We start from the raw sequence: 70255 nt of genomic DNA, 5'->3' as shown, positions 1-70255 counted from the left end.
GTTGTGGTTATGTGTGTGGTTGTGTGTGTGTGTGGTTGTGTGTGTGGTTGTGTGTGTGGTTGTGTGTGTGTGGTTGTGTATGTGTGGTTGTGTGTGGTTGTGTGTGTGTGTGTGTGGTTGTGGTTGTGTGTGGTTGTGTGGGTGTGGTTGTGGGTGTGGTTGTGGGTGTGTGGGTGTGGTTGGTTCTGGTTGTGTGGGTGTGGTTGTTTGTGTGTGTGGTTGTGTGGTTGTGGTTGTGTGTGTGGTTGTGTGGGTGTGGTTGTGGGTGGGTGGGTGTTTGTGTGGTTGTGTGTGCGTGGTTGTGTGTGGTTGTGTGTGTGGTTGTGTGTGTGTGGTTGTGTGTGTTTGTGTGTGGTTGGATGTGGTTGTGCATGTGGTTGTGTGTATGGTTGTGTGTGTGGTTGTGTGTGGTTGTGGTTGTGTGTGTGGTTGTGTGTGAGGTTGTGTGTGAGGTTGTGTGTGTGATTGTGTGTGTGTGTGTGTGGTTGTGTGTGTATGGTTGTGTGTGTGCATGGTTGTGTGTGTGTCTGGATGTGTGGTTGGGTGTGGTTGTGTGTGTGTGGTTGTGTGTGATTGTGGTTGTGTAGGGTGTGTGCAGTTGGGTGTGGTTGAGTGTGGATTAAGGAAAGGAGGGAACATTTTTAGTCAGTTGGGGCGACGCAGACCTGGGGGAACCTACGCAGGAGTTTTAGGCGGTAAGGCCTAGTCAGGGACCTATGCCACTGAAAGTGACAGGGCTTAGGTGCTGCCTTTTAAGTTGAGTGAGGGATCCTGAACTAGCCCACTGATCTGGCCCAGCGGGAGGGGAAACCAGAGACAACCTACCAAGCCTGACTAAGGACTCTTGTCAAGCACCAACTCAAAACTACCCCCCCCCCTCAAGAAACTCACCACCAAGGGCACAGGAACCAACAAGCGCCGAAGAAGATCTTTTAAATCCGCCACAGAACGGCTGGGGGATCAGCCAGGTAACCGTGCTGTGACACCCCCGCGCTGCCTGGCCCCACCTGGGATCCCCCACCCTTTACCCAAGCATCACCGTCGTGGGGCCTGCCCTTCTGAACTCCCCTGTCCGTGGCTGGCCCGCTGGCCCCCGCTGGGCGCCCACCCGACACCCCCAAGAACTAAGCCTGGGCCCCACGAAGCTCACCTCCTGGGGCCTGCTGCAAGTTACGGGGCCCCGCCGACGCCTGCGCGTACAGGGCACGATTCCCTGGTGGGGATCCGACGTTCGTGCCTCCCGTGGCAGCCCTCAACAAGGAGAGTCCAGCGTAGGCCTCGTTAGGCCTGAAGACACCCCGTGAAGGCCTCGTTAGGCCTGAGCCATCCAGCGGAGGTCGCGCTGGGCCCTGAAGCCGAGGCCTGTGTCACCTGACGGGGGCGGACTCCTCAACTCCGCCCCCGCCGCTTCGTGATAAGCCGTCCAGGCCGCGCCCCCGCAGGCCGCTCTGTCATTGGCGACTGCGGGCGCACCTTTCCCGGAACATGGAGGAATTCCCGGGCCCCGCGAAGTCCTCATCGGCCCAGGCACCGCCGGAGAGCCAGCATCCATAGCGGGAGGGGCTCCTGGAGCAGTGAGCCCTCCCGCCCGAAAGCGACCGACTGCCAGCGCCAGGAGGAGACCCGACAACAAGGTAGCCCTCTGGGAGGAGGGCGGAAGGCCTGAGATAGGCCCCGAGTTCGCCCCTCCCCTGGGGGAAGCTACCGTTGGGACCCGGAGGCTCTTGCGCAGCCCAGAACCCTTGCCATCGCCCCCTCTTGCCCTCTGAGGGGCGTAGTGACTGCGCCCCGCACCAAGTACTTTGGGGGGCATAGAGACAGTGCCCCACACTGCTTCGGTGGGAGAAGTTGTTCACCCCTGACTGTTAGCAGGCCCTCATTAGGCCTAAGGGTGGAGCGACCGCCTGGGGGGCCTAGGGTATGCCCTAGGTGAATACCAAGTTTAATACCCTGAGGAGTGGAGAGGGCTGGTTAATGGCTATGCGGAGCGCTCTTGAATAATTCAATGGTTAGCGCTTGGATTTCCTGCTGTGTGCAGTGCTCTGATTGAATGCTCTGCTGTAATGCCCCACGGGAATACTCTGATCAAATGTTATGGTTAGAGCTGTGCTTCAATGCCCAGTTTAGCGCTGTAATGAACTGCAATGTCTAACGCTCGAAGGAATTGCCCAGTTTAGCGCTAATGAATTGCTATGTGCAGCGCTATGCTTAGATGCCATGTTTGAAGCGCTAATGAAGTGCTATGTGCAGCGCTATGCTTAAAAGCCATGTTTGAAGCGCTAATGAATTGCTATGTGCATCGCTATGCTTAAATGCCATGTTTTGAAGCGCTATTGAATTGCTATGTGCAGCGCTATGCTTAAATGCCATGTTTTGAAGCGCTATTGAATTGCTATGTGCAGCGCTATGCTTAAATGCCATGTTTTGAAGCGCTATTGAATTGCTATGTGCAGCGCTCTGCGTAAATGCTGGGTTTGACGCTCCCCAGGATCGCCAGGTGCCGCGCTTTGATTCAATGCCAGGTTTTGATGCTTTAATGAACTGTCAATCTATTCCTAATGAAATGCTTTTGATCCTAATGTTGATCTAGATAAAACTGATTGCTTTTATTCAACCTACTTGTTTTGGTGTCAATTATTGCGTGCGTTTCCTGTCTCAGTGGATGTGTGTGCTGTATGGTCACTTTATACGTAAGCCTTTGGATGCCTACCTGCTCGCGCCACGCTACCCCCATAGGGCCTGGTGACCCCTGGTCTTACAGTTGTGTTGTGTGTGGTTGTATGTGTGTGTGTAAGTGTGTGTGTGGTTGTGGTTGTGTATGGTTGTGGTTGTGTGTGTAGTTGTGTGTGTGTGGTTGTTTGTGAGGTTGTGTGTGTGTGGTTGTGTGTGTGGTTATGTGTGTGTGGTTGTGTGTGTGTGGTTGTGTGTGTGTGGTTGTGTATGTGTGGTTGTGTGTGGTTGTGTGTGTGTGTGTGGTTGTGTGTGGTTGTGTGGGTGTGGTTGTGGGTGTGGTTGTGGGTGTGTGGGTGTGGTTGGTTCTGGTTGTGTGGGTGTGGTTGCTTGTGTGTGTGGTTGTGTGTGTGGTTGTGGTTATGTGTGTGGTTGTGTGGTTGTGGTTGTGTGGGTGTGGTTGTGGGTGTGGTTGTGGGTGGGTGGGTGTTTGTGTGGTTGTGTGTGCGTGGTTGTGTGTGTGGTTGTGTGTGTGTGGTTGTGTGTGTTTGGGTGTGGTTGGGTGTGGTTGTGCATGTGGTTGTGTGTATGGTTGTGTGTGTGGTTGTGTGTGTGTGGTTGTGGTTGTGTGTGAGGTTGTGTGTGTGATTGTGTGTGTGTGTGTGTGTGGTTGTGTGTGTATGGTTGTGTGTGTGCATGGTTGTGTGTGTCTGGATGTGTGGTTGGGTGTGGTTGTGTGTGGTTGTGTGTGTGTGGTTGTGTTGGATTGTGGTTGTGTAGGGTGTGTGCAGTTGGGTGTGGTTGTGTGTGGATTAAGGAAAGGAGGGAACATTTTTAGTCAGTTGGGGCGACGCAGACCTGGGGGAATCTACGCAGGAGTTTTAGGCGATAGGGCCTAGTCAGGGACCTATGCCACTGAAAGTGACAGGGCTTAGGTGCTGCCTTTTAAGTTGAGTGAGGGATCCTGAACTAGCCCACTGATCTGGCCCAGCGGGAGGGGAACCCAGGGACAACCTACCAAGCCTGACTAAGGACTCTTGTCAAGCACCAACTCAAAACTACCCCCCCCCCTCAAGAAACTCACCACCAAGGGCGCAGGAACCAACAAGCGCCGAAGAAGATCTTTTAAATCCGCCACAGAACTGCTGGGGAATCAGCCAGGTAACCGTGCTGTGACACGCCCACGCTTCCTGGCCCCACCTGGGATCCCCCCACCCTTTACCCAAGCATCACTGTCGTGGGGCCTGCCCCTCTGAACTCCCCTGTCCGTGGCTGGCCCGCTGGCCCCAGCTGGGCGCCCACCCGACACCCCCAAGAACTAAGCCTGGGCCCCACGAAGCTCACCTCCTGGGGCCCGCTGCAAGTTACGGGGCCCCGCTGACGCCAGCGCGTACAGGGCACGATTCCCTGGTGAGGATCCGACGTTCGTGCCTCCCGTGGCAGCCCTCAACAAGGAGAGGGCCGCCGGAGTCCAGCGTAGGCCTCGTTAGGCCTGAAGACACCCTGTGAAGGACTCGTTAGGCCTGAACCATCCAGCGGAGGTCGCGCTGGGCCCTGAAGCCGAGGCCTGTGTCACCTGACGGGGGCGGACTCCTCAACGCCGCCGCCGCCGCTTCGTGATACGCCATCCAGGCCGCGCCCCCGCCTCGTCATTGGCGACTGCGGGCGCGCCTTTCCCGGAACAAGGAGGAATTCCCGGGCCCCGCGAAGTCCTCATCGGCCCGGGCACCGCCGGAGAGTCAGCATCCATAGCGGGAGGGGCTCCCGGAGCAGTGAGCCCTCCCACCCGAAAGCGACCGACTGCCAGCGCCAGGAGGAGACCCGACAACAAGGTAACCCCCGGGGAGGAGGGCGGAAGGCCGAGTACACCCCTCCCCTGGGGGAAGCTACCGTTGGGACCCGGAGGCTCTTGCGCAGCCCAGAACCCTTGCCATCGCCCCCTCTCGCCCTCTGAGGGGCATAGTGACTGCGCCCCGCACCAAGTACTTTGGGGGGCATAGAGACAGCGCCCCACACTGCTTCGGTGGGAGAAGTTGTTCACCCCTGACTGTTAGCAGGCCCTCATTAGGCCTAAGGGAGGAGCGACCGCCTGGGGGGCCTAGGGTATGCCCTAGGTGAATACCAAGTTTAATACCCTGAGGAGTGGAGAGGGCTGGTTAATGGCTATGCGGAGCGCTCTTGATTAATTCAATGGTTAGCGCTTGGATTTCCTGCTGTGTGCAGTGCTCTGATTGAATGCTCTGCTGTAAAGCCCCACAGGAATGCTCTGATCAAATGTTATGGTTAGCGCTGTGCTTCAATGCCCAGTTTAGCGCTGTAATGAACTGCAATGTCTAACGCTCGAAGGAATTGCCCAGTTTAGCGCTAATGAATTGCTATGTGCAGAGCTATGCTTAGATGCCATGTTTGAGGCGCTAATGAAGTGCTATGTGCAGCGCTATGCTTAAAAGCCATGTTTGAAGCGCTAATGAATTGCTATGTGCAGCGCTATGCTTAAATGCCATGTTTTGAAGCGCTATTGAATTGCTATGTGCAGCGCTATGCTTAAATGCCATGTTTTGAAGCGCTATTGAATTGCTATGTGCAGCACTCTGCGTAAATGCTGAGTTTGACGCTCCCCAGGATCGCCAGGTGCCGCGCTTTGATTCAATGCCAGGTTTTGATGCTTTAATAAACTGTCAATCTATTCCTAATGAAATGCTTTTGATCCTAATGTTGATCTAGATAAAACTGATTGCTTTTATTCAACCTACTGTTGTGGTGTCAATTATTGCGTGCATTTCCTGTCTCAGTGGATGTGTGTGCTGTATGGTCACTTTACACGTAAGCCTTTGGATGCCTACCTGCTGTGCAACGCTACCCCCATAGGGCCTGGTGACCCCCGGTCCTACAGTAGTGTTGTGTGTGGTTGTGTGTGTGTGTAAGTATGTGTGTGGTTGTGGTTGTGTATGGTTGTGGTTGTGTGTGTGGTTGTGTGCGTGTGGTTGTTTGTGAGGTTGTGTGTGTGGTTGTGTGTGTGGTTGTGTGTGTGTGGTTGTGTGTGGTTGTGTATGTGTGGTTGTGTGTGGTTGTGTGTGTGTGGTTGTGGTTGGGTGTGGTTGTATGGGTGTGGTTGTGGGTATGGTTGTGGGTGTGTGGGAGTGGTTGTGGGTGTGGTTGGTTCTGGTTGTGTGGGTGTGGTTGTTTGTGTGGTTGTGTGTGTGGTTGTGTGTGTGGTTGTGTGGTTGTGGTTGTGTGTGTGGTTGTGGTTGTGGTTTTGTGGGTGTGGTTGTGGGTGTGGTTGTGGGTGGGTGGGTGTTTGTGTGGTTGTGTGTGTGTGTGGTTGTGTGTGTGGTTGTGTGTGTGTGGTTGTGTGTGTTTGTGTGTGGTTGTGTGTGTGGTTGTGTGTGTGGTTGTGTGTGAGGTTGTGTGTGTGAGGTTGTGTGTGTGTGGTTGTGTGTGTACGGTTGTGTGTGTGCATGGTTGTGTGTGTGTATGTGGTTGCATGTGGTTGGTTGTGTGTGTGTGTGTGTGTGTGTGGTTGTGGGTGCAGGTGTGTGTGTGGATGTGTGGTTGTGTGTGGTTGTGTGTGCTTGTGTGTGTGGTTGTGTGTGGTTGTGTGGTGTGTGTGCAGTTGTGTGTGGTTGTGTGTGGGTGTGTGTATTGTTGTGGTTGTGTGTGTGTGTGGTTGTGTGTGGTTGTGGGTGCAGTTATGGGTGCGGGTGTGGTTGTGGATGTGTGGTTGGGTGGGGTTGTGTGTGTGGTTTGTGTATGTGTGGTTGTGTGCATGTGGTTGTGTGTGTGTGTGTGTGGTTATGTGTGTGTGGTTATGTGTGTGTGTGTGGTTGTGAGTGTGATTGTGTGTGGTTGTGTGTGTGGTTGTGTGCTGTGGTTGTGTATGTGTGTGGTTGTGTGTGTGTGGTTATGTGTGTGTGGTTGTGTGTGTGTGGTTGTGTGGTTGGGTGTAGTTGGGTATGGTTGTGTGTGTGGTTGTGTGTATGGTTGTGTGTGGTTGTGTGTGTGTGGTTGTGTGTGTGGTTGTGTACGTGGTTGTGTGTGTGTGGTTGTGTGTGTGGTTTTGTGTGTTGTGTGTGTGGTTGTGTGTGTTGTGTGTGTGGCTGTGGTTGTGTGTGGTTGTGTGTGTGTGGTTGTATGTGTGTGTGTGTGGTTGTGGGTGTAGTTGGGGTTGTGTGTGTGGTTGTGTGTGTGGTTATGTGTGTGTGGTTGTTTGAGGTTGTGTGTGTGTGCATGGCTGTGTGTGTGTGGTTGTATGTATGTGTGGTTGTGTGTGTGTGTGGTTGTGTGTGTGTGGTTTGTATGTGTGTGTATGGTTGTGTGTGTGGTTGTTTGTGAGGTTGTGTGTGCGTGGTTATGTGTGTGGTTGTGTGTGTGGTTGTGTGTGTGTGGTTGTGTGTGTGTATGGTTGTGTGTGTGTAGTTGTGTGTGTGTGGTTGTGTGTGGTTGTGTGTGTGGTTATGTGTTTGGTTCTGTGGGTGTGGTTGGGTGTGGTTATGTGGGTGGGTGTGGTTGTGTGGGTGTGGTTGTGGGTGTGTGGTTGAGGGTATGGTTGTGGTTGTGGTTGTGTGTCTGTGGTTGTGTTTGTGGTTGTGTGTGTGGTTGTGTGTGTGGTTGTGTGTGTAGATGTGTGTGTGTGTGGTTGTGGTTGTGTGTGTGTGTGTGTGTGGTTGTGTGTGTGTGTGGTTGTGTGTGTGGTTTTGTGTGTTGTGTGTGTGGTTGTGTGTGTTGTGTGTGTGGCTGTGGTTGTGTGTGTGGTTGTGTGTGTGTGTGTGGTTGTGGTTGTGTGTGTGTGTAGGTGTGTGTGTGGTTGTGGTTGTGCATGGTTGTGGTTGTGTGTGTGGATGTGTGTGTGGTTGTTTGTGAGGATGTGTGTGTGTGGCTGTGTGTGTGGTTGTGTGTGTGGTTGTGTGTGTGGTTATGTGTGTGTGGTTGTGTGTGTAGTTTTGTATGTGTGGTTGTGTGTGGCTGTGTGTGTGGTTGTGGTTGTGTGTGGTTGTGTGGGTGTGGTTGTGGGTGTGTTTGTGGGTGTGTGTGGGTGGTTGTGGGTGTGGTTGGTTCTGGTTGTGTGGGTGTGGTTGATTGTGTGGTTGTGTGTGTGGTTGTGTGTGTGGTTGTGTGGTTGTGGTTGTGTTGTGGTTGTGTGGTTGTGGTTGTGTGGGTGTGGTTGTGGGTGTGTGGGTGTTTGTGTGGTTGTGTGTGCATGGTTGTGTGTGTGGTTGTGTATGTGTGTGGTTGTGTGTGTTTGTGTGTGGTTGGGTGTGGTTCTGCATGTGGTTGTGTGTATGGTTGTGTGTGTAGTTGTGTGTGTGTGGTTGTGTTTGTGGTTGTGTGTGAGGTTGTGTGTGAGGTTGTGTGTGTGATTGTGTGGTTGTTTGTGTGTATGTGGTTGTGTGGGTGTGGTTGTGGGTATGGTTGTGGGTATAGTTTTTGGTGTGTGGTTGTTTGTGTGGTTGTGTGTGGTTGTGTGTGTGGTTGTGTGTGTGGTTGTGTGTGTGTGTGTGTGGTTGTGTGTGTATAGTTGTGTGTGTGGGTGTGTGTGTGGGTAGGTGTGGTTGTGTGTGTGGGTGTGGTTGTGTGTGTGGTTGTGGTTATGTGTGTGGTTGTGTGTGTGTGTGGTTGTGTGTGTGGTTGTGTGTGTGTGTGGTTGTGTGTGTGGTTGTGGGTGTGGTTGGTTGTGGTTGTGTGGGTGTGGTTGTGTGTGTGGTCATGTGTGTGGTTGTGTGTATGGTTGTGTGTGTGTGGTTGTGTGTGTGTAGTTCTGTGTGTGTGTGTGGTTGTGTGTGTGGTTGTGTGTGTGTGTGGTTGTGTATGTGTGGTTGTGTGTGCGGTTGTGTGTGGTTATGGGGGTGGTTGGGTGTGGTTATGTGGGTGTGGTTGTGGTTGTGTGTGGGTGGGTGTTTGTGTGGTTGTGTGTGCTTGGTTGTGTGTGTGGTTGTGTGTGTGTGTGGCTGTGTGTGTTTGTGTGTGGTTGGATGTGTTTGTGTGTGGTTGTGTGTGTGTCGTTGAGTGTGGTTGGGTGTGTGTGGTTGTGTGGTTGTGTGTGGTTGGGTGTGGTTGTGCATGTGGTTGTGGTTGTGTGTGTGGTTGTGTGTGTGCTTGTGTGTGGTTGTGTGTGTGGTTGTGGTTGTGTGTGTGTGGTTGTGTGTGTGTGTGTGGTTGTGTATTTTTGTGTTTGGTTGGGTGTGGGTGTGGTTGTGTGTGGTTGTGTGGTAGGTGTGGGTGTGGTTGTGTGTGTGGTTGTGTGTGTGGTTGTGTGTGTGGTTGCATGTGTGGTTGTGTGTGGGGTTGTGTGTGTGGTTGTGTGTGTGGTTGTGTGTGTGTGTGTGTGTGGTTGTGGGTGTGATTGTGTGTGTGTGTGTGTGGTTGTGTGTATGTATGTGGTTGTATGTGTGTGGTTGTATGTGCGGTTGTTTGTGGGTGTGGTTGTGCATGTGGTTGTGTGTGTGTGTGTGATTGTGTGGTTGTGGTTGTGTGTGTGGTTGTGATTGTGTGTGTGGTTGTGTGTGTGGTTATGGGTGCGGTTGTGGGTGCAGTTGTGGGTGTGGGTGTGGGTGTGGATGTGTGGTTGGATGTGGTTGGGGTGGTTGTGTGTGTAGTTGTGTATGTGTGGTTGTGTGTGTGGTTCTGTGTGTGTGGTTGTGTGTGTGGTTGTGTGTGTGTGGTTGTGTGTGTGGTTGTGTGTGGTTATGTGGTTGTGTGTGTGGTTGTGTGTGTGTGGTTGTGGGTATGGTTGTGTGTGGATGTGTGGATGTGGTTGTGTGTGTGGTTGTGTGGGTGTAGTTGTGTATGTGGTTATGTTTGGTTGTGTGTGGTTGTGTGTGGTTGTGTGGTGTTATGTATGGTTGTGTGTGGTTGTGTGTGTGGTTGTGTGTGTTTGGTTGTGGTTGTGTGTGTGGTTGTGTGTGTGGTTGGGTGTGTGTGGTTGTATGTGTGTGTGGTTGTGTGTGTGGTTGTGTGTGTTGTGTGTGTGGTTGTGTGTGTTGTGTGTGTGGTTGTGTGGTTGTGTGTGGTTGTGTGTGCGGTTGTGTGTGTGTGTGTGGTTGTGTGTATGGTTGTGGGTGTGTTTGTGGGTGTGGTTGGGTGTAGTTGTGGTTGGGTGTGGTTGTGTGGGTGTGGTTGTGGGTGTCTGTGTGGTTGTGGTTGTGTGTGTGTGTGTGTGGGGGTGTGGTTGTGTGTGTGGTTGTGGGTGTGGTTGGATGTGGTTGTGGGGATGTGGTTGTGTGTGTATGGTTGTTTGTGTGGTTGTGTGTGGTTGTGTGTGTGGTTGTGTGTGTTGTTGTGTGTGTGTGGTTGTGTGTGGTTGTGTGTGTGGTTGTGGTGGAAGGGCGATCCCAGGGGGGTTACAGAACACGTTCCTGACCACCCCGTGACCCACCTCTCCCAGAACAAGGCCGAGCACTGGCGGGGAGGCCCTTTCAGGGAAGGGTCTCGTACTTCAGGATCGCACGCGCTGAGCTTGCACTACTTGACAAAGGGACACCACACAGTAGGTTTCAGTAGACGGAGATCTTTATCTAAGATTCTTTGGATCTTTATGATCCGCAAGGTAGTCTTTGGTCGATACAACAAGCTTGGTAATTCCTTCACAGGGGGGTTGGGATAGCGGGACAGTTCTAGGTTCAGAGTCAATGCTGAGTATCCTTTGCACAGCTCTCAATCCTCGAGCCGGGGGACACGGTACAGTCTCGGGTCCAGCCGGACCAGTGTATTCTCGAGCCGCGACTACGTCCGCAGGGCTCCGGCGGGAAGGAACTGTTGAGCAGGTAATCTTCAGGGAGCCGCGATTCACTCGGCAGGCTCAGCCGGTCCTAAAGTTGGTGGGAGCCGCGAGTCTCTCAGCAGGGCTCCGATGGTCTTAGGGTCTGGGGGAGCCGCGAGTCTCTCAGCAGGGCTCCGGTGTTCTTAGTGTTCTCGGGAGCCGCGACGACATCAGCAGGGCTCAGATGGTTTCCAAGGATCAGGTAGAGTCCTTCTTTCCCGTTTCGTTGAGCCGCGACCATGTCCGCAGGGCTCTCATAGTTCCAGGTCTTCTCCACCCCAGTCCCCTCAGCACCCCCTGTTATACGCCTTCTTCTCTTTGAAGTCCGGCGTCCTCACAGAGAGGGGTCTTGGCGTCTGGGGGTGGTGTGTTGTGATTTCCTGCCGCTCGGCTCTTTGATCCTTTCAAGTTGGGCTGGGAGGGACTCCAGACACCCAGCATGGGGAGCCAGCTCCCTGGTGGCCCGGAGGGCGATCGAAACCCTCTATTGAGAGAAGGCCAGAGGTGTGACAGAGACTACTCCTCCCTGTCTTGCTTGGGGGGTTCCCTTTCCCTCGGCCGGGCATGGCGCGTTTAGGGTCTAGGTTTCGCTGGGGCCCCGGGCCGGCCATCGGAACATCGGGACATGGTGGCCGGGGGTCTTCGGTGGCTATGGGGTGGGGAGGCCGGGCGGCTATAACCAGGGATCAGGGGTGGTGCATGAGTTGGGTTGGGGAGCTAATGGTCATGGAGGCCCACGCCACGAGGCCGGGCCCCACATGTGTCCTCCCCAGCTAAAAGTCGGGGAGAACTACCCATCCTCTTGGGGGTTCTCCTCGCTGAGGCGGAAGAATCAGGATAGGCCGTCAGCGTTGGCGTGGTCAGTACCTGGGCAATGCTCTACGGTGAAGTCCATCCCCTGGAGGGAGATCGAACATCGCAGCAGTTTGGGGTTCTCTCCTCCCATTTGCATCAGCCACCGTAAGGGTCGATGATCTGTTTGGACTCGGAAGTGGGTTCCGAACAAGTAAGGGCGTAGTTTCTTTAGTGCCCAGACTACTGCGAAGGCCTCTCTTTCAATGGTGCTCAACCATCGTTCCCGGGGTAGTAGCCTCCGGCTAATGAAGGCTACGGGCTGGTCTAGGCCCTTCTCGTTGAATTGTGAGAGGACGGCCCCAATGCCGTGCTCCGAAGCGTCCGTCTGGACTACAAATTCCTTGGAGTAATCGGGAGCTTGGAGCACGGGGCAATACACATGGCGGTTTTTAGGGCGTCGAACGCCTCCTGGCAGGGGGGGTCCATTGTACTCTCTTCGGCTGTTTCTTGGAGGTTAGCTCTGTGAGGGGGCCTACTATGCTGCCATAGTTTTTAATGAATCTTCGGTAGTAGCCTGTGAGGCCTAAGAAGGCCCGAACTTCTGTCTGGGTCGCAGGGGGTTCCCAGGCCAAGATGGCGTCGATCTTGGGCTGAAGGGGGGCGAACTGCCCGCTCCCGACCTGGTGTCCCAGGTAAACCACTGAACCTTGTCCAATTTGACATTTGCTGGCTTTGACGGTTAGGCCCGCTTGGCGCAGGGCCATCAGCACCTGTCGGAGGTGCTGGAGGTGTTCGGTCCATTGGGAGCTGAACACCGCAATGTCGTCTAGGTACGCGGCGCTGAACCCTTCCAGCCCGGCCAGGACCCTGTTGACCAGCCACTGGAAGGTGGCCGGGGCATTTTTCATTCCAAAGGGCATGACTCGGAAGCGATAGTGCACATCTGGGGTGAAGAAAGCGGACCGCTCCTTGGCTCCCTCGGTGAGCGCAATTTGCCAGTACCCACAGGTCAAGTCGAAGGTGCTGAGGTAGTGAGCAGCCCCAAGGCGGTCAATGAGCTCGTCGGCGCGGGGAGTAGGGTGAGCGTCGTCTCGGGTGACAGCGTTGAGCCCCCGGTAGTCCACACAGAACCTTAGTTCGGGGGCGACCCCAGGGGCCGCTGCTTTCGGAACCAGTACCACGGGGCTGGCCCATGGACTGTCGGAGGGTTCGACCACCCCTAGGGCTAGCATCTTGGCCACCTCGGCCTGGATGCAGGTCTGGACCCTGTCAGGGACGCGGTAGGCTCTGTGCCGTACTGGCGGGCTGTCTCCGGTATCCACGTCGTGGACACACCAGCCGGTGACCCTGGGGGTGAGGGAGAAGAGGTCTGCAAATTGCCCCAATAGCTGGCGGCAATCGTCGTATTGTTGGGGGGTGAGGGAGGAGGAAAGTCTCATTCCTTATATAGAGCCATCTTTTACTTAGCGCACAGGAGGTCCGGGAGGGGCTTGGTGTCCTCCTCGGCCCCATCGTCGGTGGCCAGGAGCAAACTCAACTCCGTCCTTACGAAGTGAGGTTTGAGGCGGTTCACGTGGAGGACCCGGAGGGGGTTCCGAGGGGACTGGACGTCAACTAAATAAGTGACTTGACTCTTCCGCTCTATGACCTTGAAGGGTCCAGTCCATTTGTCTTGGAGAGCGCAGGGTTTCACCGGGGCCATCACCCAGACCTGTTGGCCCGGCTGGAACTCGACCAGAATGGCATTCTGGTCATACCAGCGCTTCACCTCCTCCTGGCTAGTCTCGAGATTTGCTTCGGCGAGCTCTCGGAATTTCCGAGTCTGGTTGCGGAGCGCCAGGATGATTCGGAATACATCTTGGGGGGGCCCTCGGGGGGCGGTCTCCCAGCCCTCCTTGACCAGGCTCAGGGGTCCCCGGACGGGGTGCCCGTAGAGCAATTCGAATGGGCTGAACCCCAGGGATTTTTGGGGGACTTCCCGGTAGGCGAACAGGAGGCAGGGGAGGAGGACGTCCCACCTGCGCCGGAGGGGCTCCCCGAGGCCCATGATCATCCCCTTCAGGGTCCGGTTAAACCGTTCTACTAGACCGTTGCCTTGGGGATGGTACGGGGTGGTGAATTTGTACGATACCCCACATTGCTGCCATAAGGACTTCATGTACTTCGAGATAAAGTTAGTGCCGCGATCACTCACGACCTCGCGAGGGAACCCCATGCGGGAGAATATCCCAATCAAGGCTCGTCCCACCACGGGGGCCGTCACGGTTCGGAGGGGGATGGCCTCGGGGTAGCGGGTGGCATGGTCCACCAGTACGAGGATGAACCGGTGGCCCTAGGCGGTCCTTGGATCTAGAGGTCCCACGATGTCTATCCCCACCCGCTCGAAGGGGGTACTAACGACGGGGAAGGGTTGTAGTGGCGCCTTGCGCTTTCCGCCACTTTTTCCGCTGTTCTGGCACGTGGGACATGACTTACAGTGGGCCTCGACATTAGCTTGCATCTTGGGCCAATAGAAGTGGGTGACTAAGCGATGATAGATTTTGTCTTGGCCCAAGTGTCCCGCCAGGGGCACATCGTGGGCTAGGCCCAGGAGGAAGTCTCGGAAGCGCAGGGGTACCACCAGTACCCAGGCCGATCCTAGCTCGGCAGACTTCTGCTCACTGTACAGGAGGTCGTTTTCCCAATACACCCAATGGGTTCCGGGCCTGTCGCCCGCCGCCTGGGCTTCGGCCTGCTGCCGGAGTCCGATGAGGGAAGGGCAAGCGGCTTGTTCTCTGCAGAACTCCTCCCTGGAGGGGCCCCCCTCGAAGCGCCATTGCGCCAACTCGGGCAGGTCACCTAGCGCCGTCATTTGCTCAGGGTTCCTATATAATGGTCCGTTGTCGGGGACGGGTTCCCCTTCTGGGGGGAGGTCACCGGGCTCGGGTAGCCCGTCCCTTCCCTCGGGGATGGCGACTGGGTTCAGGGTTGGGGCCTCACCTCCCTCAAGTGGAGGCGATCGGGCTGACATGGAGCGCGTGGTGGCGCACACCCATTCGGATAGGCCCATCATTCCTAGGTGGGCCCTTCGTTCCACCTGTCCCCACAGGGAGCTCTCGAGATCGTTGCCCAGGAGGCAGTCCACTGGCTGGGAGGTTCGGACGGCCACTCTCAATTTACCGGTTACCCCCCCCCATTCGAAGGGTACCAGGGCCATCCTGCAGAGGCTCTCGGAATTGTCCGAGGATATAACCGGACAGACGACGTCGAGTAGTATCTGGTCTTCGGCGACCAGGTGGCAGTGGACCGCTGTGACACTCGCCCCGGTGTCGCGGAGGGCCTCGACTCGGTGACCGTTGACTGTCACCTGCTGTTGGTATTTCTGGTGTTGGCGGGTAAGGGAGTTCCGGGAACCATTTCTCGGTCTCCTAGGGAGACCAGGGCCATGGCTGCAGGCTCCCACTCCTCGGTGTCCTCCACATCCTCCCCTAGGGCCACGGTGGCCATCTGTCGGGCTGGGGGAGCGGTCGCTGCGACCCGTTGGTACATGGCACATTGGGGGTCACTGGCGTATTGACCAGTCTGTTGGCATCGGTAACAGGTGATCTTGACTCGGGGTCCCTGTCTCCCCGGGGGACCCGTGCTGGCTGGAGGTGGTGCTGGGAAGTGCGGGGGTTGGTTTCTGGGGAGACTATGCTGGGGGCCTGCCTGGAATTCCCTCTGTCTTCCCTGGTTCCCCCCACCCCTCTGGCGGGGAGGTCCCTGACTGTGGCGGCCGTAGTCTCCCACGGGGCCCCCGGGTGTTCACCCAGCGGTCAGCTTCAACAGCCAGTTTCCGAGGATCCGTGAGCTTGCTGTCGAGGAGGTGCTGGCGTAACTCTACAAAGCAATTGGCGGACAAATGTTCCCAAGCGATTAGGTCGAACAGCTCCTCAAAGGTGGAGACCTTGCTGCCCTTGATCCACCCGTCCAAGGCTCTGCTGTAAAAGTTTACGTACTCCACCCACGTAGTACCGGGTATCTTTTTGCAGTCTCGGAACCGTTGCAGGTACATCTCGGGGGTGAGTCCATATCTCGCTAATAAGGCCTCTTTCATGTGGCTGTAGGAATTTAGCACGGTGGAAGGCAGGTCCAGCAGGGTGTCTCTCCCCTCACTCAGGAACCGGCCCCACAAGCCAGCCCCCCAATCCTTCTGTGGAACTCGGTGGGAGGTCATGGCGACCTCGTAGGCCTTGAACCATTGCTGGGTGTTGTCGTTTTTGTAATATTCTTTCACCACCTTTGGTTCCATTGGGGGAGAGGTCTCTTGATTCCCCGAGGGGCTGGATTCCTTATTCTTGGCTTTGAGTTCGAGCTCTTTTAGGCTGCGCTCGTGTTCCAGTTGAAGTTTTCTTTCTTCGTGTTCTCGCTGGCATTTCTTTTCCTCTAGTTCCCCTTGTAGGCGTAACTGTTCCACAGCTAACTTTTTTTCGGCCAATTTTAGCTCTCCCTCTATCTTCAGCTTGGCCAGTTCTAGTTCGTGGCTGCGGCCCCTTTCCCGGTCCGCTAGTTCCTCCGGCAATATGCCCCCCTCTGGGGCGTTGCTCCTCACCGGGGTGCTTCGGAGTTCGTTCGGCAGTTCCCCCTCTCGAGCGTCTCCTTCGGTTTGGGAAGGGGAAGCTCCGGACTCTATCCAGGCTTTCAATGCTTTCTGGAAATCTTCTTTTGTGCTTAATCCGGTGGTAGCGATTCTAAGGTCTTTGCAAAACTGTTTTAATTCTCGGTGCGTATACTCTTCCAACCGGTCCTCTCGGAACATAGGGCTCGCGTTGGTTCCTGTGGTACTCATGGCGGTTCCTTCTTCCATCTTTGTTCGGTAGTGCGTCAGCCGTTTACTGTACGATCTCTAGGTGTTGGCTCGGATCCCACCGCTGCCACCAAGTGTTGGAAGGGCGATCCCAGGGGGGTTACAGAACACGTTCCTGATCACCCCGTGACCCACCTCTCCCAGAACAAGGCCGAGCACTGGCGGGGAGGCCCTTTCAGGGAAGGGTCTCGTACTTCAGGATCGCACGCGCTGATCTTGCACTACTTGACAAAGGGACACCACACAGTAGGTTTCAGTAGACGGAGATCTTTATCTAAGATTCTTTGGATCTTTATGATCCGCAAGGTAGTCTTTGGTCGATACAACAAGCTTGGTAATTCCTTCACAGGGGGGTTGGGGTAGCGGGACAGTTCTAGGTTCAGAGTCAATGCCGAGTATCCTTTGCACAGCTCTCAATCCTCGAGCCGGGGGACACGGTACAGTCTCGGGTCCAGCCGGACCAGTGTATTCTCGAGCCACGACCACGTCCGCAGGGCTCCGGCGGGAAGGAACTGTCGATCGGGTGATCTTCGGGGAGCCGCGATTCACTCGGCAGGCTCAGCCGGTCCTAGAGTTGGTGGGGGCCGCGAGTCTCTCAGCAGGGCTCCGATGGTCTTAGGGTCTGGGGGAGCCGCGAGTCTCTCAGCAGGGCTCCGGTGTTCTTAGTGTTCTCAGGAGCCGCGACGATGTCAGCAGGGCTCAGATGGTTTCCAAGGATCAGGTAGCGTCCTTCTTTCCCGTTTCGTCGAGCCGCGACCAGGTCCGCAGGGCTCTCGTAGTTCCAGGTCTTCTCCACCCCAGTCCCCTCTGCACCCCCTGTTATACGCCTTCTTCTCTTTGAAGTCCAGCGTCCTCACAGAGAGGGGTCTTGGCGTCTGGGGGCGTTGTGTTGTGATTTCCTGCCGCTCGGCTCTTTGATCCTTTCAAGTTGGGCCGGGAGGGACTCCAGACACCCAGCATGCGGGGAGCCAGCTCCCTGGGGGCCTGGAGGGCGATCGAAACCCTCTATTAAGAGAAGGCCAGAGGTGTGACAGAGACTACTCCTCCCTGTCTTGCTTGGGGGGTTCCCTCTCCCTCGGCCGGGCATGGCGCGTTTAGGGTCTAGGTTTCGCTGGGGCCCCGGGCCGGCCATCGGAACATCGAGACATGGTGGCCGGGGGTCTTCGGTGGCTACGGGGTGGGGAGGCCGGGCGGCTATAACCAGGGATCGGGGTGGTGCATGAGTTGGGTTGGGGTGCTAATGGTCATGGAGGCCCATGCCACGAGGCCGGGCCCCACAGGTTGTATGTGTGGTTGGGTGTGGTTGTGGTTGTGTGTTGTTGTGGTTGTGTGGGTGTGGTTGTGGGTGTGGTTGTGTGGGTGTGGTTGTTTGTGTGGTTGTGTGTGTGTGGTTGTGTGTGTGGTTGTGTGTGTGTGTGGTTGTGTGTGTTAGGGTGTGTTTGGGTGTGGTTGGGTGTGGTTGGGTGTGTGGTTGTGTGTGTGTGTGGTTGTGTGTGGTTGTGTGTGGTTGTGTGTGTGGTTGTGTGTGGGGTTGTGTGTGGGGTTGTGTGTGGTTGTGTGTGTGGTTGTGTGTGCGTGGTTGTGGGTGTGATTGTGTGTGGGTGTGGTTGTGTGTATGTGTGTATTGGTAATTCCTTCACAGGGGGGTTGGGGTAGCGGGACAGTTCTAGGTTCAGAGTCAATGCCGAGTATCCTTTGCACAGCTCTCAATCCTCGAGCCGGGGGACACGGTACAGTCTCGGGTCCAGCCAGACCAGTGTATTCTCGAGCCACGACCACGTCCGCAGGGCTCCGGCGGGAAGGAACTGTCGATCGGGTGATCTTCTGGGAGCCGCGATTCACTCGGCAGGCTCAGCCGGTCCTAGAGTTGGTGGGGGCCGCGAGTCTCTCAGCAGGGCTCCGATGGTCTTAGGGTCTGGGGGAGCCGCGAGTCTCTCAGCAGGGCTCCGGTGTTCTTAGTGTGATTGTGTGTGGGTGTGGTTGTGTGTATGTGTGTGGTTGTGTGTGTGTGGTTGTGTGTGTGTGGTTGTGTGTGGGTGTGGGTGTGGTTGTGTGTGTGTGGTTGTGTGTGTGGTTGTGTGTGTGTGTGGTTGTGTGTGTGGTTGTGTGTGGTTATGGGGTTGTGTGTGTTGTTGTGGTTGTGTGGGTGTGGTTGTGGGTGTGGTTGTGTGGGTGTGGTTGTTTGTGTGGTTGTGTGTGTGTGGTTGTGTGTGTGGTTGTGTGTGTGTGTGGTTGTGTGTTAGGGTGTGTTTGGGTGTGGTTGGGTGTGGTTGGGTGTGTGGTTGTGTGTGTGTGTGGTTGTGTGGTTGTGTGTGGTTGTGTGTGGTTGTGTGTGTGGTTGTGTGTGGGGTTGTGTGTGGGGTTGTGTGTGGTTGTGTGTGTGGTTGTGTGTGCGTGGTTGTGGGTGTGATTGTGTGTGGGTGTGGTTGTGTGTATGTGTGTGGTTGTGTGTGTGTGGTTGTGTGTGTGTGGTTGTGTGTGGGTGTGGGTGTGGTTGTGTGTGTGTGGTTGTGTGTGTGGTTGTGTGTGTGTGTGGTTGTGTGTGTGGTTGTGTGTGGTTATGTGGTTGTGTGTGTGGTTGAGTGTGTGGGTGTGTGTGGTTGGGTGTGGTTGTGTGTATGTGGTTGTGTGTGTGGTTGTGTGGGTGGAGTTGTGTGTGTTGTTGTGTGTGGTTGTGTGTGGTTTTGTGTGGTTGTGTGGTGTTATGTATGGTTATGTGTGTGGTTGTGTGTGTGGTTGTGTGTGTGTGGTTGTGATTGTGTGTGTGGTTGTGTGTGTTGTGTGTGTGTTGTGTGTGTGTGTTGTGTGTGTGGTTGTGTGTGTGGTTGTGGCTGTGTGGTTGTGTGTGTGGGTGTGTATGTGGGTATTGTTGTGAGTGTGGTTGAGGTTGTGTGGGTGTGGTTGTGGGTGTGGTTGTGTGTGTGTGGTTGGTTGTGTGGTTCTGTGTGTGGTTGTGGTTGTTTGTGTGGTTGTGTGTGTGGTTGTGGGTGCGGTTGTGGGTGTAGTTGTGGGTGCGGGTGTGGTTGTGTGTGTGGGTGTGGTTGGGTGTGGTTGTGTGTGTGGTTTTGTGTGGTTGTGTGGTTGTGTGTGTGGTTGTGTGTGTGCAGTTGTTGGTGTGTGGTTGTGTGTGGTTGTGTGGGTATAGTTGTGTGTGTGGGGGGTTCTGGTTGTGTGTGTGTGGTTGTGTGTGTGTGGTTGTGTGTGGTTGTGTGGTTGTGTGTGTGGTTGTGTGTGTGCGGTTGTTGGTGTGTGGTTGTGTGTGTGTGGTTGTGTGGTTGTGTGTGTGTGGTTGTGTGTGTGTGGTTGTGTGTGGTTGTGTGGTTGTGTGTGTGGTTGTGTGTGTGCGGTTGTTGGTGTGTGGTTGTGTGTGTGTGGTTGTGTGGGTATAGTTGTGTGTGTGGTTGTGTGTGGTTGTGTGTGTGTGGTTGTGTGTGCGGTTGTGTGTGTGTGTGTGGTTGTGTGTATGGTTGTGGGTGTGTTTGTGGGTGTGGTTGTGTGGGTGTGGTTGTGGGTGTGTATGTGTGGTTGTGGTTGTGTGGGTGTGGTTGTGTGTGGGTGTGGTTGTGTGTGTGGTTGTGGGTGTGTGTGTGGTTGTGGGTGTGGTTGGATGTGGTTGTGGGGGTGTGCTTGTGTGTGTATGGTTGTTTGTGTGGTTGTGTGTGGTTGTGCGTGTGGTTGTGTGTGTGGTTGTGTGTGTGTGGTTGTGTGTGTGTGGTTGTGTGTGTGGTTGTGGTTGTATGTGTGGTTGGGTGTGGTTGTGGTTGGGTTTTGTTGTGGTTGTGTGGGTCTGGTTGTGGGTGTGGTTGTGTGGTTGTGTGTGTGTGTGGTTGTGTGTGTGGTTGTGTGTGTGTGTGTGTGTGTGGTTGTGTGTGTTTGGGTGTGTTTGGGTGTGGTTGTGTGTGGTTGTGTGTGTGGTTGTGTGTGTGGTTGTGTGTGTGTGGTTGTGTGGTTGTGTGTGGTTGTGTGTGGTTGTGCATGTGGTTGTGTGTGGGGTTGTGTGTGGTTGTGTGTGTGGTTGTGTGTGTGTGGTTGTGTGTGTGGTTGTAGGTGTGGTTGTGTGTGTGTGTGGTTGTGTGTATGTGTGTGGTTGTGTGTGTGTGGTTGTGTGTGTGTGGTTGTGTGTGTGTGTGGTTGTGCATGTGGTTGTGTGTGTGTGTGTGGTTGTGCATGTGGTTATGTGTGTGGTTGTGTGAGTGGTTGTGGTTGTGTGGACAGTAATACTAAAAGCATCTCAAAATAAAGGAACACAAACATTGAGTTTGTGGAAAGAGAAATCACGTTGTAAGTCAAACGGGCGCAGCAAAGCATTAACACAACAACAAAACAAACAAGATCACTTAGCGAAGACTGAGCGCTGATAATAAATACACACAGCCCATCATCTTAAGAGTCTGATTGCAGCCAATGTGCACTCAAACCTGCCCCCTCCTTGTGAGTTGCACCCCATATTTCATGAGTTGTAACTGCTGCACCCACCATAGCGCTTTGAGATCTAAAGCGCTGCATAGGTCTAATCGATTAACCAGTCGCCAACATGCTGTGCTTTTAAAGAGAATGTGCCAAAAGTTTCCAGCTTCCTCATCATGTCCTCATGAAAGCGCCAACGAAAGGACTCCCTGAATGGTGCAACGGACATGAAGCAGCAGCTGCGATCAGAAATAAACACTATGAACGTTGTCCAGTTTCACAGTAACATTTCCTTAATGTTCTTTAAGTCACAAAACAGTAATACTGAAAGCATCTCAAAATAAAGAAACACAAACATCGAGTTTGTGGAAAGAGAAAGCACATTGAAAGTCAAACGGGTGCAGCAAAGCATTAACACAACAACATGTTCTTTGATGTTTGATGTTCTTTGAACGAGAACAACAAAGGGGCGCCGCGAAAGTGAAAGTGATCGCGGGCGCTTAATGAGCATGACGAGCTTTGCCAGCCTTTGCTCCTAAGCGCGCGCCCGCGCACATGCACTGTAGCTCTAGTCTGGCCATGGTAGCATTTTTTGAGCCCTCACAAAAAGTCCCGCCAGACCAGCGCATGCACTGGGTCAGGCGAGACCTAAAAACCTTGTGAATAAGTTGACCTTAGCATTATAAATACATACAGTTGAAATAAACAAAGGTAATGAAAATCAAGCAGCAGTGGAAATTAAACAGAATGAGAAAGAAGTTGTGACATCAACCTGAAGGCAGTAAAAAGGAACAAGCCTTAAAAAGAAGTCACAAGAGTCGGTCTGTCTCAACGTTCAAATTACAGAAGGACACTACTTCTTTACAGATGGACAGACAAGTAGTATAGGGTCAAATAGAGTGAGGAACTAATTTATAAAGGGAAAGGAGGATATCCGGACACCAAATCCATCGAGTTGGAGCACAAAGAGCTGTGGACTGTGGTGGAAGGGTAACGCAGGAATCATGAGGTTAATGAGTTAGATGTAGGTGTTTCTCAAGGAGCAGTTTTTTTTCATAGTGATTTTAACATTTGAAAGAAAGTGCATTCTTGAAGGGGGAGCATTGACGAAGAAGGATCTGTGAAGAGTGGTCTTCTTGGGAAAGGGATCGGAGATAAACTTCCGCCTTTCCAATATGAAGTACAAAGGCATCTAGGAACTTGTACATTTGAAGTTTACATCTCCCAGTATGCTCTGGTAGATCCTGTGTAGTCCAACAGATCCTAGGTACACTACACGTGGCACTCCCCAAAGATCCCTCTCTGTGGAGCAGTAGGCATAGGGACTGGACCACAGTTCCCAAAGCGCTAACACGGCAGCACCAGGGCCTAAAAGCTCTTTCGATGTGAAGGAGGGGTATACTCTGGTCCCAGCCCTTAATGTGGGCTCCAATTCAACCTAAAGCCAATGAATAACTGTGAAACATGCTTCAGGGATACTTTTATTTATTTATTTTTATTTATTTAGTGCATTTTTATAAAGCGCGGACATTACCCAAAGGTGTCAGAGCGCTGTACAATAGAGCTAGTTACGTTACAAGAGAAAAGTGGTACAGAATATAACATTACACAGACTAAAAATGAAGGGTACACAAACACAAAATTCAACACAGCACACAGGGGTGGGGAATGTACAGGAAAAAATACAAATTTACAACGAAGAGCGAACTTCCAAGAGGGGCCTGAGAATAAAGGGTACACAAACACAAAATCCAACACAGCACGCAGGGGTGAGGGATGCACAGGAAAAAATACAAATTTACAATGAAGAGCGAATTTCCAAGAGGAGCCGGAATATGAAAGTATTCGTTCTGAAAGTGTCTTTGGAAGAGAAGAGTTTTGAGTTCAGCTTTGAAGATCCGGGTAGAGGAGGTGGCACGGAGCAATGGGGGAAGTGAGTTCCTTATTCTCACTGCATTGCCTGAGAAGGATTGCGCCATCGTTCTTTCCCTTTTGAAGACGGGGGGCTCAAGCAGAAGCTTTTCCACATTACGAGAGGGTCGAGAGCCTCCGGACAATTTCAATTTATTTGGCAGGTAACGAGGGGAAGACATGTGCAAGGCTTTGTGTGTGATGCAGGCAGTTTTGTAAATAGATCTTGCCTCAATCGGAAGCCATCGAAGAGAGGACAGGATAGGAGTGATGTGGTCGCTTCGTTTAGACCCTGAAATGAAGCGAGCTGCTGAATGGAGGATGGATTTGTGAGGGGAGAGGTGGGATTTGGGTAGGCCCGTCAGAAGAGAATTTGGAATAATCCAGTCTTGAGAGAACCAGCGATTGTACCAAGGTTTTTAAGTCATTCTCCGGGAAGAACCGACGGATCCCCCATAGAAGGCGCAACTGGTACCGTGCGTTCTTGGCAATAGAGTTGATGTGGGAGATTAAGTTGAGTCTTTTGTCAAGAATGACACCTAGAGATTTAGCGCTGTCGACAATGATGGGTTTGTTGTTGAGCAGGTTCAGCTGATCCATCCACGATTGAACAGGAGGAGGTGAGAGAGAGGTCGAAAGGAGGAGGAATTCAGTTTTGGCGGGATTTAGAATGAGTTGGTGAGCTAACATCCAGTTGTGGATGGAGTTGATAGTAAAGTTGAGTAAAGAGAGATCGTGTGCGGAAGACACCTTGAGGTAGATTTGAGTGTCATCCGCATAAAGATAGTAATGGATCCCAGATTTGCTTAGGAGGTTCCCTAATGGTTCCAGGTAGAGATTAAACAGAGTGAGTGCCAGGATAGAGCCTTGAGGGACACCTTGACCTACAGCCAATGGAGATGAAAGACTGTTCGCTATCTTAATCATTTGGGATCTGTCTGAGAGGAAAGAGGCAAACCATTTAAGCACTGTGCCATACAATCCCATTCTCTGTTGTAGAGTGTTGAGGAGGGTGCTGTGATTAACAGTGTCAAAGGCTGCAGAGAGGTCAAGAAGAATCAGAAGACAGGATTCCCCGGAGTCGAGTATATGCAACGCATCATCGATCACTTGCAGCAGGGCTGTTTCAGTGCTGCAATTTTGGATGAAGCCAGATTGGAAAACATCGAGAAGATTATTGTCCCATAATATGTAGGGAAAGTTGTTTCGCAACACATTTTTCAGTGATTTTCGAAAGAAAAGGGAGGTTGGTGATAGGACGGAAGTTGTTGAGGTCGGTTGCATCAGCGGAGGGTTTTTTTAGAAGAGGGTTAACCTGTCCTGATTTAAGGGCAACAGGGAGGGAGCCTTGACTGAAAAAGAGATTAACTAGCCTGGTCCAGTAAGAGAGAGTATGGGTGTAGAAATCGATGGCGATGATGCTAGGGATGGGGTCAAAGGAGTGGTTGGATGGTTTGGTTTGAAGGATGCATTTGAGGAGGTCATCTTCCAAGATGACGTCAAAGTATTGCCAGGTGACTAAGGATTTCCGCTCCTCAAAGGGGGTGGGGTGGGCGACTTGATCCACCAGTGCTTTGACCTTTTCATCAAAGAAAATGGGGAAGTCGGCTGCTTTCTTTGTGGAGTCCTCGGGCTTAGTAGTTAGGGGAGAACAGTTTGGGTTTTTGATGAGGTCAAAGAGTTTTTTGGGTCTGTTTTTGGCTGAGTCAAGGAGGGATCTGAAATGGGATGCTTTTTCATAGAAGATGTGGTTGTGGTATTTGGATCTTTCTGAACGTAGCAGACAGAGATTGAAGGTAGAAGGAGATTTTCTCCAATGTTTCTCCAGGATTCTAAGGTTTTTCCTTTCAATGTAGAGAGCTTTATTGAACCAAGGTGCTGAGGGGGTGTGTCTTTTCCTTTTGCTTTGGAGTGGAGCGACATTGTCGATTTCAACTGCTAGGACTGAGAGGCACTGAGTGGTAAGAGCGTTGACATCCACGTTAGGGTCAAGTCTAGGAAGTGACCGCATAGCAGAGTCACAAAAAGTGTCAAAATCAATGTTTTTAGTGTTGCGGAACCAGGTAGTAGCTCTTTTAGGTTGGCCGAGAGTTATAACATGCGAAAGATGAAAACGGAAGGGAACGAGAAAGTGGTCAGACCAGTCTACATGGATGGGGGGGAGCAGTAGTCAGCAGGTCTGCTTTGGATATAACAAGATCCAGAATTGAGCACTTGGAATGAGTGGTTTCAGAGAAATGTTGGAAGAGATCGTTGGCTGAGAGAAAGGTGGCAAGCTTGTTGGCAGCCGAGTCTTCCAAAGAGCCCCAATGGAGATTAAAGTCACCCAGGAAGATCTGTCTGTCACTTTGAGAAAATTGGTCACTGATGAAGTCAGTAAGTTCCTCCACAAAGGAAGAGCAGTCACTGGGCGGGTGGTCGATGGCATGGAATCTAAAAGGTGAGCCATGATGTAATTGAAGTTCTAGGGAAAGGCATTCGAATGTACGGAAAAGGGTGGTAGGGAAGGCTTTCATTTGAAGAGAATTCCTGAAGATGATGGCGACACCGCCCCCAATTTTGTCTGATCTGTCATTTCTGAGGATAGAGTAGTCAATGGGTACCAGAAGATCAAACAAAGTATGAAAGGAGTCATTAAACCAGGTCTCAGTGAGGAAGAACATGTCAAGATTCTGGAGGGTGATAATGTCAGAAATTTCCAATTTGTGTTTGATTGCAGATCTGCAGTTGTGTAGCAAGCAGTTCAGCTCTGACACAACTGTTTTAGTGATGGGGGTGTTAGGGCTGTTAATGGAGATAGGGATAAGATTCTTGAATGAGGGTGCCCGGTAAGAGGGAGGCTGGTAGGTTCTGACAGAGGAGATGGTATGAATAGTGCACTGCGTAGAGTTAATGGGAGATGAAGGTAGAGGGGGAGTGACGCTGGTGGTCTTGTAGCTGGCTAGTAAGTTGGAGATGTCTGTAGAGGACAGACTGTGGTTTGCTTTATTGGGGCGCGGGAGCACGGAACTCCTCGGGCGGATATTAGGGAAGGGGGACATCTTAGCGCTTAAAAGTGAGATGGCCGCTACAAGATGGGAAATGGAAGAGATGAGAGAATCAAGTTTATTTTCTAGGGAGAGGAGAGCTGAGCACGGAGTGTTGGGTGGTTTGATGGAAAAGGGTGGGAGTGTGGAGGGTGAGGGGGGACGGGTGGGCGAACGGGATAAGGGAGGTGGAGCAGAGGGTGAATGAGGATGGGGAGATATGGATGAGCGGGAAATGGGAGGGAGTGAGGAAGGACGGGGCAAGGTGGGGGAGGGGGAAAAGGGAGGAAGTACAGAGGGAGAAGGAGGGAGGGGAGGGGTGGTGGAATGGGTGGGGAGTTGGGGAGCAAGAGTAGAAGGTGGGGAAGAATGGTGGGCGATAGGAGAGGATGATAAAACAGAGGTGGGAAGAGAAATATTTTTACTGGTGTTGAACAGAGGGGAAGAGTAGAGATCATAAATAGGAGGAGAAGGATGAGGAGTCGGAAGGGGGTCAAAAGAGGGCCAAAGGTAAGGGGAGAAGAGAAGAGGCTGAACAGGGAGGGGAGGACAGGGGGTTAGATGAATGCCAAAGGTACGTGGAGAAGAGAGGAGAGGGTGCTGTACAAGGGGGAGGGAGGGGGATCCAAGGAAGGCCAGAAGTATGGGGAGAAAAGAGAGGAAGGAGCTGGACAAGTACTGTAAGTTATGAACAGTGATTGAAGGGGACAGGCAAAAGGCGGAGTGAGGGGGAGACGAGGAAGGAATTGTCGAGGAAGGAGACATGGTTAGGAAGCACGGGAAGAGGGAGGGGAGGTTGAAGAGAGAAGGGAGGTGGAAGAGAAGAATTAAGGGGACGAGGGACGGGGAAGAGTGGAAACGGATGAGGTGACAGGGAGAGGGAAGGGGGAAGGTAAGGAAAGTTGATCGGTAGACCAGGTTGTAAGATAGGTGGAATAATAAGGGGGAGGTTGGTTGGATTAGGGGGAGGAGAAAGCGTAGGAGAATAGGGCAGGTGCAGGGTGGGGAGGGGGAGTGGATGCCGGAGGCAAGGTAGAAGAGCTAGGGGGAGGAACCAATTGGGAAGGGGGAGGGGTGGGAGGGGAGGGAGCAAAGGTAGGGGGGAACAAAAGGTAGGCCTGTGACTCCCGGGAACGCGGCCTGATCGAGTATCGGGGAGTCAGGGAGAGAGAAAGGGAAAAAGGAGATGAGCTCAAAGGAGAATCCGGGGAAATCATAGTTGTAAGGGTTGGACAAAGGGAGTGGAAGAGATGATCAAAGAGGGAAAGACAGGAGTCTGTAGCTTGTATCAAGACAGTACCATTATTGTAAAGTGTAATGGTGAGAGAGCCATTAAAGCTAGTGGAGGGGGAAATTTTTAGCCGCTGTCCATGCGGGATAGATGAGGAAGAAGAGACGTTGAAGGAATTGAAGAAGCTGATGGACCAGGGAGGGATATCGTGAGTGAAAAAAATTAAGTCATTTTTGAGTTTCCCTAGGCACCCATTATGGAATTGATCAACAAAGAGGGAATCAGGGAATTGTTCAATGGTGTTGTGCTTGAACCGTTTTGCTGCTGCTTTGGTCAGATTGGGTGTGTAAATGACTTTGAAGCAGTTAACTCCCAACTTAATTTGAATGGAAGCCATGATAGGGAGAGGAAGGGCCACCAGGGTAGCGATAGCGCAAAGAAGAAGAATAAGAAGAGGAGGGCACATATTACGGAAGTCAAGTGAGGATTATCCAATGAGATTGTGGACAGGAGGTGACTAGAAATGCAGGTCAGGGACTCTGGTCTAACTCCCCTCTAAACCATCATACCAGTGGGATAGAAGGCTAGGTAGTGTCCAGTGGCGGAGAGGGAGTGGGATCGTAACGGGGCCAAAACCTACCACCCAGGGAATAGGACCTCCAAGTATGGAGGTCAGCATGGGAGTGGGATTCCCCTAGAGGATCACAGTGCTAGGTGGAGACATTGATCCTGACCTGGATTGAAACTCCGAGCGAAGGCAGCTCTCCGGGCAGGTATATGGCCGCCGTAGTAGCAGGACCAGAGGGGAGGTCATCATGGTTAAGCAGAGACAAAGGCGGTTATAGGGTAAGTAAAATAGGACCGATAAGGAGGAACTCTTGGCCACCCAAGGTGGGACAGCTGGCCAGAATGAAAGATGTCCAGGACCATCTATCAGCTCCTCCCAAAGTGTGGCATAGAAGAGTATTCTCAGGCCCCACAACGATCGCGGAGCTCGTCCACACCAGGGTCCCCTTCAGGCAGTCAAGCGATCGCACCCAGGCCGCCTCCGATTACTGCAGCAGTCCCCGCTCTCCCAGGGGGCACGCCAGTGCACAGCCGCCTCGTTACTGTGGTCTCCCAGGAGGAACTTGTGGTCGATACCCCTGGCAGCCCATACCCGCGGAGCCACAGAGCCCCTCTGCAGATGATACTCACACCATTGCTAGCGGCTGCGCATGCGTGCATGCATGATCCCAGATCTGGCCCAGACATAGCTGCCACAACCGAGTTCCAGCGCTTTCTCCATACTTTCCAGCACTGTTTGCACCTGTTCGAAATGTTGAGGTCCACCAGTGCTGGCCACTTCTGTATTTACAGTCATGGTCACAGTCGGTTTCCAATCACTGTCGAGTCGGAGACCCAGCGTGTAATATCCACCATCATTTCAGTCTTCTTGCAATTTTGGATGTCGACTATCAATCAATTATAGCCAACCCCACACAGCTCCTCCGCCAGCACTGTGTCTTCGTTAACGGTCTGCCCTCTCCACACTTGCTCACTCCCGGGTGTCTATTTTCCGGAGTCTCGTGGAGACGCTGACTGAACTCCGGCAATCACTCGGCAGGCGCCATTTTAGAGTCAGGCGCCCGGCCAAGCCGCAGCCTCAGTGTACCCGCTTCCGACTCTCGTCTCCGCCCCGCAATTATAACTTCGATGCCGCTGGTATTCAGGGACTCGCCATGAGCCCTTTAGTCGCCTCTCTGGTCCCCGCCGCTGCGGATGGTTGGCGGTTGTCAGGGCCTGCGCTTGGAGCCTCAATGGAACGCGTCCGCCATCATGGCCGTCCACCTGGACGTTACCATATTCTGCAGTGGCGCACCAGTTTGCATTTCTCCACTAAGTTGCACGTGTGCCGACTCTGTGCTACTCTTCGGAGAGTGTTGTTGGAAGTAGCACCTTACGCTACAGAAGAACTGCAGTTCCCAGCATTCTTAGGCAGTAGCAGGTCTACAGACAGCAGGACTACATTTCCCAGAATGCTGGCTCTCTTCCGTGCTGCTGCCTGACCCCCACTGCAGTCGACCTACCCCGTCCCCTCCAACTCCAGATCTTCCTTCGTGTTCGCAGCAGCGATCCTAGTCAAAACTCCCGGGCTCTGCGGCTCCTCCCCTAGCTTGCTGCCACAGGGGCTGATCCCTAGCTTTGACTGGCTGCCGGGCCGGGGGCTGGCCTGGGGCCGATAAATAACCGCAGGCGCAGTCTCCTCTGTGTGTGTCATTGTGATTGTTCAAGATGGAGCCGGGGCTCGTGGCAGCTGCAGCAGCGGGAGTGTCCGGGCTAGGGTCCGCGTCCAGGGTACCCTGCAGGTACTGTCTGCGAGGGTCCGGGCATTTAATGAGGAGGTAGAGGTTAGGGACTCCTTCGCGGAACCCTTGTTTGCCTGTGCTGTGATTCAGCCATGTGGTGCAAGAGTGCAGCGTCCCAAACAAACCGCCTAAGCGAGCCCGGGTTGCCTTTCACAATCTTTGCAGAGTTTTATATAGCACGAACTCGACCCGAATCCAATCCGGTATCATAGCGCTTTACATAGCACCAGTTACTTTACGTGAGACACGTTCACATATATATATATATATATATTTTTTTTTGTTAGGCACCGGGAGATTAAGTGATTTGCCCACAATCGCAAGATGTTTTAGCGTCGTTACCGAGACTCGAACCCAGTTCCTCCAGGTCCGAGGTCGAGCGCCCTAGCCGTTAGGCCAACTCAATCTGCCCTGGCAGTTTCCTTGCCCCAAGGCTGAGGGCAGCCTTCCCCAGCTTCGAGGCGTTTTCTCCCCAGGACCTACGTATGTATGTAAGTATGAAGTACTTTATCGCGAAATACCCGCCCCCCCCCCAATCCGGGAGTCCTCGAGTTCAAGGGTCTGTAGAGCGTCTCCTGTGATCCCACCGCTACATAAATAAGTCTTGCAGGCAGGGCTCGATCGAGTCTGTGGTACACGGCGTCCCCCCACTCTTGTCACAGGGTGGACGCCGTCTCCCCTGCTTAGAAGCTGGGCCCCACAGAAATATGCTGAAGGTGTCCCGGTGTAATTTTCAGACACCGGGACACGTTCAGCACGTGAGGTCATTTGCATTATATCCGCCACCCCCCCCCCCCCCCCCCACTTTTTTTTAATAGGACTTGTGCCCTGCTTGCAGGTGTAGTAAGATCTCTTCTTCGACTCCACGTCCTCTTAGTTCTGAGGTGGTGGTGGTTGCCCCCAGGGATCAGAGACCCAGCTAGTGAGGACGGGGCTCCGTTGTACTCACCCTACCCAAACCACTTTTAGTGGGTGAGGTGGCTTTCCGAAGTACCCATAGTATTGCCTTCGTCATGTCTCTAAAAATGAAGACATGTGCACAGCTAGCTACCCCATAGTGGTACTGAACCGTAAATTCGTGGTAGTAGGAGCTACATCCTGTATAGCGCCTCCTTGCGCTGCTGGAACCCCACTTGAAGCTCAGCCAAAGTACTGCAATCTGTATGTAGCTCAGCCCTCGTTCTAGTGTGCGCTTGAATGCACGCTGTCAAACTTTCAGGTTTATGCTGACTAGAACAGTAGAGATCCACTGGGCCATCAGGGTGGTCCACTGGTAAGAAAGAGCCTTTCTATGTAACTATTTGGTCTTTCCAGGAACTTCAGCAGCCGCGGAACTTGCAGATGGGGACAGAACTGCCGTTTTTCGCATGACAGAAAGTCTTCCCAGATCTGCTGGCACTTCCAGAACGGCTTTTGCTGCTACGGAGATCGCTGCAAGTGAGTACATGGGCATGTCTCCTCCGGTGAGTCTGGGTGAGGGTCTTTTCCAGGCTGCTCCTAAGTCTGCTTCTTGCTCCGCCATTATTGCTGCTGCTTCCCTAACCTTCTTCTTTTATTTGTGTGTGGTTTTTTTTTTTTTTTTTTTTTTTTTTTTTTTTTTTTTTAGAAGAGCACTACGTGTTTGACCTTGCCCAAGGCCCTCGATATACCTTTTGTACATGACTCACTCTGACCACGTTTTAACAGTGGTGCCATGCTTTCGTGCATGTTCTCTTGATTCAATATGCGTCAGAGTGCTACTAACACCCATACATATCCCTGATAACTTGCCTTTCTTTACACGCGTTGATGCACAGCTAAGCTGGTGCCTATGGCCTCAATTTGGGCACTACCTGGTCACTGTTTGTCCATTCCAGTGGGGTCTTGAGTTTGCAACCTATTTTATCCAACCATTCATTGCACGAAGACCAGGTGGGCAAACGGGTGCTGCCAGTTTCTCACTCCCTGTTGTGCTTCTTTGTAACTGGCTTGGACTACACTGATCAAGCGACGCAGTGGGATGTTTGTCTCAACACAGTATTTGTCCCAACTCCACTCTACATGACCAAAAGTAGGATGACCTAAACTTACTGTACGCACATGACTTTATCAAAGCCACACAGTGGCAAGTTGTGTGGTGCTGAACAATGGATTTATATAGTGCTACAATGGCGGCTCCTCCACTAAGGTGAAGAAGCGTTGCCCCAATGATCAAAAGGGAAAATTAAAATGATAATGGCGTAACATTATCATTTTATTTTTCTGTTTCAGTGGTGGGCAAGGCTAGCCAGAGCAGGGGGGTAGTGGTTTGCACATGACTGTCCACCAGGCTGCAATACCCAGCCTGTTGAGGAACATGCACAGGCTCCCTGTCCCCATCTGAGTGCTGAACCATGGTGCTCAGACCAATCACAACACTGCGTTGTAGTGTTGAGTGGCTCAAGGGAACCAGTGTGCCTGGGTGCTTCGAACTGCTGTCCAGGATTGGAAGAAGATGAGGACGCAGATGAGGCGGTGGCTCACTGCCCCACTACCCCGACTGGTAGCAGCTGCTAATGAGCACCTACTACGCCTGATGAAGTGTTGATTGCACGCACTGCAGCAAAACGCATCCCTGTCCATTATGCACATGATACTTAATCCACTGACTGGATCTATTCGGTCTCCAATATAACCAATTATTAAACAGTACATGTATACTCTCCCCACCAGCTTCTGGGCAATCTAACTTGCATTTAAACAACTAAATAGCCAATGGACCAATCTCTACTCCAGTCAACAAACTGGGGCATTTGGTGTAGTGCTATTGGGGGGCTGTGTGTGTGTGTGTGTATGTGTATATGTGTATATGTATGTGTGTGTGTGTATATATATATATATATATATATATATATATATATATATTTTCACTGAAAAAACCATAGGTTTCACACACGTTGTAGTTGGGAATTAGCATTTAAAAAACCTTGCAAATTCACTTAAAAAACCAAAGGTTTCACACATGTTATAGATAGCTGGACATTTCACTCGGGGGGGGGGGGGGGGGGGGGAAACAATTGAAATGCCCCCGTTATAGTTAGTGCAGGCAACTATAAACTCGCGCGACCGCAATCCTCTGCTGATGACGTCAGATATTACATCACTGTATTTAGACACTTATTTACCCATGTCTTCTTCCATTAATTTTTAGCTATACATATATTACAAATATTTTTTTTTCAGAAAGACACATATGTCATCAGTGATGTAATATCTGACGTCATCAGCAGAGGATTGCGACCGCCAGTAGATAAAATATATATATTTTATCTACTGGCGGTCGCCAGTAGATAGTTATAGTTAGGATCGTGTTTCCATAGGAAATCCGCAACATCCTATTTGGAATAACTTTGGTGCCGATTGACAAATCCTCGCGAAACTTTCAAAATAGGTGGGGCGCTCCGCTCCTTCCCTGAAAGTCTTGGGGGGGGGGGGGGGGGCTTTCGTCAAGCGGAGGCTGAGAAAAAGGGGGGGTCCCAAAACGCGTTTTCCCCATGCATTTTTCCATAGGACCTTTAGTCCAAGCTACAGCCCGAACGGCTGAACAGAATTACTTGAAATTTGGCTGAGAGGTAGTCCTCAGGTCAGGGATGTGCCTTTTGCAGGTCTGGTGTAAATCTGTTCAGTAGGTCCTGAGAAAATAGCATTTAAAAGCATATATATCTATAAGCGCGTACGGTAAAACTTACCGTACGCGCACGCTGCCGTGCGCGATTCTGATTGGTTGTTAGATCTTAGTAAACATTCGAATCGGTCGAAACCAGGAAGTGTCGGCTGCCATTTTGTCTCTCGCAGTCTGAGGGGGTGAAAACAAAGATGGAGAACGTGAAAAGGGGGCAGGGTGGACAGTTCCTGACCCCCTAGCCTTTGTCATGGGGTCCCAGAAGGACCCCCAAGGGCCAAAATTTCCTTTAATTTTTTTGCGAAAAATCGCGGAGTACGCATAGCGTACGGTAGAAACAGAAAAATTCTGCGAACTGCGTAAAGTTGGCGCGCGAAGCGCACCGTGCGCGTACGGTACGCGCACCGTGCGCGTACGGTGCGCGTACGGTACGCGCACCGTGCGCGTACGGTACGCGCACCGTGCGCGTACGGTACGCGCACCGTGCGCGTACGGTACGCGCACCGTGCGCGTACGGTACGCGCACCGTGCGCGTACGGTACGCGCACCGTGCGCGTACGGTACGCGCACCGTGCGCGTACGGTACGCGCACCGTGCGCGTACGGTACGCGCACCGTGCGCGTACGGTACGCGCACCGTGCGCGTACGGTACGCGCACCGTGCGCGTACGGTACGCGCACCGTGCGCGTACGGTACGCGCACCGTGCGCGTACGGTACGCGCACCGTGCGCGTACGGTACGCGCACCGTGCGCGTACGGTACGCGCACCGTGCGCGTACGGTACGCGCACCGTGCGCGTACGGTACGCGCACCGTGCGCGTACGGTACGCGCACCGTGCGCGTACGGTACGCGCACCGTGCGCGTACGGTACGCGCACCGTGCGCGTACGGTACGCGCACCGTGCGCGTACGGTACGCGCACCGTGCGCGTACGGTACGCGCACCGTGCGCGTACGGTGAAAAATCTTAAAAAAAAAAATAACTTGGCATTTAAAAAACCGTACAAATTCACTTAACCCCTTGCATGCCCGCCCCTTTCCCCGCCCAGTGCCGCGCTTTGTATTAGCGGGCGGAGTTCATGACGAGCTGGACTCGTCATGGGCACAGCGCCACCGCAGCCCATGACGAGTCCAGCTCGTCATGGGCACTGAAGGGGTTAAAAAACCATAGGTTTCACACATGTTATAGTTAGCTGGACATTTAACTCGTGAAAAACCATTGAAATTCCCCCGTTATAGTTAGTGCAGGCAACTATAACTCACGCGACCGCAATCCTCTGCTGATGACGTCAGATATTACATCACTGACATGTCTTTCTGAAAAAAAAATATTTGCAATGTATGTTTAGCTAAAAATTAATGGAAGAAGACATGGGTAAATAAGTGTCTAAATACAGTGATGTAATATCTGACGTCCTCAGCAGAGGATTGCGGTCGCGTGAGTTATAGTTGCCTGCACTAACTATAAGGGGGGAATTTTCAATGGTTTTTCACGAGTGAAATGTCCAGTTAACTATAACATGTGTGAAACCTATGGTTTTTTTAAGTGAATTTGCAAGGTTTTTTAAATGCTAATTCCTAACTAGAACGTGTGTGAAACCTATGGTTTTTTCAATGTATGTATGTATATGTATATATATTACCTACTGGCGGTCGCCAGTAGGTAGATATAGTTAGGACCCTGTTTCCATAGGAAATCTGCAACATTCTATTTGGAATAACTTTGGCGCCGGTCGACGAATCCTCGCGAAATTTTCAAAATAGGTGGGGCGCTCCGCTCCTACCCTGAAAGTCTCGGGGGGATTCGTCAAGCAGGGGCCGAGAAAAAAGGGGGGTCCCAAAACGCGTTTTCCCCATGCATTTTTCCATAGGACCTTTAGACACAGCTACAGCCCGAACGGCTGAACAGAATTACTTGAAATTTGGCAGAGAGGTAGCCATAAGGTCAAGGAAGTGCCTTTTGCAGGTCTGGTGTAAATCTGTTCAGTATTTCCTGAGAAAATAGCATTTAAAAGCATATATATATGTGGGCGGAGCCTAACCACACATCTCATCCTGAGATCTGATTGGCTGTCAGCACTTCATCCAAGAAGTGTTGGCAGCCATCTTGGGACCAATATACATGATAGCACCTCATTAAAAAGCATTGCAGTTAATAGAAGGTTTTAAGACTTTAGTTACATTATAAATCATTTGTTGATGGTACCATACTCATTTTAGGAATTGTGGTATGTTCTAAGGTGATTTCACCATGTGAAAAAGCCTTCTGCTGGGATATCATGATTGAGAGAAAAATATTTTCTCATGCTTTTACCACAGAGGTTTGGAAGGTGATCTATAGGCTAAACTGAGAGCTTATTTTCTGTAAATTCACATTATCTTTCTCAGTCATGTGAGAATGAAGTCTGACATTCTCAGTAAAACATGTACATCCAACAAGGGCAGAGACTGTCAGTTGATTCCTTTGTGTTCTACTGCAGCTTCCCAGAGTGTTCCAAAGAACTACTAGAGCGCTAACAGTCCTACTTATGATAAACGTATGGCACACCTTAAGCCATCTTGCTTGGATTAAAGTGGTAACTCTTAAAACATTTAATTTAAAAAGGAACAAAATGAGGGGGTTCATTTTTCCATAAAAAGTATGATTAGTGCTGCAGAAAGAAAAATTAGGGCACATTTTGAGTGACTTCTCAAATCCTCTTCTATTTCATTAAAAAATTCTGACATGCAGACTGAAACATGCACTTTCAATACCAGCAGCAGTTTTCCCTGGTGAGCAGTAGCTTTACTACAGTGATCTAATGAGCAAAAAGAGTGCTAACATTCTGAATTTATGGCAAATGTGTGACACATCTGAATGCCTTCTTGATGGAATCAAAGTAAAAAACTGAAAGTATTTCCTACTGAGGAGACTGCAGTAAATGAGGAAATTAGGAAACTTCATAACAAATAAGTCTCCCAAGATGGCCACCAGAGACAAAAGAGCCCAAATGTAGCCCAAATATCACCCAGATGTAGCCCAAGTATAGCCCAATGACAGAATGTTCCAGAATGTTCTTTAAAACAACTAGAGCGCTTACTGTCTTCATTATGACAAAAGTAAGGCACACCTGAAGCCATCTTGATTGGAATAAACTGGTAACACTTAAAACATTTAATTTAAAAAGGAACACAATGAGGAGGTTCATTTTGCCATAGAAATTATGATTAATGCTGAAGAAAGAAAATGAGGGCACATTTTGAGTGACTTCTCAAATCCTCTTCTATTTCATTAAAAAATTCTGACATGCAGACTGAAACATGCACTTTTAATACCAGGAGCAGACTTCCATGGTGCAGTAGTTTTACTACAGTGATCTAATGAGCAATTAGAGTGCTAACATTCAGAATTTATGGCAAATGTGTGACATATCTGAATACCTTCATGATGGAATCAAAGTAAAAAACTGAAAGCATTTCCTACTGAGGAGACTGCAGTACATGAGGAAATTAGGAAACTTCATAACAAATAAATCTCCCAAGATGGCCACCGGAGACAAAAGAGCCCAAATGTAGCCCAAAATCACCCAGATGTAGCCCAAATATAGCCCAATGACAGAAGTGTGCAAAACACTTATTATTTTGTGTTTTTGCAGTGTTATATAGTGCAGACTTGTCAGGTATTGGAGTGCTTTACATGAGCATTGGTTACATCACACAAGAACAAATTCATTTTGGTTGTAGACATGGGGAGACTAAGTGATTTGACCAGAATCACAGAATGTCGAGCTGAAGCAGAAACTTCAACCTGGTTCCCCAGTTGCAAAGTCTGCAGTTCTGGAAGTAACACCACATCCTCTCCCCTAAGTGCAACATTTAATCAAGTGGTCAACTGGATAAAAAAACATAAAGATAACAAATAATTTAAAAGTGCTTTGTCGCTATTTGAAAACTCAGAAAATATGTCCTTATTTTAGTCTTTTAGAGCACTAACCATAATTTTGATGCCAATAAGACCCTCTCATATATGTAATTTCTAAAGGAAATGCTCTAGGTATTACAGTTTTGATTACATCAAGATGATGTCAGGCGTTCCACACTTTTGTAATAAATATAGAATGTTAGCAATCTAGTTGTTCATTAGGATACTGTTGAGAGGCAGAGGCCAGGGGCACGGACTCTGAAAATTGAAGGCAGGTAGGAGGGTGCAAAGGCAACAATTTAACCACACTGAGCAGGCAGGAAGGGCCGTGGAAGCACAACAGACTATGGAGTGCAGTGGAAAGGGGGGCAGGGGCAACAAACCAACAATACAGGACTTGCAAGAGAGGCTGTTGGAGGGAAGATCTATTACGGGTCAAGGAAGCTAGGGGCGGTCCCCAGATCCCCGGGAGCCACCACAGAACTGAGCAGGTGAGTGAGTCAGGGACAAAAGGGGCACCTTAATTTGAGCCGGGGTGCCTAGGAACGCTATATATATATATTCACTGAAAAAACCATAGGTTTCAGGGGTGTTATAGTTAGCTGGACTTTTCACTCGTACAAAACCATTGAAATTCCCCCGTTATAGTTAGTTCAGCTAACTATAACTCGCGCGCCCGCAATGCACTGCTGATGACGTCACATATTACATCACTCATGACCTGGTCAGTGACATCACTCATGACATCACTGATGACATCTCAAATGACATCACTGATGACATCATCCAGTGAATGTGTGTGTTTCTGAAAATTAAATATGTTTTATATATGTATATCTCAAGGTCGATGGAAGAATAAATGGGTATATAAGTGTCTAAATGGATGATTTGTTTTTGAAAAATTGATTGTGTAACTGACTGATTAAGTGTTTCATAGTGAATACATGGCTTAGTGAGTAATGTTTAAATATGTAAATATCTGTATCAGTCTCTCACTTTGTGTATAAGTGGCTGCATGGGTTGGTGAGTAGCTACATGGGTGTTTATATAGGTTATTAGTTGGTTTTATGAGTATCAGTCTGAGTGTCTGCATGGTTCGGTGGGGGTATTACGTAGTGCATAGGTGCATGAATGAATGACTCACTCTTTGTATGTGTTGAAGACAGCATGTGTGCAGGACTCTATGGGTGGATGAGTGAGTGTATGGGTGTGTTAGTGAGTGAATGACTGTCTCAATAGTGTCTTTATGAGTAACTACATATGTTTTAAACTAGTATATGTGACTATTGGTGTATATAAGCGCGTATATGTGACAGTGAGAGGTTGAAAGAGTTCCTATATGAATAAGTATGTGTTTCTATAAGTGATTGTTTAAAAGACTAAGTATGTGTAAGTTTCCGTAGAAGTAAGTGTGGTGGTGTGTGTATAACTGTATATGCAAGTAAATGTATGTTTGATTCTTTATTAGCATGAGTGACTATGTGTGTGAGTACCTCTATGGATGAGTGGCATTGTGTAACAGGATGTATAGGTGTATGAGTACATATGATGAGTGAGTACATGTATGAGTGACTGTATAGGACTGTTGGTGAATGAGTGGATGTGTATGTGGATCTTAGAATTACTGTATAGGTTGTTGTAACTGGTATTGGTATGTCCATTGTTTTTAAAATTTTAATTTCTATTTTTGAATGTGTGTATCAAAGGTTATATTAGGGGAAGAGGAGGTCTGCCACTCTATCACAAGGATGATGTCATCAGTGATGTCATTTGAGATGTCATCAGTGATGTCATGAGTGATGTCACTGACCATGTCATGAGTGATGTAATATGTGACGTCATCAGCAGTGCATTGCGGGCGCGCGAGTTATAGTTAGCTGAACTAACTATAACGGGGGAATTTCAATGGTTTTGTACAAGTGAAAAGTCCAGCTAACTATAACACCCCTGAAACCTATGGTTTTTTCAGTGAATTTCTGAGGTTTTTTAAATGCTAATTCCTAACTATAACGTGCCTGAAACCTATGGTTTTTTCTGTGAATATATATATATATATATATATATATATAATGCAGCCTGCGTGCACTTAACCTTCTCATTGGCTTCTGTATACGTCCAGCCTGTATCCATTGTTTTCATTACTCTGAATCTATGAATCCCTCTTCTGATGTTGTACCAACTTAATCTACCTGATCTGTTGCTTCTCTGCTCTGCCGCCCTGCTCTGGAGGCGCTTTACCAGCGGTACTGGTCTCTCCTTATTTACTGTGTGTCATTTCACTTACCTGCTACACCTTTAGTTTGCCACCATGTCACATGCAAACCCTGACTGCAGAGTTATCCAATGTTGATTGGCCCAGAATGTTGTCTAACTTTGATGTACTATGTTTACAGGAGACGTGGGATGCCCAGGGGTGTTTATACTTGGAAGGTTTTGCTACATATAGTGCACCAGCCATTTTTGTCACCCAGTGGGCTTGCTAGTGAAGGCCTTGCTACACTGGTCAACTTGGGACTTAATTGTAAAGTTGAACTTATTAGGCAAAAATTGACGGACGTTCTTGGTACCTGTAGGAAGGTGGATATCTGACTATGGTTACCCCCAAATTTTTGCCTAGTGTCTAGCTGGTTTTTCGACTTAGTTGGCCTGAGATCCTGCCATTCAGGCTCTCAGGCTATCTGCTCTCTCTGTAAAATGGACTCCATGTACCCTAGGTACATACCCAATTGGTTGGATCACCCTGTCAGCCCCTGTACCAGTGTACACTAGGTACCCAGGGCATTGGTGTATCCAAGGCCTGCCAGGGGCTGAAGCATGTATTATGCCACCCCAGGCTTGGCCTAACAATCTGACACAACTGGCTGATCACTCAGCTGGGGTAAGTTGGTGTAATCACCTCTTACTTAGGTGTAGTATACCTATACCTAAACTTAAATGGGACACCTGGTAACCTATAAGTCACTCCTATGGCAGGCCTTAACAATCCTGAAGGCAGAGTGCTTGGTTCCATGTGAGATGGTGCTCTGGCATGAGCTGAGCCTGTCTGCAGTGGTCGGAACAACTTCCTTCTACTGTTTCCAGATATCGTCATACCATATACTCTTAAGTGCATTATGAACCTCGCGGTTAAATGCTATCTTTGGTTTGGCTTTATCAAAACATGTCGAGTAAGGTGTCATACGAATTGGAATACTAACCCCTCGCCAATTCTGGCGACGGGGTTAGCATTCCACCCTTCTAGAGGGACACGACATGTACAGTGCCTGAAACCCGGGTAAAATCAGACATAGCCTCAGCTCCACAAAATGGATGCTGCCACCACAGACACAAGTCTGCCCTCCTGCTGCTGGGAGTCCTTCCAGCTTGGGAGGTGTGGACAAAGGGTTTCCTGCCAGGGGAGGTGCGTGCACCACCCCAGACAGGATTTTGTGTATTGGTCAGGTAGGGCTTGAAAGAAACCAGACATGCCTGTGGCTCACAAGGAGCCTCGGTGCATATGCCAGTTCAAACCGGTCCTGGGGCACACCAGTCCCGGGCCTGGGGCGAGCTGGACAAAGGATTGGGGGTGTAACCACCCCCCTTCCTGGTCCCACCCATAGGGAGGGACCTAGCAGGTAGTCCGGCCCCTAGAATCCGAATAAAGGTAGGAGCTGTGTCCTAAGACTTCAGACGTCCTGGAATCAACTTGAAACTAAGAAGAAGACGGGAACTTCGACATTCTGCTGCACAGAAGACTGAAGAAAATCTCCCCTGTGGTCAGGGAGTGACCACCTTGCTAACGCAAGCACCATCCAGCGAATCACCGTCTGCTTTGCCGCCGCCTCCCGCCGGAGCCCGAGCCCAGAGACTGACAAGACCTGGACCTCCAGACCTCTCACCGCCCGATCCACAGTCCCTGCAAAGAGGAGACCCGTGGAGGCACCGAGACACGTGGAGCCAGCCATCTTGGAACGACTACGACAAGCTGACCAGTGCAACAACCGAGGCTCCCTCTAAGTTGTGCTTTGGGTCCTGAGAAGCCCAACCCTCGAGCAGCATCTGCACCAAAGGTGAGCCCTCCAGCATCTCCACGATCTGCGTGGGGCCCTTCTGCATTTTGCCACTCGACGCGCCTAACCGGTTGCTGGCCCGCTGGCTAGTGGCCATCTTGGCGACGAAATCTACGACAAACACCGCTGGTCTGGTTGCTCCAGACTGGCCCTTGCTCCCCTCCAAAGGAGCAATCCCTCTGACCTTGCTGGTCAGAACCAACAGCTGATTTCCGAATCCTCCTGCAATTGCTTTTGCCAAGGCTTGTTTGCTTCGATCAAGTCGCCGACACCGCCGACAGCGAGAGCCTGCGTGGGACAGCTCGTGAGCCGACTCCTGGACGTCGTCGACCTTCAGGGACCACGTGGCTGCGGAGACAAGCTACCCCTCATCACCTGTTTGCACCCGACATCGCCTGGTACCCACCTGGTGCCACGCTGGTCACTGGCTAGTGACTGTGAACACTGTCCCCTCTGCTTACAGGTCTTCAACATCTCCGATCCACTCTTGGATCCACTGCATCTCTTCCCGACCGACCGCCTGCAGCACTTTTGTCTACAGGCCCCACGGAACAGATAGAAGAAACCCGACGCACTTCGAGGCCTATGCACCCGCTTCCTGTGGGTGAGGTAAAGCTGGCACACCTGTGCCCAAGTGTAGTATTACATCTCTAGTGCCTGTGTTCCAAATCTTAAGTTCCTAGGTCATCCGGAAGATTCCTTTTGCAGTAACTTTGTACTTTTTACGCACCCATTGAAACCTATGGGAGCACGCGTGTGACTATTTGCTCTGCACACGCCACCCGTGGACCTCCTGGTCACTAACTGACGTTAGCTCCTTGTAGGCCCAGCGATTCTAGAGGCCCTAGGCCTTTTCCCTTTCCTGTTCGTGGTACTTATACCACTATTTTAGTATATGGTTCGAGTGGCCACCAGGGCCTATCCATATAAAGTGCAACTTCTGTGTATTCTGTGATAATCTTGTTTGACGATTTGTGCTCCTGTGCTCATAAAGAGACTAGGGGTTACTTTGAGAAATAAATACATATATATTTTGAATATATATCTGTGTGGTGTCCTTTCATTGGTATAAAAGGGGGTTGCATTTGGTAAAACAGCTGGCTTAACACGCATCACGAGTTTAGCCTCAAAGACTGCTTAGCCTACGCTACCACTAGGGCAGCTAGTCCGAAAAGGTTGACTTACAACCACACCATAAGGGTTGCTTGGCATGGTACAAGGTGGTCACTAGAACTAGTGAACAGCATATACCAGGCCAACTTCTCACATTGGTGAGCAGCGGTTGGATTTGAGCTTGCTGTGTTTTACCATTGTAATCTCTTGGTTACCAATTGAAAGATCACATAGGTACCTGTAGGTACATATAAAACAAGATTAGATATACTTAAGTTCTACTGAACTTAGTTGTTGTAGAGCAAAGGGAGTAGCACACCCTGACTACAACTACTAGATAGGTTTAGTAGGTAAACCCAAGTGTAGGTAGATTGCAACACATCCACCCACACTTAAGAGCAATGGCCGGGGCAGAGGGGTCCACTGTACCCATCTCTGTTGAGTGACCCCCAGAGGGCACCATCCAGCTTTGCTACCCTTAATCAGAATGAGCTCAGGCATTTGGCAACTCTTAGAGGCCTTAAACAGCCCAAGAACCCAAACTCTGCTGAGCTCAGAGAGCTCTTACAGAATGATGAGAATCAGAGAGCACTCAAGAAAGCTTCCCAGTTAGCCCCCTTAGGGACAGGAACAGGAGGCCCCCCTTCTGAAGATGCCACTGAAGTACCCCTTCCCAATAGTCACCCCTTAGATGGGATGCCTACCACAGAGGAAGAAAGTGATGGGGATACAGATGTGAGTGGGGATGAAGGGAGAACTAGCCCAGTGCCAAGTGTTATACTTGGCCCAGCTAAACTAAGGCTATTGGGGACTGACAGTGGGTTCACCCCATTGGATCTCCCCAGTGGACTTAACACAGGGCTTGGAAGGCAAAGGAATCGCTCAGGTGACTCCAATGCTTCCCATGGCTCTAGAGGCTCTCAAGGTCACTCCAGAAGGAGACTGACCACCCCTCAGAGGAGGGAACATGAGGCCAGAATGCAGGAAGCCCAGCTGAGGATCAGGAAGCAGGAGCTAGAAGTAGCCCTGATGGAAGAAAAACTGAGCAAGGCTAGGCAGCATAGAGAGTGGGTCTATACCCACTGGTGGCAGCAATGTCCCTAGGGACAAAGATAGGGTCTTTGACAATAGGAACCTGTCCAAGATTGTGCCCCCCTACAAAAGTGGGGATGACATCCACAAATGGATGACTGCTCTTGAGAGAGCCTGCAAAGTGCAGCAGGTTCCTGAAGACCAGTGGGCAGCAATCTTATGGCTCTCCTTTGAGGGGAGAGGCAGAGATAGACTCCTCACTGTTAGAGAAGAGGATGTCAGAAATTACAGAGTCCTGAAGAGTGTCCTAGTTGATGGGTTAGGCTTAACCACTGAACAGTACAGGTTAATGTTCAGAGACACCCAGAAGACACAGACTCAGGACTGGTCTGAATATGTGGAATGTGCCACTAAGGCTTTGGAGGGTTGGTTGCTGGGAAGTAAGGTGTCTGATTATACAGGATTGTACAATTTGATGATGAGAGAGCAGATTTTAAGTAATTGTCAAAACCAGCTTCTCCATCAACACCTGGTAGACTCAGATTTGACCTCTCCCCAAGAATTGGGAAAGAGGGCAGATAAATGGGTCAGGACCAGGATCAGGCCTAAAAACCAGGGTGGTGACCAAAAGAAAGATACCACCAAGCCTCAAGAGAAGGGTGGGGATAAAGAAAAAGAGAAACCTTCCTCAGGGCCCCAAAACTCCACACAGGGTGGTGGGTCCCAAGCTCCCTCCTCTACCACAGCCAAAAAGCCCTACTGCCATGAGTGTAAAACTCCTGGGCATTGGAAAACTGACAGCGGTTGCCCAAGGGCTAAAAACAAAACTGTTCCTCCAATTACTCCTGTCACACCACCTATTACTGTCAGCAGTAATCCCCCAGGTGGTGGGAGTGCCCCCAGAAATCTGGGTGGGTTTACTTGGGGAACACAGGGGGACCCTGGCTTAGCCAATTCCCCTACAGCAACCACTCTTGTCTGTGATGGTGGCATGGGGTTTGCCAACTTCACTGCCTGTCCCAACACTTTGGGTAGGTACAGACAGGAGCCCTACATCAATGGTACAAAAGCTGAGGCCTACAGAGACACTGGGGCTAGCATCACAATGGTGGCCCATTGGCTAGTTCCCTCTGAGCAGCTTTTGCCCGGTTTCTCCTACCAGGTGACTAACATTGATGGCAAACAGAACAGTCATCCCATGGCAGAGGTATGTCTCAGCTGGGGAGGGGTCACTGGCCCTAAAAGGGTAGCAGTGTCCCCAACCTTGCCTGTAGACTGCTTACTGGGGAATGACTTAGAACTCTCAGCTTGGGCTGGAGTTGAACAAGACACCCATTCTAAAATGGTAGGCCTTTCACAAAAGGGTAGGGGGGTTGTGCCATTCACAACCCCTGTCCAAATAGATTTCCTCCCTGAAAAGGTTGGAAGGGCAGTGGTAGCCACAGCCCAGGCACAGACAGACTTCCCTGTAGGGACTGGCAGAGCTGTGACAGTCACAGCTCAAACACAAACTGAGTGCCCCCCTGAAAAGGTTGGCAAGGCTGTAATGGTCTCAGCCTATACTCAGACTGACATAGGTGTAGTGAAGCCTGAAACAATGGATCACTCCACACAAACTGAGAGTAGTGGGGAGGAAGAAAAGTCTCCCTCTCCCCAGACATTAGGAAAAGGTCAGCCTCCTCAGGGATCTGACCTCACCCCTTGTGAAGGAACTGCCCCAGAGGTAGCCAGGCCTGGCCTGGCAGAGCCTCTGATGTCAGTGGCCCCTTCCAAGGTGGGATCCAGTCTGGTGCAGGTAGCCTGCCTCTCTCTACCCTGCCTCAGTCAGCCCAGGGCTGCAGAGGTCAGGGAGGCCAGTGGACCCCCAGAGGGCCCCTGTCCACAAGAACCCCCCCATCAAAAGAATGAGGATTGCCTGGCTAGTAGCCCTAGTCAGGTGATGGGTAAAAACATTCCTGAGGGATCTCCTTTACAGGTAGTTAGGGACCTCCCCCAGGGGGATTCTGTTGGGCACAGGCAAACATGGGACCTTAGGGCCCCAAACCTGACCTGTCCCTCCAGTAAGCCCACAAAAGGGACCCAGCCTCCAGCTTTAGGTAGCCAGAGGCTGACCCTGAGAGCACAGTGCAACTCAGTTAAAGAAAGAAAGGCATCCATGGTGGAGGATGATTGGAGGAAGCTGAGGCCTCACTTTGAGGACACTCACTTCAGTACTCCATCTCAACACCAGCCTTTTACTTTGCCAAGACACACCACAGGTAGAGATTCCCTATGGTGGAGACCCTCTGATACCCTTAGGGTGAGGGATTGCTTAGTGGACCATGAGACAGGGGGTAACCATGCCAGTGCTGGTTCCTCCTTATATGGCCACTTGGGCAATATAGGCTTACCTGGTCAAGGTCAGCCTTATCTCCCTTCGTTTGGGGGGGGGTTGTGTAGGAAGGTGGATATCTGACTATGGTTACCCCCAAATTTTTGCCTAGTGTCTAGCTGGTTTTTCGACTTAGTTGGCCTGAGATCCTGCCATTCAGGCTCTCAGGCTATCTGCTCTCTCTGTAAAATGGACTCCATGTACCCTAGGTACATACCCAATTGGTTGGATCACCCTGTCAGCCCCTGTACCAGTGTACACTAGGTACCCAGGGCATTGGTGTATCCAAGGCCTGCCAGGGGCTGAAGCATGTATTATGCCACCCCAGGCTTGGCCTAACAATCTGACACAACTGGCTGATCACTCAGCTGGGGTAAGTTGGTGTAATCACCTCTTACTTAGGTGTAGTATACCTATACCTAAACTTAAATGGGACACCTGGTAACCTATAAGTCACTCCTATGGCAGGCCTTAACAATCCTGAAGGCAGAGTGCTTGGTTCCATGTGAGATGGTGCTCTGGCATGAGCTGAGCCTGTCTGCAGTGGTCGGAACAACTTCCTTCTACTGTTTCCAGATATCGTCATACCATATACTCTTAAGTGCATTATGAACCTCGCGGTTAAATGCTATCTTTGGTTTGGCTTTATCAAAACATGTCGAGTAAGGTGTCATACGAATTGGAATACTAACCCCTCGCCAATTCTGGCGACGGGGTTAGCATTCCACCCTTCTAGAGGGACACGACATGTACAGTGCCTGAAACCCGGGTAAAATCAGACATAGCCTCAGCTCCACAAAATGGATGCTGCCACCACAGACACAAGTCTGCCCTCCTGCTGCTGGGAGTCCTTCCAGCTTGGGAGGTGTGGACAAAGGGTTTCCTGCCAGGGGAGGTGCGTGCACCACCCCAGACAGGATTTTGTGTATTGGTCAGGTAGGGCTTGAAAGAAACCAGACATGCCTGTGGCTCACAAGGAGCCTCGGTGCATATGCCAGTTCAAACCGGTCCTGGGGCACACCAGTCCCGGGCCTGGGGCGAGCTGGACAAAGGATTGGGGGTGTAACCACCCCCCTTCCTGGTCCCACCCATAGGGAGGGACCTAGCAGGTAGTCCGGCCCCTAGAATCCGAATAAAGGTAGGAGCTGTGTCCTAAGACTTCAGACGTCCTGGAATCAACTTGAAACTAAGAAGAAGACGGGAACTTCGACATTCTGCTGCACAGAAGACTGAAGAAAATCTCCCCTGTGGTCAGGGAGTGACCACCTTGCTAACGCAAGCACCATCCAGCGAATCACCGTCTGCTTTGCCGCCGCCTCCCGCCGGAGCCCGAGCCCAGAGACTGACAAGACCTGGACCTCCAGACCTCTCACCGCCCGATCCACAGTCCCTGCAAAGAGGAGACCCGTGGAGGCACCGAGACACGTGGAGCCAGCCATCTTGGAACGACTACGACAAGCTGACCAGTGCAACAACCGAGGCTCCCTCTAAGTTGTGCTTTGGGTCCTGAGAAGCCCAACCCTCGAGCAGCATCTGCACCAAAGGTGAGCCCTCCAGCATCTCCACGATCTGCGTGGGGCCCTTCTGCATTTTGCCACTCGACGCGCCTAACCGGTTGCTGGCCCGCTGGCTAGTGGCCATCTTGGCGACGAAATCTACGACAAACACCGCTGGTCTGGTTGCTCCAGACTGGCCCTTGCTCCCCTCCAAAGGAGCAATCCCTCTGACCTTGCTGGTCAGAACCAACAGCTGATTTCCGAATCCTCCTGCAATTGCTTTTGCCAAGGCTTGTTTGCTTCGATCAAGTCGCCGACACCGCCGACAGCGAGAGCCTGCGTGGGACAGCTCGTGAGCCGACTCCTGGACGTCGTCGACCTTCAGGGACCACGTGGCTGCGGAGACAAGCTACCCCTCATCACCTGTTTGCACCCGACATCGCCTGGTACCCACCTGGTGCCACGCTGGTCACTGGCTAGTGACTGTGAACACTGTCCCCTCTGCTTACAGGTCTTCAACATCTCCGATCCACTCTTGGATCCACTGCATCTCTTCCCGACCGACCGCCTGCAGCACTTTTGTCTACAGGCCCCACGGAACAGATAGAAGAAACCCGACGCACTTCGAGGCCTATGCACCCGCTTCCTGTGGGTGAGGTAAAGCTGGCACACCTGTGCCCAAGTGTAGTATTACATCTCTAGTGCCTGTGTTCCAAATCTTAAGTTCCTAGGTCATCCGGAAGATTCCTTTTGCAGTAACTTTGTACTTTTTACGCACCCATTGAAACCTATGGGAGCACGCGTGTGACTATTTGCTCTGCACACGCCACCCGTGGACCTCCTGGTCACTAACTGACGTTAGCTCCTTGTAGGCCCAGCGATTCTAGAGGCCCTAGGCCTTTTCCCTTTCCTGTTCGTGGTACTTATACCACTATTTTAGTATATGGTTCGAGTGGCCACCAGGGCCTATCCATATAAAGTGCAACTTCTGTGTATTCTGTGATAATCTTGTTTGACGATTTGTGCTCCTGTGCTCATAAAGAGACTAGGGGTTACTTTGAGAAATAAATACATATATATTTTGAATATATATCTGTGTGGTGTCCTTTCATTGGTATAAAAGGGGGTTGCATTTGGTAAAACAGCTGGCTTAACACGCATCACGAGTTTAGCCTCAAAGACTGCTTAGCCTACGCTACCACTAGGGCAGCTAGTCCGAAAAGGTTGACTTACAACCACACCATAAGGGTTGCTTGGCATGGTACAAGGTGGTCACTAGAACTAGTGAACAGCATATACCAGGCCAACTTCTCACAGTACCCTTCTGACCTTTCCAAACAAATATAGAATGCTGGTAATAAACTTTTATAACGCAGCTGTAACCAGGAATTAACTGGATGCCTTGTCTAGTTTAAAAGTTTTTGAGTCTTCATTTACTGTGATTATGTTATTGGGGGATTTTAAACTACACCCTGGTTTCCCCTGTCAAGACCATGACCTGTTGGAGAATGTGAACCCATTTACTGATCAGGTGCACCTTAAACATACACAGCAAGGTGATACCATTAGTCAAATTATCTAGTAAAATTTTGGTTAATTTAATAGGTCCAAGAAGAGGAGTTGGCTAAGAGGGTACCTACGTTTAAGGGGTGGGGCTTTAGCACCATTATATATTTTTTTCTACTTTTAGCTCGTGCAGATTTTAAGGTTGTGGGATGACTTGAGTGACCATGATCCTTTGCCGCCCACCTTTCTATCGGATAAAAAGCCTATCGATGTGATCCACTCTTGCAAGGAACAAGTGCTACCCACCGGTGAGGGCCAGAGGATGTCCACCATTGGATTTTAATTCTACTTTGGTCACTTCTTGTCCTACTGATTTCTCTGTCTTACTGATGACACTTCGGACAAAGATATGATGTCTTTAAATATTTGTAGATTTACTAAATCTGTATTTTGTAAACCAAGAGCTTCATGTCCGGTGGTGGATTGACAAAGTGCTCGCAGGCACATAAGGATTTGTTGAAAAGAGAGCATGGGCAGTCTACCGCTAGATTTGAAGCGCAAGCCCCAGCTGAAAGAATAGGCCTGGGATAATCTACTCACTGCTAATGCTCAGCGGGATAGTGCTGCCTTTTGGCGAGTGGTAAGTCTTCCCTTGTTTAGTGATCAACTTTCTAATCCTGCGTGAACTATCACACCACAAGCTTGGGTTGAGCATGTTAAGGCCATTTATGATCAAGAGGAAGTAGTGACCTCCTCAGTTGGTAGTAATGAGGATCATATTATTGGTTCCCAAGTGGCTGAAGTGAGTTTAGCTACCTCTTGTCTTTCCTCCAGCAAGACTCCCGGTCCAGATTTTGTGCCTGGTGACTCTACTTTAAATTTTTTTTTTTTTTTATATAAATGCCTTATCGACCTGTGGTTTCTTTAATAACTCTGCATTTAAATGCAGCTGATAGAGGCACCCAGCCACTGATGTGTAAGTCGGTCATTGTCCCAATTTTCAAAAGGGGGAAATGGATCAGATCCAGCTTGTTACAGACCCATCTTATTGATTCATGGGTTAAATTTATAGTTCAGGTCCTGTTTGATCGGCTTTCAACTTGGGCAGAGAAGCACAGCTTTTTGTCTGATTTGCACTATGGGTTTAAGCCGGCCTGGGGCACTATTGAACAAAGCTTGAATCTTTATTTGCTGATATGCAAGTACACAAAGGCAAAGGGGGGTGTAACCCACCTGGCCTTCATGGACCTCAGATCAGTCGTTGATAGTTAATTGCTCTATGCTGTTGCTCATGATGTCTCAGATGAGTGTAGAACCTGCACTAGTAACTTTGTGCGCAATTTGCACTAGGATCTTTCGGCATGTGTCCCATATGGATCAAATGGGGCATACACATCCCACTTTAAATTGAAGCATGGCATTTGCCAGGGTTGCATACAAGCGCACTTTCTTCTTTTTTTTTTTTTTTTTTTTTTTTGTTGGGAGTTTTTATACCAATCAACTGGAATCCGTTTTAACAGAATTCCCTCGCTGTCCCTAGAGTTGTAGGTCGACCAATCCCCACTCTGCTTAATGCAGACTATAATGCTTTAATTGCAAGGACCACCAGGGAGTTACAGAGACATAAGATCTTTTTATTGATTTTATGAATAGCCTTGACTTGTCCCTCAATTTCTCTAAATCACATGTGATGAAGTTTGGCATGCTTATGACTAAAATCATAATTTGTAGTAGAGGGTCACCATATTAGCCAGGTTGATTAAGTTTAGATATTTGAGTGTTCAATTGGACTTGACTGGCATTCATTGATAAATTATAATGAAATGGCTTTCGATAGGGCTATGTATTGCATAGGAGACTTCTCTTTTCCTTTAGGGCGCACCAACATAGACAGTTTTGGATATTTTTAAGGCCAAATGCCTCCTGATAGTCTTCGGATTGTGGTATTTGGGGCTATGGGCCTGTTGCCCCAATTCAAATAGCTGAAAATTAGTTCCTCAGGGCACTCTTGGGGTTCCACAAAGTACATCTTCTGAGGTTGTTCACGAAGAGTTGGGCATGGGTCATGTTACAGATTTATATTCGTCTTTGCCCTCTGTTGCCCTGGCTCTCAGTTTGGGTGAGCTAGGACTTTACAGACTAATCTTGCGAGATCGCATTAATCTGGAGAACTCGTTACAAATCCCTTGGATGTCCTATGTTTTTTTTTTTTTTTTCCCCAATATTAAAACTTTACGGAAACCTGAATTTTATACTGATTGTAAGTTGTACTGTTAAAACTGACCATGGTCTAAACGAGTTGTTTAGAGGCAAGATGGTAGCAGAACGAGATGCAATGGCATTGAATAAGCATTCAGTACGCCATGTAATGCTGGTAAAATCTGAGTGGCTTGGAGCCTTATCTTACTTTGTACATGTCCAGCTACCATCCAAGATTATTGACTGTTTAGGCTTAATTTATTTCTGCTGCTTTTGCTGTCTAGTCGTAGTAGTTATAGACATGTCAGTGTGAGTGCGACACATTCTGTTAGTGATACTTTGCATATAGATATGATTTGCCCGGGATATAACAATTTGCGCTATAAATTCATACGTCCACTTTTGATACCCACGAATTGTAATCGGGTGAGATCGGCGTTGTTTATAGTTTTTAACTACCCCTACAGTATGATTTTTTTTTTTTAATCAAGTTATCTCTCTGTTTTAAAGCAAGTTAAACTGTAAATCGTGTTGATGTCCATGTATGTAATATATCACATTGTTTGACTTGTATGATTTTTTTTTTTTTTAATTGAATAAAGTACATATTCAGAAATCTCACCGGGAGGTGGTCTAGTGTTATAATATTCTTGCTCGCCAGCTTAACGTTGGCGGGCGAGAGCGTATATTGTTTTGGGAACTCTTTGCGGAAAACTCAGAACGGCGGAAAGTTCACCGCCCAGGCCTAATCTTGATGACCTAGCTAGTTTCTTCTATGTTGCTATAGCTTGTCTCTGAGGATCATGAATTCTCTCGTTCCTTCCCCCCTCCCTCATTTGAGGAGCCTGAGAGTGCCTTTTGTAAAGACTTAACGGGCTTAAACATGTTGTCTCCTCAGTTACCAGCATGTATCACCTCTGTCTGGAGGGGCGTTTGGATGCCGGCGGAGCTCCGAACCTGCTGTCTATCTGCCGCAGTCTACCTTCGTGTCATCCTCGTTCCATGGTTCGGACCCTGCCCTATCCCAGGGGCTGCCCCTAGTGTCTACATCGCCACTATTGCCCACTCCACCTCTACGGCCCACACCCCATCTACTACCAACGCCAGTCATTGGCAGGGCACGACGAGGGTCGGCACCTGCCCTCCCTAGCGTGTCGGAGCTGCAGAGGAGCTTTCGACAGCTGAACACCGAGTTTGAGGAGGATGAAGAAGGCGTTGGTGAAGGCACTTCTGCTAGGCACCCCTCAACAAACTGGGCCCTGGCTGCAGAGTTCATCCCAAGGCGCACACTGATCGAAGGTACGTCACATGCAAGGAGTATTGGGGTGTGGAGCTAGTGGGAGAGAACTGAGTCTTATTTATTCGCCCCCCCGCTCCCCTCCCCGCAAAGTATAATAGCTATTTCTGTTCACTTTTTTGGCTTGTAGCAGAACTGAAGCAGGCTCAAGACTGACTTGCATATGGCTGGGTTTAAACTGAAGTGGCATGGCGAGCAAAAAACAATGGCTATAAGCCCAGATCTCTGTACTGGGGTCCGTGCTCTAGAACAAGGTACTTGTGGTCACCCCTCTCCCCTTAAGGAGCTGTCATTTCTTTTGGGCGTTGGGGAGGTTCTTTAGTGCCTCCTAAGAGGTGGTGGTTGTGGGCTGGTTGTAGATTGCATTAAGGGTAGCAGGAGCTTTGGTCCTGTGAGTGTTTTGGTTGTTACATTACGCCCCCCTCCCCACTAAAATTTATTTAATCGTTGGGTACTGGTGCTTCAGTCATGTAGTGAAGTCTGTCGGATTTCACCTAACATTTTTACATGCCCGCTCTGACAAACACGCACTCTCTCTCCTATGTTTTGAAGGCCTTAGAAAATGTTGATTAGTTTGAAGAATTTTGCTTTTTAAGTTCCTGCTCACAATATGCCCTACCTCCTTTCCAATGCCCCTTCAGACTCCCCCCTCATGTCCTGCATCCCATAAGTGCTCTAACGTGTCCCAGTGTGATTGTTGGACGATCTGAAGCTCACACCCGCCCCCCCCCCTATCGTCCCGACTAAGCCACACCCCCGAAGGGTAGCCATGGGTCGTCCTGACCGAAGGGTAGCCATGGGTCCTACTGACCAAGCTTCACCCCCGAAGGGTAGCCATGGGTGCTTGTGTGCAGCTCGGCCTCTAAAGACCGACGCAGTGCTGTCCACGTGTACCTAGCACGGCCTTTCACCCGAGGTCGGTCTCCTGCTGGATAGGAAAGGTCCCTTGGTGTCCTGCGGTAATGCGCATCCAATAGATTTGTAAAATCCTACTCCTGTGCTACTAGGCTCGTGAATAGTTGTCTGCCCTCTGCCTGACGGCTCGTTTGAACTTGACAGCATACCGAATTGTGTTCTCATGAGCCCTCTATCCCCAAGCAATTGGTACAGAATTGCGCCCCACGAGGTGCCTGGCTCAGATTCTGTGCACCATACAGAGGATAGCGCCTGGTGTTCAAGATTCTGGTGAGGGCATATGGAGGCGGGACAGCTTCCAGATAGTACGTAACAAAGCAGAACCGTACTCCTCTGTATGAGGGTGGCTGTTCGTTTCTCTAATAAACTATGTGAATTTCATTGATCGCTTGCTGCCTGTCTCTTGGCTTCTTGCGACTTGCAAAACCAACCAGTGTTGCTTCAGCCAATGTAATGCTTTCTGTACCAAAGCTAGGGGTTGGGTTCCACAGATGTCGAACCTGTGATTTATATATTGAAAGCCAGTGGTGGATACACTATCCATGTTAAACTACTAGGCCGTAAGAAAACAATTGGATCTTAGTAACCGTTCCAGAACTGCACCATACGTTTGGATTGTCTGTTCCTGTGAGAGTTAGCAGAAACTGCTTTCTACCCTCAGGGCCAAGGGCACAAGAGCACAGCCTTCACAGGTCTGCCTCGGACCCTTTTGTGCACGAGAAGCAATTAAACCCAGAGACGGAGGACCAGCGCCAGGAGGGCTGCTCAAGCAAGCCGACCACAGGCTGTCCGGAGAGCACGCAGGGGCCAAAGGTATGTGGGTAGGAACGATTGCTGGTGGAGGGTAGGTGTTTAGGCTGACGTAGTGTTCCAGCCATCGTGGCTGAAGTTTCTGCAAGCTGATAGGCATCTCGAGACTCGAACACGCGAGTGAATCTCTTTAAAGGCTTAATGGGGTGACTGAGGCTGAAAGGGGAATAAAGCTGCCTTGATTGGTGTTTAGGTTAGCTGGTCAACTGGGTCGGATACGTGTGTGTTTTTATTTTTGGGGGGGGGGGGGAAGACTGTGGTTGTATAGTTAATCCGTGAGGAGCGGGAGTAGGGGCGCTGCTTTCTGATTCCTGGGCAGTTGTAACCAAAAGGCGCTGCCTTAATTTGCTCTGGGGTGATGTGGGACTGAATCAAGCAGTTAACTAGATGGCAATAGTGCTACTTCAGAGTGCACTGCGAGGATTGTCTAGAACTCTAGATAATAGACGCATACATAGATTTTATAGTCATGGAGTTGAAGACCAGCAGACCCTGGGCGCCTACCTTGGAGTTGCGATGGTCTAGTCGCACTCGGTGGGTAAGTGGGATTTTGACCCTCAGCAGGTACTTTCTGATATGAACAGGTGCTTTAAGTAAAATTGAGCAGTTGACACAATCTTCACCATGCGGACTCTAGTAGTGACGCTCCATTTTTAATTGTAGGCATGTTTTGGTATCTTATCAATCGTGCCTTATGGTCGTGCCACTGCTTTTTGCCACTTAAATGGCATGTCTCGCTAGATCCAAATCTGAAAGACCGAGTTGTAGTTGGCCAACAAACGTCTATGGCTGTGGGGATGACGGAAATTGCTCTACGTTTGGAGACTGGGTAAGGGTGTGGTGCTGTAAAGGAGGTTGGTGTGAAAAGTCTGGCTAGTTATCTGACCACTGAATCTAACCTGTGCTCTTTTTAGGCGGCCAGTGGCAGGGATACAGATTCTGCCTTCGAGCAGAGTAAAGAAGTGGTCTGTGGTATCTGCATGGACAAGGTGTATGAAAAAACACTACCTCACGAGCGTCTCTTTGGCATCCTGCCCCAGTGTAACCACTCTTACTGCGTGGGCTGCATACGCAAGTGGCGTAAGTGCCGTGACTTCCAGAGTGAAGTCATCAAGTAAGTACTGTTATGAGAGCAGTGGATGCAAAGCTGTGTCAGAATGCAGTCCAAAACTAAACGGTCTGGCTTATGTGGCGAAATGAGACCTAACCTTGGGTGGGGGATGGAAGGGGGCGCACTGCGCTTGGTTTCAAACATGCACTAGGATTTTTTTTTTTCCAGTTTGATTTAGACTTTAGAGTTGCTTTAATTGGTCTAGTTGAAATATATAAATTAGATTGTTTACATTTTAGTGAAGCTGTCTGGAGGAGGGCGGTTACAAATGCATGGATAGAAGTATGCTAAGCTGGATTTGGGGAACACCATATTGGCCACTATTTTTTTTTTTTTTTTTTTTCTTTCATCTTCGTTTTTACACCTTTCTCCGCCCCCCCCACCCCCCCCCTCCCTTCCCTTGAAATCCATTAAGAGCCCAGACATCCAAGTGTGAGGCCAGGCCAGAGGTAGAGGGTGTTGTGGATTTTGTACTAATCTGTTTTCTATATAAATTTTTTATTTATTTTTTAGGGGCTGCCCTCAGTGCAGGATCAAATCCAGTTATTTCATTCCCCACAAATACTGGATTAGCGATGCCACTGAGAAGGAAAAGTTGGTGCAGACGTTCACAAATCGAACCAGGTTGGCACTATGATTAGCTGTGCAGCAAGGCATAATGTGATCCAGACAAATGTTCATTTACTTTTACAAACTACATGCGATGATTAGCATGTTGGGGTATTTTAAACACTTTGGGTGTATGTTACATGAATTTGCGCATGATTGTCTGTACAGGTGAGACTATGTTGTATTTGTACATAGTCAGCAGCCCTGAACTGTTCCACGGTGGTTGGTCGACAGAGGGTTTTGGTCTGTAGGTGATTCTGTTAGCATCATTCTCTCTTGATGCACCTTACCGGCTTGATTCTGAAGAAAAAAAGCTAAACTAGCAACATTGCTTTGCCCAATAACTCTACTACAGCTGGGAAGAAATCTTGCCGGTCCTGGGTAGGTGTGGTTTGGACAGCCATCCTTTATTCACGTTGTTAGTGCTTCTTTGTTGCTTGTCCCACCTAATTCACTCTTCCCTATTGCGGCGCTCACCTCCCCACCCCTGGTATCACCATACACAATGCAGTTATTAAAGGGCGGGCAGCGAATGTATGTGAGGTACAATTGGAAGAAGAGCAGGCAGAAGCATGCTTCCTCCTGGATACATTGCTGACCAGACCAATAGAACCATCTCTCCCAAAACTACCTGGTGTCCTTTCAAGGGGACCCCTGCAGCGGAGGCCATAATCTCAAGCATGGAAAATGCTGGTTTTCCTCCAAAGATTTCCTCCTCTTCCCCCCGCCGCCGCCCTTGCATCGTGGCAATATGACGCAACTCTTGTGTCAACTGCCTATAAGAGGGCAAACGCCCCCCCACCCAGAGTCTTCCCCCTCCCCGGACAAGAAAAGCAAGAGGGTAGACATGGACATAATATTAAAGGTTGGCAGAACAGTGGCGTATAGCCATCTCAAATTCTCTACTTAATCTGTTTGTTACCAGGGGACGAAATAGAGAAACTCTTGCAACACCTGCCAGAAGTGGTCAATAAGGGGACAAATGTACTGCTGGAGAAAGAAAAAACAATTCTAAACACCTGCCTCAAGTCTACATTAGTTGCAGCAGACACAGCTAGTAGGCGAATATGCACTACTACTCTGCACGGGCCTGCTTGGCAGAATCCCTGACTTTATAAGGGAGGTACAATCCTCAATAACATTTCTTCCGCAGGCGGCAACCTATTTGGGGAAAAGGTGATTAAGTGCTAAATTGCATGGAAAAAGGACACTACCTCCAAGGGCATGGGAGCCCTACATTACAAACACCCATTCAGAGGGGGTATGGCACAAAGGAAGGGGCACCGACTAGGAACATTCAACCGAGCACCACGTATGCAGCCTTCACCCCAAATGTAGCATAACCGCACAAAACCATGGAAATACAGGTCATCCACAAAACAGCCCTTACGTCGACTAGGCAGAAAAGCAGGCACACCTGTGGGTGGGGGGGGGGCACACAACCACGTGACTCCACAGGGAACCCCCTCCTACACAAGTCACCAGAGGGCATATGGATTAGAGTTCCAAGACTAATAGAAAAAGATCACCTCTGAGAAATGGATACTAAATATTACAAGATACTGCTATTGCATAGAATTGTTGGAAACTCCTCGCAGTACCACCAAACAGAGGAGGCTTGGAGAGCGGAACGACCACACATACTAGATGAGGAGGAGCTATATAACTTGTGCTACAAAGCGAAGGAAACCAGAGGGTTCACGTCACTCCCCTTGGTGCCAAAGCCAGACAACACATTCAGACCTAAGCTAGATTTAAGGACTCTCCAGATCAATCACAACACAAGTTCAAGATGACAACCTTACAAGAGATCATCCTACTTGTGGGAAAAGACCACATGGCAATCGGATCTGACGACACAGAGTTCTTCTGATTTGCAGTAGATAAGGCACTACTAATTCAAGGTATTGTCATTTGCAACAAAATCGGCACATGGAATACTTTTTTAAATATTTAGCCATGGTGGGGACGCTAGGTGGCGCGCTGGTGAATGGCGGCTGCCGAGTAGGGCTCCCGCTGGACGGCGCGATTTATCCGATTATTTATCCTGAATTGTGTCGCCCGGGGGTCGCAGCTCAGCGAGGGGCTGCGGCGAGGTGTCCGGTGACTGCTGGCCAAGTTTGAGGATCGGCGGACGGCAGGCGCCGCAGAACGAAGCGCCGTTGGCAGAGGCGAGCGGACGGCGTGGCACGGCTGGGACGCCTTGCTGGATCGCGCTGGCAGGCTACACCGCGGCTGCATTAACGGCTGCAGGCCGCGGAAGCTGGGACCTGGCCTGGCCACCTGGGGGACGCGGCGGCTCAGCAAAGGCAGCGGAACACGGCAGAGGTAACAGTGGAAGGCATCGCTGGTGGCGCATTCCCCCCCCCCCCCCCTCTGACGGTTGGCTGAACACGGACCTCGGTGTCCCCGGCTGGGGCTTAGAGACGGGGTGCTGCGAGGGAGCCTGGTGGAATCGGGGCTCACTCGGGGTGCGAGGTGGTGGTCCCCCTGCCCCCCCCCCTCCTGCCCCCTCTGCCTGAGGACTATCGGCTGCGCTGGAGAGGAGGCACCCCTCTCCCGGACACAGAGTATACCCGGACCGGCTTGTGACTGCAGGAGTGAGGAGGCCCTGGGCTGGGACGTTGGCATAGGGGGACCTGGATGAGCCGTGCGTACCGCTGTGCACCCAGAAGGAGCAGCGAGGTGCAAACTGCTTTGCCGGGGGCTGACGAAGAGGTCGAGGGTGTAGCGCTTGGTGAAGACCTGGTCCCCACGTGGCTGGCGGCTCCGGTTGGGTGCCGGATGGTCGTAACGATTGACCGGAGTGAGCGGCCGGTGGAGCGGGTGTATGCTGGGTTACCATAAGGCGCTTGAATACGCGGTCAGCCTGGAACGGTGGAGCGCAGGGAGCCGGCAGCTTCTGGAAGTGCGCAGAGAGTACGGACGCTACTGCTGATCCCAGGGGGTGGTCTGCGGCTGTGGCCAGGTGGGACGGCCCGGAGGCCAGCATGGGCAGGACGGATGCGAAGCAGCCCAAACTTTCGTTTGAGGCTAGCAAGAAGCCGCCCAAGGCAGTGGAGGAGACACGTGAACCGCCGGCGACGGCAGGAGGGTCAGCAGATGCGGTGCCCAATCTACATGATGTATTGCGTGAAATGCGCCAAGGGTTTGCAACAATTGCAGACAAAGTGGACAGAATGTCGTCCCGAATGGATGCGGTGGTACAAAAATTGGACGCCCAAGAAGAACGGATCTCGGGGGCGGAACAGCGTATATCGGACACTGAAGATACTGTGACGCGGCATACCTCGCAGCTCTCCAGGATGGACAATCTGCTGCGCCTCATTGCCGCTAAGAATGAGGATTTAGAAGCGAGGAGTAGGCGTAACAACGTACGCATAGTAGGAATTCCTGAATCGACGAATGTGGGCAAGATGGAGGAATACGTGGAAAAGATGCTGGTGGCGGCGATCGGATCGGAGATGTTTTCCCCCCAGTTTATTGTGGAAAGGGCACACCGGGCCTTGGGCCCCAGACCTAAGCCGGGAACGGCGCCCAGGCCGATAATCGCCAGGATACTCAATTATCGCGACCGTGACGCCGCCTTGAGAGCTGCACGTGGCACACGTACATTATCCTACGAGGGCAACTCCTTCACGCTCTACCCGGACTTCACACCAATGGTGCAAGAGGAACGGCGAAAATTTGTGGCAGTCAAAGCGAAACTACGAGACTTACAACTGGATTACGCACTACTTTACCCGGCGCGCCTGCGGATCACATATCAGGGGAGGCAGAAGTTCTTCACAAATCCTCAGATGGTGGAGGATTTCATCAAACAGTACAAGCGTTCCCGCAGGTCGGAGGATGGAGCTGAGAACGCTGAGAACCCTGTGCGCGAGGAGCTGGTGGATGGCGAACTGTGAGTGGGGTGCCTATAGATGGTATATTGGACTACATGTGTGGCTAAGGGAGTCCCTGTGAACTGATGACGGGGTAGCTGGTCCTGAGACACTGCGATAGGGGAAGGTTGGGCCATATAGCTGCAGGCATGGAGGGATGTTGTTGGGGGTGTGGGGGTGCTCACACTGCAGGAGACTCCGCCACAGCCTACACACGTTGGGACACATTAATGGCTGTTTTTGAAGGAGGCAGGGGTCAGTTTGCTGTGAGACCCGGGTGACATAAGTACGAGCGCCGGCCACCTCCTCGTCTCGCTGTGCTGGACTGCACGTTGTGTGGTCGGGCTGGCGTTTCTGGGGGGGGAACTGGTGGAGCCACCTAGACTTGTTTCCTGACGGGAAATACCCTGGTATATGGTGGGAGTTTGGGGAATGTACTTGCCTTGCTGTTTGGGGCAACTGTGGGTGGGCAGGGGTGGGTACAGAACTGGCAGGTTGGGGTTTGCTTCAGTGGGAGGGGGGTGGGTGAGAGGGGTGTTATGATGGTTTGTTTGTTGGAAGTTCCAAAACGGGTGAGAGCGCGTAGGACCAGCAGAGGGTGGGTGGTGTATGGGGGAGTGAATAGGCTGGTTTCCAATACACTGTGGAACGGGGCACTTTTGAATATTCAACCTGCGGGGGTGGAGAGGGTGCTGACATTGGATGACACATACCAGGGGTGTGACTGGTGGAAGGAACCTGAGGATTGCTTTGATGATTGTGAAATTGATGACGCATGGCGGGTGGGCTGAGTAAATCACGTATCACTGTTGCCTCCTGGAATGTTCGGGGGTTAAATGACGCCAGGAAATGTAGGAGGGTGATGGCTTATTTGGAACAACATAAGGTGCAAATTGCTTTACTACAGGAAACGCATCTTAGTCCCCGGGCCACGTACACCTTTGCAGGTAAATGGGCGGCGGTCCGGAGTTTCTCCTCGTATTCAGGGTATGCCAGGGGTACGGCGATACTGGTCAAGAAGACGGTGCCGTTTGTGCTGCTGGGTGATCTTACGGATAAGGAAGGGAGGTTTGTTTTGGTGTGGGGCAGACTTGGCACGGATACAGTCACAATTGCGAATTGCTATGGGCCGAATGTGGATTCGCCTGCCTTCTTTACCATGCTCTGGGGTAAAATACTGAACGTTGGTTCCATGCATGTAATATGGGGGGGGGATTTCAATCTCACAAGGTCCTCAGGGCTCGACAGATCGGATGGTAGCCCGCAATACCATAAGGGTGCGAGGGACGTCATGGAAGGTATAGTGGTGGAAGGAGGACTTGTGGACAGTTGGAGGCTTACGCACCCTGGGGTCCGAGAGGGAACACATTTCACGACATACGCTAACTCTTGGGCCAGGCTGGATTACTGCTTTCTGTCTACAGGCTTGGCGGTTGATTTAGGTCGAGTGGCTCACTTACCGCGGACGTACTCGGATCACTGCCCGGTACTGGTGGAGGTGGCGATCCCGGGGATCAGTGGGTCAGCACCTAGGTGGCGTATGCAACCCACGGCATTATTGGATCCGGTGTTCCAGGCGGAATTAGGAGACGAGATAGCGGAGTTTTTTCCCCGCAATAAGGGGTCAGTGGACAGTGTCGAGACCATTTGGGAGTCGTTTAAGGTGACGGTCCGGGGGTACTACATCTCGAAAAGTTTCGGCGTCCTGAAAACACTACGAGGTGCGCTCTCCAAGTTGGAGGCTGAACTAGCGGAGCTGGAAGCCAGGATGGCTCAGGAACCAATGGGTCCGGTCCATAAGGAATTCCGAGAAAAGCTTACTCAGTACGAGCAGGAAGCAGATAGGGAGGCCAAATTTAGAGGCAAATATTGGCAGGCCCGTCGTTATTGTGAAGGAGAAAGGCCAGGGCGTGCCTTAGCGGAAATTACCAGACATGCCCGGGGACCCACGCATGTTTTAGAGATCAGAGGGCAGGGTGGGACCCTACAGCAAGATACGAAGGGCATATTAGCTCGCTTTACAGAGCATTATGAGGAATTATATGAAGCACGCAGCGGAGGGGAGGTTGTATTTGGGGACTTTCTGGATGATGTGGCGTTATGCTGGTTAAGTGATGATCATCGGGAATTCCTTGGGGCCCCATTTGAACTTGATGAAATACGGGAAGCGATTATGTCCCTGAGTAATGGTAAGGCAGCGGGGATTGATGGCCTACCGGCGGAATTCTATAAAAGTTATATAGATGTCATGGCGCCGGTGCTGCGGGAGGTGTACGAGGAGTCACTGGCGGTAGGCGTGCTGCCTGGGACAATGAGGGAGGTACTGATCACCTCGCTGTTAAAACCCGGCAAAGACCCAGTAGAGTGTGATTCATATAGGCCGCTATCCCTAATTAATTGTGATGCGAAGATATTGGCAAAGGTACTAGCCACTAGACTTTCCCTACTCATGACCAAAATTGCCCTCCCAGATCAATCTGGGTTTGTCCCGGGTCGCTCAACTGCTTGTAACTTGCGTACGCTCTTCTCCTTGATAAACACGATAGCGCCGGAACTGCCGGTGGCGGCGGTATTTCTGGATGCCACCAAGGCATTCGATTCGGTTGAGTGGAATTACTTGTTTGCCATCTTGTACAGGATGGGCTTTCCCAAAATATTCGTCGCCTGGATCAAATTGCTCTATACGGCTCCGAAGGCGAGAGTGCTCATCAATGGTGAAGTGTCTGAGTCGTTTCTGCTCACTAGAGGTACCAGGCAGGGGTGCCCGCTCTCCCCATTGCTCTTCGCTATCGCGATAGAGCCTCTGGCATGCCGTATCCGGCAACTGCATAAACAAAGTGCTTTCAAATGTTGCCAGCGGCAGATAGATGTCTCTCTCTATGCTGACGACTTGACGTTGTACGTGGTAGATCCACAGGTTAACCTTAACCCATTACTTCGGGAATTTTTAGTGTTTGGACGACTGTCGGGCATTCAAATAAACTGGAAAAAGTCGCAATTTTTTCCCCTGACGCCTGCAGTGGGGCGCTTTCCTCTGGACTACCCGCTGGAATGGTGTGAATCGGATCTTAGATATCTGGGGGTCCAGATCTCCAAGGATCGAGAGGAGACGATGAGGTTGAATTATGGTACGGCCATGACTCGGCTGACAGACGATGTGACTCGGTGGGTGTCTCTCCCGCTCTCCATGGCGGGCAGGGCTTCGCTTATCAAGATGGTGGTATTACCCCGTTTTTTATATTTTTTCCAGAATATCCCGTATTATCCGGGGGCGTACTTCTTTCGCGCATTGCGTACAGAGCTGCTGCGGCTGTTCTGGGCTGGTAAGCAGCCTAGATTGGCGTGGTCGGTTATCACTCGGCCATACGAATCTGGAGGGTTTGATGTTCCTGATTTTCTAACGTATTATCTGAGCGCCCAGGCTCAATTTGCATACCATTGGTTTGCACCTGCACCATTCCTGCCACAGCTGGCGGTAGAGGACTGGTTCTCACGGCCTCTGCCGCTGGCGGGTGTCCTTCATGGCTCCAGTCGCGCCTTTGATACGCAATACACTACGGTGCCGTGCACGGTGGATGCATGGCAGCGTATACTACGTCGCCTGGCGCTCAGTTTCATGTATGCTCCGACGCTGCCACTGGTTTATCACCCGGATCTGTCGTTACTGCAGGAAGGAGGGTTTCAGGGGATGTGTGCCAAAATAAAAATACGGCACTGGGGTGATCTCTTCGCCAGCGGACGGCTCAAAACGAAAGAACAACTATTTGGGGGCTATCAGCCTACCCCGTTGGATGTTTTTTACTATATCCGGCTGCGGCGGGGGCTGCGGAAGATACTGCCAGATTTTCCGGGGGAACCGGAAGTAGTGCGGCCTTTACAATTGCTGCTTACGTCTTCGGACGGTAAGCACTTAGTCTCCCAACTATACGGCAGTATCCGGGCACACAGTGGCACCTCGGACTGTAGGGCACTCCAGCAATGGAGACTTGAACTTGGCAGGGATATCACGGATGAGCAATGGACGTATTGTTGCGAGCTCACCTCCCAGATCTCCCCCAGTAGCAGACTGCGTATTATCCATTACAAGTTTTTACAACGTATGTATTACACACCAGCTAAGAAGTTTAAATTTGGGCTATCCGACAGTGACAGATGTGAGAGGTGCCAGGCGGAAGGGGCTGACTTCATGCACTTGGCATGGTTATGTCCGAGAGTGACGGATTTCTGGCTGCAGGTACATGCGGCACTGAAGGTCATGTTGGGAGATGTAGTGGAACTGGATCCGCTGGTGATGCTGCTGGGCTACACGGTATCAATACCTAAGTTAACGCGCAAACTGGGAAACGTTGCACTATTATTAGCGAAGCGAAGAATTGCGTGTCGCTGGGGCAGGGGGAGAGCACCGAAATTCAAGGAATGGATAGGGGATCTAGTACACTGTCAGGAGCAGAGTGCTATCTACGCTGAGACGCAACCATTAACTAGCAGAGCCAGTGACATTTGGGACCCGTTCAAGGAGTACTTGGCGGCGTATACCGCCTCCACGGAGGGAGAGCACCGGGAATCAGCTGGGGGTGGCCCTGGAGGTGGGGAGTTTACCTAGTAGGGGGCTGCATGATTGTCCTTACTGAATGTCATGCTTGTGGAGTGAGTTGGGGAGTTGTGCTCCGAGATGTCTGCACCTAGGAATTCCATGTAATGCGCCAAGGAGATACGCCGGATGGTTGAGTTGCGCCATGACTAGCCCGGGATACACGGCACAGTATATAACACTACTGACGTATTGGAACAACAGGGATTTGCCGCCGGACCTCCGGGTTATCGGCTTTAAGGCTGTGTACAGGGGGATGAAACGTAATGAGAAATGTCATCTGGAGCCGGCCCATGCGGTTGTAGGCGCGAAATGTATAACTGTGTCAAATACTAATAAAGGTTTTGGAACTTAAAAAAAAAAAAAAAAAAAAAAATATTTAGCCATGGTAGCAGCAGGACTGGCTAGTAAAGGCACTGCCATGTAGGAACTCCTGTGACCAAAGGGATTACTGCAAGAAGGATAGTCCAGATAATCCAATACTGGCACAAGACTGCAGGAGTAACAACCGAGGAAAGACCAGAAGCACAACAAGGAAAAAGGGAGCAACACTAGTCTTCCTAAGTTGTTTGGAACTGTATGATCTATGCACAGCATCCTTAGTCTTCAATGAACAATTAAACCAAACCACTCAGTGTGGATATCCAAGCCAACAAGGAGACAAATGGGTCAATGAGTAATAAAACCTTTATTTGTAAACTCCCTCTCTAGGGAATCCAGCCTCCTTACAGGATAAGATACTGCTGTATAACCAATGAACATGTAAATCCAGGGAAAAAAGTCATGCTAAATGGTTACCTACCATTGGGAGCAATTTTCTAGCTTTAAGAATTTTCACAAGCAACCAAAGACTGGTTTCACCTTGGTTGCAGGCTCTTGAGTCGGGTGTAGCTTGGTTACAGTGGCATAATGAGCATAGGACCTACACCTGGGCATGCTTGTTGCACAACCAGGGCTAAGCCAGTCTTGGGTCGTGTGTGTTTTGTGTTTTGGAGGGCCTGGCAGTTTGTTCATAATAAAACTGGGCCAAGACTGACTTGCATATGGCCGGGTCCAAGATTCTGCTGAGTGCGCACACCATTCCTCTTAGCATAGACTCTACTATGCATGCCAGCAGCTAGTTCCTCTCCAGGTCTCTGCTTCCCATAGCATGTCTGTTCTCCACACAGTTGTCCCTTTTGCCCAAAGACCTAAGCGAGGTGAAGGCCAAGGAGAAGGGAGACCATCTGTATTACTATACAATACCATAGGTCGTTTTATTCCAAGCTCTGACAATCGAGTCCAAATTTGTCTTAAATGTAGCTTGTTTGCAAACTTGTGATTGGGTTTTATCCGTTGCCCAACTTCAGAGTCTGAGCTGCTCGTCATGTAGAGCTGCCAGACTCTTATTTCAGGCTCCTTAGTATGCATCTAGCATCTTACTGGTCCAAATGCAGCCTGTTGGCGTATATAACAATTGGAACTATGGAGCACACTACTTAATTTTCACACTTATCTTTCTAGCTACTATTGCGCTCCTCAGGAGCATACACTATTGGTTAAAATAGTGTCTTCGTGAACACTCGACGTATTCTGCAGTTAGTCTTGTTGGATATTACCCTGTCCTTAAAGACCAGGTGCCAGCTCTTGGTGATGACCAAGTGCTACCTTTCTGTGATTATTTACCTTTACCTCTTTGTGATCAGGTAGTCCTCCCTTAATTGTACGTGTTGTCCAGTCCAGCCCCTCTGAACCACCACCCTTTTTGGACAGCAGGTTGCACCCACCACCTTTAATGGTCACCCCCGGTAGGTTCCTTGCAGCTTTTTTATTTTTTCTTGATTCACCAAATTTTAAATCTTTGGCAGATCTTGGCACGAGGTGTGTAATCGGGGCTTTTTACTCTCTTGAAACTGGCCTAGACGGAGGTAGTCGTGCAGATGAGGGCATTTTTATTTTGCTGCACTGATCCTCCAGAGGTCCTTTATGCTCCCTGGACTCTGCTGAAGTGCCAGTTTTTTTAATGCAGAGTTGCATTTCTGTTCCAGCATGATTTTTAGTAGTAGCTATCCTGACTTCTCCAAAGGATGGCCAGTAGTAGTGGGTGCTTTGCATGGGACGTGACCAATTAGAAACTGCCAAGTGAAACCCTAATAAGCTAACTTGGATGTAGTTCATCCATTTAGTGTGGTGAGGGAGCATTGGGGTATCTCCTGTGTCTGTGTAGTGGTAATACATTTATCTGCATTCATGGCTGACCTCTAAACTTTTTCTCACCACTTAGCAAAATAAGATGCCGCTTCTTTTTGCGTGGACGTGGACACTGTCCCTTCAAGTCAGATTGCATCTACCTGCATGAGCTTCCTGCTGGGCACCAGCCAAAGAGACGGCGGGAGCACAGGCGGTCCAGTACCACATTGGTAAAGGCAAACAATTTGGGAAGTTGGGAGTGTACCAAAGTCAAAGCTGTTGGCCATTTTGGTGATCACTTTACTCGTTTGGCTTTTCACTTGTGATCCTTCCTCTTTGTTAAAGCAAATCCAGTGTTGAATAGTCTGGGCAATGGTGCGCTAATTGCAGAAATGGATTTAGTACATCCGTGCAAGGATGGGGGGGGGGGGGGGGTGTGTATGATGTCATGGTCCTAGACCATTTGGCAAAATGGGTGCTTTGGCCTGAACTGTAGATTTTCGGTCTGTTCCCAATTGTTGGAGTGTAAGCTTCTGCTAGTCTATCACCAGGTCTGCAGTAGCTTGCAATGGTTTCCCTTAATTGCAGGTAATCTGAAGCATAATGTTGCCAGCGTGGAAGCTGACACAACGAGGATTCTGTCAATCATTTTTTTGTATACTTAAATTAATCTCTGCCACTAGTAGTAATTCGGGGCCGCATCCCATTCCTTTTTAGGTCTCGCTGAGCCCAGCGCATGCGCTGGTTCGGAGAGTCATTTTGTAAGTGCACTTTTTTAAGTGCTGTTTGCTGGCCTAGCGCTTGCGTGCATGTGAGCGCGCGCAGCTGCCATGCGCTAGGCCAGCCAGCTGCACTCAGAGCGTCATCGCGATCACTTTCGCTTACACAGTGATCGCGTTATAATCGCTGCACCCGTGCTTTACTTTTTACATTAAAAGTAAAGCGCGGGTGCCGCGATTATACCAAAAGTGAAGAAATAGATGTTTTTTCTATTTCTTTACTTTTGGTATAATCGCGGCACCCGCCCTTTACTTTTTAATGTTAAAAATAAAGCACTGGTGCCGCGGCTGTCCTAGACAAGAATTTGTGGGGGTTTTTTTTTTTTTTTTTTTGTTTTTTTTTTTGTTTTTTTTTTCTCCTCAAACCTCCACTTGATAAATTTGACCCCGTTATGTTCTTGGTGTGCTTCCACGGAAGTCTACGATGCTCCTCCATTATTCTATCCTAAAAGTGGTTGCTCTCCTTTTAGAGACGACAGCCATGATATTTTCTCCGAAGTCGCCGTTCGCTTCTATTTCTTCGTCTCCTCAGTACAGAATGATGTGCATAAAAGCAGGATTTTTTTTTTTTTTAAATTCAATGACCAATGATTTGAGCGGGGGGGGGACATGTCAGTTGTGAACTAGTACACACATGTGCTTTTAATAGATTTGGGAGCGGGAAGTCCTCAGTCCTCATGACCAATCTGTAGATGTCCTTCTTTTTTTTTTCCACTGACTTCAATACCAGTACACATTGCAAACTCCAAGTTGAGAATCTCACCTTTTTGAGTGTGTGTTCTCAGAGTTCATGAACTTTCAAAGTAATTTGTGAAGAACTGTATAATATTGGACTGTGTATTGTAAAGGAATGCTTTTCTGAACATGGGTTGAATAATTGATTTAAAAACTTCTGAAAAGAACTGGTTGTCTGTAGTTCCCACCAAATACTGTGAAACTATTACCCTTGGAAATCTTTAGTATATTGCATTATGTACCTAGACCCAAAAGGGTTGCAATGAAAGTGTAAAGAGCAGTTTTGAACATTCTAAAGAAGCAAAACAATCTCGTTCAGAAGGGAGCTGAAGGTTTTCTACTCCGTCATGCCTTCCTTGGGTCTACAATCAGACCAAATAGCATAGATTGATGTCACAGGGTAGCTAAGTCGACAAGAATGCCTCTGATCACAGCAAGGGGCAATAGGAATTGACGATGACTAACCTGAGCGAGGGGAAAAAAGCTCAGCGAAGTGGAGTTTTTTGGAACTCTGAGCTCCATGTAACGCAGAATGCGGAAAACTCCGCAAGCTGAGTTCACCGCCAGTGAATTATGCCATGCACCTGCACTGCGTCTGAATCAGAATGAAAATCGAATCAATGCAGTGTTACTATCATCCCGCCCCCAAATAAGTCTGCCGAGCACCGTGCAGTGCTGCCTGCTGCTGTGCCTGACATTTATATTAATAGCAGCACTCCGGCTCCCTGGAGCGGCTTGACAGTCGGGCTCAGGCGCTACTATGTGTGACTTCGTATTTCAGTGCGGTGATGAGGACCACCACACCGAAATGCGTTAGTCTAACGCCTGATTAGAATTGCTGCTGTTTCGGGTTTTAGTCCTTCTAATCCAGTGGTGGCTGTGTTTGTATCTATTCCCCCCCCCCCCCCTTTCATTTTCACTAATTCTCGCCGTTCCTTACTTCAGTGACCTCAACTTTCATCTTGATATCAACACTTTTTTTTTTTTTTTTTTTTTACTTTTTGGTTTCAAAACAAGCTGGCCTAATTGCCAGCAGCCACCCTGCTCTACAACATAGTTTAATCACGTTGGCTAAGCCAATAACTCTAGCTAAACACTTATAAGGACCCAAAGGCGAGACCTATTGGCTATGCCAATGCTTGTTTATTTTGCACACCATGCCACCTCAGTTTGTACCCAGCTATAAGCAAATCAGTCATGATCCTGCTGCAATGGGAACAGTCCAGTCTGAACCGGAACACTAGCAACCCAGGACGAGTTTCTCCCTAGTTATGGGCTCATCAGCCGGGTACAGCCTTGTGACCGTGTGCACAGGACCCATGCCTGGGCATACCTGTCTCACTCAGGGTGGCACAAGAAGTATACAAAACCGTGATGGACGGAATGCTTTAAGTGAGTCCTGTATTCACTGTCACTGTAACCAAGCTGTCCCTGATGAACCCATAACTAGGGCGAAACCGGTCCTGGCTTGCCTGCATTCAGGGAGGAGCTGGCTTGGCAGTTTACATTGTAGGAGAGTTCATAAGTTATTGCTGGTTTCAGTGCGCCTAGTTTACTGCAAGCCTGTTGGGGGCGTGCAAAAAAAAAGCCTTGAAATGGTATGGTCTTGTACTACTTTTCGGAGGGTGTGTGGTGGAGGGAAGATAAGGCAGGTAAAGTAAACCCAACATCTAGATTTCACTAATTTGTCTGCTATATTGAGTAGGGTTTTTTTTCTTGGCATAACGAAATTATATTGAATGCTTGGTATCATCCTAGAGCTAATCGTCCTCTTCTTGAGTGGATAATGATTTAATAGAAGGGATGTGAACTGCCTCAGTTTGTCCTCACGAGCACACTTTTTATACATATAAAAGATTAATTGCTCCAAGGCTTTGTTTCATTGTTTTAACAAATTGGCCACTACCAAGCTGCTGTCGCTGGCAGGGTATTTTACTTTTCTTGAAATTGTTGCTCCAGACACGTCAGAATGTAAGTGGTGGATGGCAGTACATTGATTTAGGGCTTGGTGGTGGCTGGCTTGTGTGGGGTGCTGCTCTTGGATGGGAGGTGCCACAAGATTGAGCAGGGAAGTGTTACATTGAAGCTAGCCACCTTTCCAAGTCTCCTCTGTCTCTTGTACTCATGGGAATAACCTGGCTCCTCTTCTGTTCACAGCCGTACAGTCCCTTTGTGGAGCTGCTGGACGATGAAGATGAATCTGATGACTTATACCTTCTGCAGTGTGCGGTTGCACTAGCAATTCTGGAGAGGAGCAGTGGTCTGGATTACACCCACGAAATTGAGATCATGTTGGATTGCAGTGACGACTCTGATTGAAGATCTTGGCTCTGAGCTGGCTTCGCCTACTGTGGGCAGTCCTGACTGCAGCAGTGCCTGGGGTTTTATGCTGATCATGTTTGTCTAGAAGGGCTTCTTGTTTGCTGTTGGACTTTTTACATCCGCTATTTTGCGTACAAAGTTTACCTGTGGCAGTGCCGTATCACACACGTTGATTACACCGTTTGGAAGCTTTCTAGAGCACGGCCGCCTGTTGAGCCTCTTAGTACCACTTTTCAACATGTTTTCTAGCTGGCACCAAAGCTCACATTTAGCAGTCTGGCTGGGACACTGCGTCCTCCAGCAGCTGCCTTAGTTGTGGCATGTCTCACCATGCACCTATTGAGAAGCAGTGCTATCTGACACAGCAGGCGATTGGTTTATTTTTGGATTTCAGTGCTGTTCTGTGTGTATAGTAGGCTTTACTGCTGGGAGGGGTGGGGTGGAGAAATTGGAGTATATTTTTGTACCACTGTGTAAATAAACAGAAAGAAGTGACTCGTTCTCCACTGTTTCATTTGTCTTGAGCACTTGTTCAGTGATTAGTATTTAGTTTCTGATTGCTGCAAAAGAAATTATAAGAAGGCTAAGTTACTATGGCTTTTCCAATAGCAGATTGTCCTTACCCACGAATGTGGTAACCATCTCGGGAATTAAGCATTTGGCTAATTAGTTTGAAGCTTACTAGTTTTAAAACTTTTGCCTCCTACATGAATAAGATCATCCTTCATTTGTATTGTTGTAAGAATTCATTTTTAGCT

General features: G+C 50.2%; 1 protein-coding gene across 3 annotated transcripts; it reads left to right on the top strand.

The window, feature by feature from the left end:
- The first annotated feature begins 28673 nt into the window (after positions 1-28673).
- On the top strand, positions 28674-69992 carry LOC146871507 (uncharacterized). Of its 3 annotated transcripts, none has more exons than XM_085651097.1 (8): positions 28674-28969; positions 30284-30406; positions 51174-51574; positions 53149-53300; positions 54212-54411; positions 54922-55032; positions 65756-65891; positions 69333-69992. In XM_085651097.1, the coding sequence occupies exons 1-8, from the start codon at positions 28896-28898 to the stop codon at positions 69492-69494; spliced, it is 1359 nt and encodes a 452-aa protein (XP_085507223.1). In that variant the 5' UTR covers positions 28674-28895; the 3' UTR covers positions 69495-69992. The 3 variants fall into 3 exon arrangements, with proteins under 3 accessions (XP_085507223.1, XP_085507227.1, XP_085507224.1); XM_085651098.1 differs by lacking the exon at positions 28674-28969 and adding an exon at positions 29272-29460; XM_085651101.1 differs by lacking the exon at positions 65756-65891 and having other exon boundaries at positions 28725-28969.
- The last annotated feature ends 263 nt before the right edge of the window (positions 69993-70255 follow it).

This window comes from Triturus cristatus, chromosome 1_1 (assembly GCF_964204655.1).
Source record: "Triturus cristatus chromosome 1_1, aTriCri1.1, whole genome shotgun sequence".
In the NCBI taxonomy this organism is placed as follows: Eukaryota; Metazoa; Chordata; class Amphibia; order Caudata; family Salamandridae; genus Triturus; species Triturus cristatus.
Note: the sequence above shows the minus strand (reverse complement) of the source record. Positions and strands in the feature narration are given on the sequence as shown.

Bases quoted from the DNA above. Each gene is read 5' to 3' on its own strand.
- LOC146871507 (XM_085651097.1), top strand. From the start codon at position 28,896: ATGGAGCCGGGGCTCGTGGCAGCTGCAGCAGCGGGAGTGTCCGGGCTA. The intron at 28,970-30,283 runs GTACTGTCTGCG...TGGTCTTTCCAG, and splicing joins GCGTCCAGGGTACCCTGCAG to GAACTTCAGCAGCCGCGGAA. The intron at 30,407-51,173 runs GTGAGTACATGG...TTGTCTCCTCAG, and splicing joins TGCTACGGAGATCGCTGCAA to TTACCAGCATGTATCACCTC.